A 60,948-nucleotide genomic window follows, 5' to 3' on the forward strand; every position below is an offset into this window, starting at 1 on the left:
CCCGTCGTATCTATGCATAGTGGATTATACTCTGGGTTGTAGTATATATCATTGATATACATACGGCAACGCACGTATTAGAAAACAAATTTGCGACAATTTTGAGATTTAAAATAATACACAGCAAATAATGGTGTCCCTTCGTTGCTTTGAACAGCGTCTCAGTTGAATCTCGGCCGGTCAGCTTGATGTGGAGGTGGTACGGGTCTTAGACGTCTACCACTTTGATGAAACACACAAACAAATAAAAAATATAATCAGGACGAATTTTGGATATTTGTGCAGAGCGCATTGTGGCTCCCAAGACGACTGGGCAATATCTCTTCCTAACGTCATCGTGGTTGTATTACATTCATTACATTGAACATTACCGGCCACAGTATTCATCCATAACACGGCGGCCTGACAATAATCTGGCCATTCGTCACCACTCGCCCCTTTCCGGCTTGTCCCGGAATAACACGAGTTGGTCACGAATGTAATCTGGCCTGGACCAGGCAACCCATGAACGCATGAGCAACGGTCATCACCGTCGGAATACGACACGCAATCACCCAAGTCACAGAGCCTGACCATCCGATCCCTATTTTCGTTGGATCGTGATAAGTAGGAGTAGCTAGGTACCTATGCTTACAAGACACCCATGAAGAATATACCTCCGACACCTCCACGAACTGGGGATAGTTTCTGGAATCAGCTTGGTCACTGATGTCATTGCTTTTATGGTGGGTTTTATATACCTATCTGAGAGTAGTAGCGATGGCTCGGTGTAATTTTAATTACCTCTGCCGTCAAAGACCGAATCAACCTGGAATCAGGCTTTTAACCTTTAGACTGTTCTTCAGAAGCCTTACAATTTGGATCATTCACATTTTTATATCCCCGAACATTGCTTTGAGTAGCAGAAATCCCCCAAGGGGGTCCATCTACATGTTTACATCAAAAGGAGTCAAGACGTACTTTGATAAGTCACAGGATTCCATCCTTGTTATATATATTAAACCCTACTTTTGTGAAGCTCGTTTGCCAAGTGTCCCACGAGTAAGAAAGTGAACATGAAAATGCATTATCGGCCCAAAACAGCATTCCTCTGAATACGAAAACAATCACGACATGAACATTGAACCCGTGGATCAGTACAATCCATGCATGCGATGACAACAGCATGGCTGCATGCGCCGAGTCACAAAGATTCGTAGCTATACACTAATAAACTATCAGACTTCATGACCCATGTGCCCTAAGCCGCCATGTACACGCATACCCCTGTCTAAAGGAGATGGATTCTTCCGTCGTACTCGAAACGATCGGGAGGAGAAATAAACTCTTAACGGACGAAAGTCTGCATTTGATGCTCAATACCCAAGGTTACATTCCTCTGCCCTGATTTTCACCATTTATGTTGTGATGCATGGTGCCTGACATCTAGTGATACAAGCACAGGCCTACCTAAAAAAAGATAAGGTGTGTTCAAAAACAAAGCAATGTGTATGCTTTTTGTCTATTTCATTGTCTATTCGCCGGGTTAAGTACGAGACGACAATGTATTCAGACAATGATGATATGCAATCCAGCTGCTGCTTACTCGTCGTGTTCTGCATACATTTTGTCGACTTGTACTAAACGCACCGAAAAGTGTAAGCATTTTTCTCCCAGTCGATATTTGAGTGTGGAAAATAGTCAAATAAATATTTTCTCGTCTCAATTCGAATGGGTCTCCAGTCGTTACGTGTCTGAGGACGTTGTACTACGCCCCATTCTTGTCCTTTCTATGTTTCCTGTTTACCACAGAATGTCAGTACCAGTGTGAAATCATAATTATCATGGTTATCACATATTGTCTTTCCTTTCTATGTGTCATAAATATCCCCGATTTGTGATAAACCATGGCTCTATTAACAACAACACCTTTGCAACAACTGCGAGTTTCACAACGTCTGTATTGATCTAGTCACAAGGTAGGACCTTGTTGATTGTGTGCAGTCATCGCCCTGCATCGTGCTCATGCTGTCAACCACTGATTCGTCAGCCCCACACCCGATACACAGACCTCCGTGATATGGATGGTGTATTGATAACTACCTTCTTTTGCACTTGTACACAGCAGACGTAATTCAAAACTATCGTTTAACCAAATCAGTAATTGTGCCATGGTGACGCTTGATTGTCTTGGACCTGTTCAACAAAGAGATCGTATTGATATGACTGTCGTAAGTCTTTGTTAAAGTAAGGGATTTACCATAACCTTAGCGCTACTATCGCTTTGAGGAACGGGGCCCTGGTCAAGATTCGAATGTTTAAAGGCCATGCCGAATGCCAGGAGTATTGCTGTGCGACACCAGGCAACAAACACATACTGACGCAGGGATCCTGTATATTTTATGCGCTTTTTACTCCATATCCCCTTTTCAATTAGATGTTTATCAGTCAGTACAAGTTCCAACTATAAAAGCAATTTCTGAATTCTTGATTGCGACATCAATATAATGTTCATTATGTTACTTTTTGTTAACAATATCAAGATTATACATTCAATGCATGAATCTTATTTTCACGACTATACAGTTAGTAATACAAAATAATTATAAGGCAATAATGCTGTTTACGACGATGCTGATTCAGCTGTATGAACAAGTTACCATGACAATGTCACTGTCTACCGCTGTATAATTCGTCCTCTGTATTTTTCTGATATTCGTGAATATTCATAAACACTGAAACAGGCACCATGGTCTGGACCCATTAGGGCATTCACGATAAGGTATACGACATGTTGAACGTTCACTATAAGGTACAGGTCATATTTTAACTACGCTTGAAAGTACACGTCATATTTAAACATACGCTTGAAGGTACATGCAATTTCAACATGTGTTCAAGAAACACGTTCATTGAACATACGTTTATAGGTTCACACCATGTTGAATATATTCTTGAAGGTACACGCCATTTTGAAAATATTCTTGAAGGTACACGACCTGTTGAAAATATAGTTCAAGTAACACGTCTTGTTGAACATACGCTTGAATATACACGCCGTGTTGAACACATGGTGTAAGAAACACGCCATGTTGAATAAATGTTTGAAAGTACACGCCATGTTGAACACGTGGTTTAAGCTACACGTCATGTTGAACACATTCTCTAGGTACACGCCAGGTTGAACATATGGTTTAAGAAACACGACATGTTGGACACGTGGTTTAAGGAACACACCATGTTGGACATATGGTTTAAGGAACACGCCATGTTGGACATATGGTTTAAGGAACACGTCATGTTGGACACGTGGTTTAAGGAACACGCCATGTTGGACACATAGTTTAAGGAACACGGGATGTTGGACACATGGTTTAAGGTACTCGCCATGTTGAACATATGGTTTAAAGAACACGCCATGTAGGGCACATGGTTTAAGCTATCAATCGGAGTTGAGCCAACAAGAAACACTTTCATTAAAACTGTATAGATAAACACATTATGGTGACAGCTCATTATGTCCTAAAACTATTAAGCTTCAAGTACCTGATCAACAAACTGTATTTTCTGCTTGAACTATGAACTATGGAAAGTCTCTCATTGACCTGTACCGTCAGTAAGCCGCATTGATTCCCGTCTGCCTGAGGCGGTTTGTCACCTTAAACAACACGGGTGATTATCCCCACCCCAGGCTCCGGGGGAGAGGTGGATGGGGGAGGGGGTGGTGGAGGGGCTACGTCGGCATCTCCAACATGATGACGGAGGGCGGTTTGACGCCATAAATACGTCAAAAATTAACGTTGCCCAAAGTATCTTGACGGTATCGAAATGTCAGCCATATATTTTACTGCCTCCATGACAAACCGAAATATCTTCTGCCTGGACTGAAAATGGTGACATTCGGAATTTGACCCACCGATAATGGATATGGGAATTGGTGTTTGGCTTTCCCAATCCAATTCTTATCGATTTCTAAGATAATGATAACATGCATGTCGGTTATTGAAACGTTTAGACACCCTGAGTAGGCTGCGCTAAATAATTGTCTTGTAGCTGTATATAGAGTGGGCTTCACTGTAGGCATCCTCGATTACTGTTTTAGTTAAGATGTCTCAATCATAATGTCAGCGGGTCTGCCGGACGTGGGATTCATTTCATGCCTTTAATAGACTCTGGGTACAGACGGTCGCAGAGGAACACCCCCACACGACAGTATGTGAATACGTGTTGTTGATGATGTTGGGAAGACTCTGGCTATGAACCCAAACATTTCTCTTAAAATTACAGAAATAGAATGAGAAGATTTTTTGGCTAGGTAGCTCAAAGAAAGAAAGTGGGCAGAGAAATGATTTCACATTTTATCACACAATTATATAACCAAATGCATCTCTCGATGGGTGTTTAATCTCATTGGGGCGAGGCATCAAAGTCAAATTGTAACCACCACGTTCAGACTCACAATACAATGAAAAACAAACGAAACACACTGACCCCTCTAATGTTTTGCTATTGCATGTCATTCATTAATACCAACAAACATATTCCCAGTGCACTATGTTGTTTATGGCACTTCAAACTTCACGAATTGCACGAGCTTAATCACGTGACCCGAAAAAATCTGCTGATTGGTTGTGATGAATTTTACATGTCTATCTCTCCACTTGAGCTCATGCAACAGACTGATTGATTCTCGGAATACCCGTTTCGAGTGTTGGGACAACAGACTGCGCAGTGAGACCAGTAATCGACTTTCGCCATCTAACTGGCAGACCTGCTGTCTGGGCTTCGGTAACAAAATACACGAGGGCTGCCATCATACCAGCCTCACAGCTTACCGTGCTGCGCTGTTTGGTAGCACCGCTATTAATCGTGTTTCATTGAAAAATAGCATGCATCTTTTGTAAATAAACTAAATTTTGCTGTACGCATAAAAGAATAAAATATTTAGGATTCGATCTGTATTGTTGTACAATGATATTCACTAAAATATGATAGGAGCTAATTGTGAGGTATTTTATCGTTGATTTGTTACTTTGAGGCCCGTTTGATACAATTTCAACACGTTATTTGATGCTAGTTAAGTGTATTAAATACTAAGTGTAAGTATGTAGGTCACACATGCTTGGTGGTGGATAAACATGAAACAAAGAAAATATGGTTCAGGTATCTTATCTGTGGTTTGGACCTTAAGTTTACAATAGTGTTACGGTGACTGTTTTCAGCCAAATAACGTTTTGATAACATTTGTATTAAGGAAGAGAATTTATGGATGTCAACGTCTTTAATATGAGGAATAAAACGTTTCGGAGTATATGCTTACTCCTTCATCATTTACCAGTATTAAGAAAGAGAATTTATGGATGTCAACGTCTTTAATATGAGGAATAAAACGTTTCGGAGTATATGCTTACTCCTTCATCATTTACCAGTATTAAGGAAGAGAATTTATGGATGTCAACGTCTTTAATATGAGGAATACAACGTTTCGGAGTATATGCTTACTCCTTCATCATTTACCAGTATTAAGAAAGAGAATTTATGGATGTCAACGTCTTTATTATGAGTAATACAACGTTTCGGAGTATATGCTTACTCCTTCATCATTTACCTGATGGAGGAGTAAGCATATTATTTCGAAACGTTGTATTCCTCAAAATAAAGACGTTGACATCCATAAATTATCTTCCTTATGTGTATAACTTCTAAATGCCTTTTAACTACATTTGTATTGATTTGGTCAAATCCAAATTTCCAATCCAACCTTTTTGTCCCCGGCAGTTTATGTGCAATTATCATGAAATCTGTAAAATATTTCGGCATGCCACTGTTTGCCAATAAACTATAAAAGGTTCTCGCCCAGAACGTAATGAAGTCATTTCAGATAATGAAACCGATTGTGTCTGCGGTTGTTTAAACAGTGTCAGCAATATTCCAGCTATATCAGGACAGCTTGTAAATAATCGAATCTTAGCCAGACACACTATTGGTTGATAGCATTAGCAAACTCCATACCTTAAAAGCATAAATGACACATCAGCCAGCTTACACATTCTGACCACCCGGTGCTCATTTGAGTTGGTTCTTGGACAAGTATTTGGTGCTAGGCATCTATGCGCACCTGGATTGCCCATAGGGTTTGAATATTTTGCCTGATTCTTGGGATCGTAGAGAAATATTTAGTTGCTATTATATATGCCTGTGAGTTCCTTGCAATTGGGGGCAGTCGGGTAGCCTAGTGGTTAAAGCGTTCGCTCGTCACGCCGAAGACCCGGGTTCGATTCCCGACATGGGTACAATGTGTGAAGCCCATTTCTGGTGTCCCCCGCCGTGATATTGCTGGAATATTGCTAAAAGCGACGTAAAACCTCACTCACTCACTCACTCACTCACTCCTTGCAATTGAGGCATGTAAAGGCCCTTTTGGTACCTTGTGCTGAATTAACAAAAGCGTATAGATCATGGTACGTACGACCATGGTATGTTTTTTTATTCCCCATATGTTTTTTGTTAGTTTATGGTTGAAAATGGTCCAGGCAAAGTAATGGCTGATAGAAAGATCAATATCCTATGCTGTCTGGGTACGATGACACATTATCAACCAGGTATCAGAGCCTTTCCATTCGATCCTTGTTTTAGATGGCTCTTAATAAAAGCGTGAAGTACTGGAGGCCCTATTCTGACCCAAAGAGTGCCAAAATGAGTGAATTGTGCACTGTCGAGATTTTGTATTGGTCTTTTAGTCATTTATGCATTGGTAACGTTGATGTAATGAAATTCATATCAATTTGATGAATTATGTAATACATGTAAATGTTATATTTGGGTCATCATGCAAATGAGACTTTCGAAAAGTAGCAGTTTAAGCATGTATAAAAACATCATTTTGAACCTTTGATCCGAGGTTCGCATGTTCATTCCTGGTGGGTATTTTGTTCGATCCGCATCTGCGATGTCGTGACCTCCGACTTCTGGCCATGGTGGAACGTCCCTATCCCCTTACTTCTGAATATGGTAAACATCGGCACTCGTCACGTAACTCTGAAGTCCTGCTGGGGATAGTATAATAGTGTGGTAATAGTGTGTGAATGGGAATACTGTGTACTGTGACATAGGACTCAAGTACATCTGTTGGTGAGGTTACAGAGAATACATGACTTAAAGGGTCCAGGGTGGACTGATGGATGGACGACTGACTGTGAATGTATGGCGAAAGGGTTCCTATTGGGAGCCACTGGTGGACTGACTTTTGACGAGTTGCGAACTGACCGATGAAAAATAATTTGATGGATACTGGATACTTGCCTTGAAGCATAATGACACATCAGCAAGATCACATATTCTGACCACTAGGTGTTCATTTTAGTCGTCTCTTCGGACAAGTATTCGGTGCTGGGCATCTATGTTCACCCGGATTGACCATAGGGTTTGAATATGTTGCCTGATTCTTGAGATCGTGCGAGAAGTGTTTGGTCGCTATTATATATGCCTGTGAGTTCCTTGCAATTGAGGCATGTAAAGGTCCTAACCTTGTACTAATTTAACAAAAGCGAATAGATCATGGTACGACTATGGTATATTTTTTTCATTTACCAAATGGGCTTTGTTTGTTCATAATCGAGAACTAAATTATGGACATATGACAAACGTTCAAGAATGAATGACAGAAATGTAATAAATCTAGCACATCCACTGCGCTACCATTCCTACGACCAACCTACCCTTGGTGCCACGGCTGTACATGGTCGTGACCCTCAGCAGAGCTATTTCTACTTTGTTCACAGGCCAGATTCTCCCCAGCAATGACACTTCGCCTGTCAGCATCACACCCATGTCACCAAACTGGTACATATCGACGACCTACCTCATGTTTAGCTGACACACCCGATGAACTAAAACACAATTCAAAGTGGCGTCAAACCCAACCCACTCACTCACCCGGAGGAAGTGATACCTTAACAACCACATAATCAGCCTTGTCTTGTTTCATTTGTTTACGGCGAGCCAATCCAGTAGCGGTGCTAATGCGGACACAATAACGCCACTTTCATCGCTTGTGTCCTGTCTCCTACACAAGGATATGCCATAAATATCCCGTCAGTCCAATTGACTCTGGCCTACCAGACATCACTATAGACGTCCGGCTCCTCAAAACTGGATTGTTCATCATATCGTCTTTGAAGTATATGATATGATTTGCTCCCTAACGCCCTTTGTCCGCTATCCCCTGTCAGCTTAATGTAAGCTGTCCCTTACTCTGGAACCCGTGGCAATGACGCCGGTTTGAATTATAAGACGCACTCTCGTCATGGCAAGGGATGCGCTGTGAGACGATCAGGTCAGAATCAGTTGTGATTCAGGTCATCATTAGCTATCATTGCTATCGACATAATCTACAGCGAACGCCTTGCTATCTGTCGTTCTGGGCCGATCGATGCTTCGGTTGTGAGATACATCAAGGTTTAAATTCACTTAATACGTGCAATAAATTATTATTTGACGTGAAATACTTCCCGACGCATAACTGAATTCAGGTACTCCCTCTTTCGTTCGTCTCTTCTCTTTATAGGGGTTAACAGTTTATCTCCTCATTGAGCTGGGTCAAACCGTACGTTGCGGTGAGGTGGAATGGGGTTTAACGTCGCGGCCAAGATTATTGACTGTACTTATATAGCGGCGGCGTGCATGGTGTGTGTGTGTGTGTGTGTGTGTGTGTGTGTGTGTGTGTGTGTGTGTGTGTGAAACCACACTTGGACACAGTACAATGACTCCGAGCGACCAGTCCTTGTTTCAGCCCCTTAATGCCGAGCGCCAGATAGGGTAACAACAAGTACCATCTTTTAACGTCTTTTGGTATGACGCGGTCAGGGATCGAAGCCCGGACCTTCCGCTCTCCGGGGGGGGACGCTCTTGTACTGGACCACGGAGTGAGATTCATACCAATGCATCATACGACATGTTTCAGGGAGGGTGGCGGGTAGCCTTGTGGTTACAGTGTTTGCTCCTCACGCCGAAGGAATGGGTTGAATTCTACATGGGTACAATACGTGCAGCCCATTTCTGATGTCCCTAGCCGTGATTGATAAAAGGGGCGTAAACCATATTCTCTCACCGCATTGTATGGTGTACACAGAGGTCAAATTCGACGTGAAGGTCAAGGTGACGCGCAGTATATCTGTTGGTCGTATCAAACAGTGCCCTACTTATTAAATAGAGCCCCACACACCACACCACACCACACCACACCACATCACACCACCAACACCCTGCGCATAAGTCTATCCATGTAATTGCTGAGTGAGGTTTGGGGGGTTTTTTTGTGAAGAAAAATTCATTGTGCTTGAATGATTTGCGACTCGAACCAGCACCTAGGTTTAGTAAGCGTATGCGTAAACCACTGGGCTACCCAGCTGAAAGTTCGCAATGCAGGTCAAGATGTGTTGTTTTTACCCAACAACGATCTGTAATATTCAAGCAGTATTTGAACAATTGCTGACTCTGTATCTGTATGTACTTGCCATCCTATTCGTCCCCGTAATAATCGAGCTGAACTAACAATTGGAAACAGTCCAACACAGGACGATTCGTACACACGAGGCCGCGAGCTCCGAAGCAATATATTCATGTTTTCGACATATTAGGATCGATTTCCTTGTATCTCAGTGACGCTCCTCAAACCATCACAATACATAGCGCGGCCTCTGTGAGTATGCCCTGAAAGCAAACATTTGTAGCGTGTTTTTGTTAAACCTGCCTCCAGCCAACATATACCAAACAAATACATATTTTGCAGGAATGGGATGTTTAATATTTACTTAGCTACCCTATCCTCCATGGGGATTCTGGGATAGAACTGGTGAGTAGCGTCTTCATAGACGGGTGGTTGGGCTCGATGATTCGCGTTGATCGTTGCTCATATTGGGTGTGTCTGGTCCACATTGCTTATTTGGAGGTCACGTCATATGGCTGGACTATCGGAGAGTGTGGCTAACAAACAAATGATATTACCCTGTACGCCCCTTTGTCCACTCATGCATTGGTATACAGTAAACTACGGTTATAACGAACTCAAAGGGACTATTATTTTAGTTTGTAAAAACCGTAGTTCGTTATACGCATATATATAGCATAACTACAGCAAATAGTCGGGACTAAAAAGTTAGTTTGTTATATCCGTCAGTTCGTTATAAGCGTGTTCGTTATAACCGTAGTTTACTGAACTTAAACCGGTCGATTTTAATGCTCAATGTATTGTGTCGTTCCAATTTTAAAGAGAACTGATTGATCTGGAAAACTTTGTGTCAAATATGGACCGCCTCCGTGGTGTAGTTGATAGAGTGTCTGCCCAGAAAGCGGGTGATCGGTGGCCCCATTCACCGGCCGCGTCATACCGTGTGACGTTTAAAGATGGTACTTGTTACTACCCTGCCTGGCGCTCGGCATTGTGGGGATAAAGGACTGGTCGTCTCAAAGTATACTGGGTCTGAGTTGGGTACCCATGTTAATCTGTGTCATGGTATCAGTTCGGAAGTCACAAGTAGCCAAACACGCGCACGCAGGCATGCACACGCGCACGCACATGCGCTTCGCGCGAATATAAGTGCAATTAACTAGAAGGCGACGTTAAACCACATTCCATATCATTTTGTCTCAAATGTATTTGTATACAAATAACAATAATGCAATAACATGAAACGAAACAGTTTTGAAATTGCGTTATAATACGCTCTTGTGCCGCCTCTATGGAGAAACATGCGTATTCAGATTCTTCACACAGCACCTAATTCTTATCATAAGAGGGATCGAATAGTTACAATGTTTGTGTGACCTGATTGTATTGCATCGTTTGTTGTTTTTGATCTTTGTTTAATGCCGCACTCGGCAATATCTCAACTATATGACGGAGGTCTGTAAATAATCGAGTCTGGATCAGACACTCCAACAGAGATTGACATCATGAGCATCGATCTTCGTAATCGGGATACAATGACATGCATCAACCATGTCAGCGAGCCTCTTACGGCAAGCATGGGTTGCTGAAGACCTATTCTCACCCGGATCTTCACGGGTATGTATTCATCGTACCCGGATGGGGTGGTCCATTAACATAAGTACCGAGAACCTAACTCTTGTCACAAGAAGGACTGAGTGGTTATAAGTTGTGACCCGATCGTTTTTCATCGTATCCGCTTGAGTAGATTGTTAGTGCATTACCATTACTGCTTTGTCTGGCCTAGAGGGGTTACTTAGTCCCCGTAATATGATAACGATAACGGCATAAAACAACATCCAATCTCTTTATCAACACATGTTCCTATCGTCTCAACGTTATCAAATAATACTGGCAGGACATTAATTGTTATTAAATGTATAATATATTTATTTACTTCTTTTTATTTATGTTTACTGTGCCTCACAACGATTCAATGATTTATCACACCCGTCAAATCCCACCAGTACTATGTGCTAACTTTGAGACGATATGAACATGTGTGGAATAATAGAGTGAACATTGTTTTATGCGGCTGTGAACCATCCACGCCATCCGGATTGTGTGAGTGAGATTGGTTTTACGTCGCTTGTAGCAATATTCCAGCAATATCACGGCGGGGAACACCAGAAATGGACTTCACGCATTGTACCCATGTTGGGATTCGAACCCGGGTCTTCGGCGTGACGAGCGAACGCTTTAACCACTAGGCTACCCGACCGCCCCCCACGCCATCCGGGTACGATCACACACAACATACAATCTGCTTATTAACATGAGTAAGCGTTACGGCTTTTTACAATAATGGTGTTTTGTCGTCGCACCAAGAAACAGAAGCTTTCGCTAAATGACAACCCATTGTTGTATGTGGCGTTTCCTTCCCGACATAAGCCTCATTAGTCGTACGGGGAGCTAACTCCGGTAGTAATTAGTCATCCATCACGTGACATGATTGCCTTTTGTCTGTGAGCCTGATCGATCATATCCCTCTGTCAGGTGTATATTCAGACCGATAGGTGCCCATTGTAATCGCTACATGGAGCAGTGAAATTGACAAATGTGAAGGAAGCACCGGACAACTCATTCGAAGCCTGCGTCGAGGAGGTTGTGTTCGGGCGCTCTGTTTTTTACATTTGGTTAAAATCATTAACGAATTAAGTGTCCATAACGTTCACAGCATTCTGCAAAAGAAATTTGGTAACCGTTTCCTTAATCTGTAGTTTGTTCCATGATAATATCTAGCATTTGTGTGCATCATATGTTTTTTGGACATCGTAGTTTATTGTGTGTAATGCTTATTAAAATATTCAGTGTTGATCTGTCCATTGGCGATAGAGACCCGTGAATATTCGGGGTAGAATAGGTCTTCAGCAATCCATGCTTACCGTAAAAGACGACTATGCCAGTCGAAAGAGGCGACTAACGGGGTCGGGTGGTCAGGCTTGCTGACTTGGTTGATGCATTTCATCGTATCTTAATTGCCGTCATATAGGTCGAATATTGGAGTGCGGCGTTAAACAACAAACAAACAAACAAACGTTAGCGATAGAACCAAATACGTGTTACATCAATATGGTGAAATGCGCTCATATTCACAGAAATAAGTATTTATCTACACGAAAGAAGTGTTTACTTACACATGGAATGTGAACAAATACAGAAGTGGATACACCGCATCACGTCACATACTTAGACGTGTATCTGTGCAGTATGCATGTATATAAATGATAAGGAAGGAATTAGAGTTCAGTAATATGAAAGCTGATTTTATCTCAAGTTGAAATCCTTTGAAAGTAACTAACGCTTATATTTTGGATTGCCTAATGATTTATTACTCAGAACAAATAAATTTCCGGTATGCGTATATCATTTATTTGTGTGTCAAAACCTTATCAGCCTCACACATATCAAAGCTGATATTATCTCAAGATGAAATCCTCTGAAAGTAACTAACGTTTACCTCAACAACTACCCATCTATGAAGTAAATATATTTTGGATTGCCTAATGATTTATTACTCAGAACAAATAAATTTCCGGTGTGCGTATATCTTTTATGTGTGTGTCAAAACCTTATCAGCCTCACACCAAACCTTATCACGCCAGGCTATACGATGGCCTCATTCATGGACGGTCATGCCATTCCTATGTAATGTCATGTATTCAAACCTAATCCTCATAACGCCACGCCACGCCACGCCACGCCACGCCACGCCACGCCACGCCAAACAACCACACACCACTTTCTCCTAAATACTTACAAACACAGATATTTGAAACCATATCCCGAACGCAACCGAAATCGAGCAGACGATGTGAAAGTATTTGTCGTCTGCTCGTAAAGGTCAGAAGCGTGTCTCCCTACTTGAGTGGAATGAGATGGTAGCCGCAGTTACTGGAGCAGGGATGGGACCGGCGTTTATGATGTCCAGGATGCCGTCCGATACAGTACAGTTGATACAACACTAGAAAGCCACCAATAGCTCCTTTCACCGCTTAAAACAAACGCAGAATGAATGACTATACAATGATTCCTTGTTACTTTCCGAGTTGCTGATGTGTAATACATGAATACATATATACGTGATTTATGTTTAATACACAAGACGGAAGTTCTCTACAGGATACATACATAGGTCAAACTGACATTTCTCCACCAAGGGCGAAAAGAAAAAACACTTCAGAAACTTCAAAGAATGCCACCGGAATGAAAACAACGACAGTTCCAACGCCTTTTGTGAATGTGCAAGTGGTGACATTTTCCTGGTAGCAAACTATGTAGAACTCATAGGAAACGTTTAACATTTTCCCACAGAAAAGAATGCATTCAAAGGCATATTGACTCACCGTTCGTCAATGAGCCAAGTAGCATAGTAATCATCGCTTAAAACACTAGTAGATTCGTAGCATTCACTGTCAGTTCTTCAGATATATAGGGGTCCGAGGCCTATGCCTTAATGGAAAAAGGTCACTATCCATTTCTGGGCGATATGGCCCCGAGCCTATACAGCGAAACCCTGTTAATCCGGACTGTACTGACTCTAATCAAATCGTCAAGAATAACCATTTTCCAGAATAACAAGTCATGGAAACGTATTAAAAATACGCATCATTACATATGTATCCTTGCATTAATATAAACGTACCCCGGTAATCGTCCGTATGACAGGGTTTCCGGATTAACGAGGTCCGAACTATTTCACCATGTCTCCTATACATGCCCCATCTCTTATTCAGACACGCTGGGTCATTGTGTTATTATTGAGACCAATCTGAATCTCTGCATAGACTCAACTACTCCTGCTATAGTTCTGTGTACATGTCGCCGTATAACTGCTCTTAAACAACAACCAAAAACTCCCATCGGAAACAGCGCAGTTTGTGTACAAGGAAATAATGACAGTATATCTTGAGTACTTTCAACCCCAACAATCAGTTGTATTTCGTATTTACTTCCTGTTTCGCGGAACTTTGAGGCAGTAATTACGTCTGACGATATCTTAAGATTCGCTCGATTACCCAACGTATGAAGATATTATTATGTCAGTCAACAAACCGGTTAAAATTAATACATTTATTTTAAATCTATTTAAACGGCCATGATATTTCCGAAGCTTGGAATTTAAGCGGAGTATAAATCTATCGTATCTCCCTATTTGCTCGAAGAAATAATATTTAGATATCACACATTACGTTCGCTCACATCTCGACTGACTTTTCTTTGGCTCTGGTAGGGATTAGAACACAGGCAATTCTGGTTAAACAATTATTTCCATTAAAACGACACAGATGGGCTGTTGCGGCATAAGGTGCGAGCTATGTCAGCCCAACTGTTTTATAAAATGAAGGGATACATCCCCCTTGAGAATCTTACATAGGTCACCGTGACCCCAGTTCTGCTTGAAGGATAATCCTAGAGATTTCCTCGTTCAAGGACATTCCCATGACATGCCACACCTGGGGCATATCATGATATGTCTTCAAATGTAAGTTAACACTTACGAGAAGTACTCGTTTACAACGTGGGTAATACGAGAATATAAGTATATCGAGTATATGGCTGTCAAGGACGAGCAGTGCTAAGTTAATGGGTTAGCCTTTAGAACGAACAGAAAAGCATTTTAAGACTCTACAAATTTAATAAAACCATAAACATTCGTATATAAGAATTTACAACTCAGACTTAGTAACCAAAGAATCGCTTATCATTATCGTGAATTTTCTAAGACCGTGTTGAATTATTGTTATAGAACATGTACCTAGAACCCACCCAGATATCTCAGCATGATATACTGCTGAAACAAAGTAAAGGAACACATTGCCGTGTAGTTATAGAAGTTTGTAGTGGCAGGACAGTATTTGAAGTCACGACATTTCAAACCGGTCTTTTTCAAATATATTTTGTGGTACAAATGGGTTGTCACTTCAAGCTCATAATTCGTGTTATCCACTCCTATCAGTATTAAATATACGCCCCTATCAAACCCCGGGGCGTACATTGAGTTGAGCACCACGTGTGACGGGCGGCTACAAATGCAGCACCCAGCAACTCGCTCTCAATACCTGGGCTGTTTTCAATCCGCCCATTTGAATCAACTCCTCGTGATTCTCCAAATCAATGTGGATTTATTAATATGAATGGCCACTTGTAATAAACTTACTTATGTCGGCACAACAAAGAACCCAACAAAGCGCTTATTTAAACTGCGAAAAGCTGTATGGAGACATGCCAGGAATGTGGATTAACCAGGAAGGTGTGTCCGCTGGTGTTGCTTAATTGTGTCTTTAGCCTATGTTCATGGTTAGAGATATTCAAGTTATTGTGTTCGCTAGTTGTTGTTTGTCAACATGCATTATTCTCTATACATTCGTGTTTGTATGTAGGATTAACAAGGGTCATGCTATTAGCTGATGCGTGTTCCAAGCGGCGTTGATAGACCATGACGGTGCGGGTATGTCAGTATAACCTGTCAGTGGGGGCGCCCGATATGAATATGTATCAGTATTTCAAATTATGACCAGTGTTCCAAACTGTTGGTTCACGAGGATACACAATCATCACAGTCACCACGTCTGAACATCCGATCCATTTAGTCGCCTCTTTCGATGATCATAGATTACTGGGGGCCTATTCTAACCCTGAATCCCCAAAAGTTTTCAAATTAAATTAAATATTATCTAACCACTTGTACTTGAATGATTGCTGACACTGCTGAGTCAAAATTGGTGATTAAAGTATCATAGGTATGGGTAGGAGAAGTACTATTTACAGTAGTAGTAGTAGTAGTAGTAGTAGTAGTAGTAGTAGTAGTAGTAGTAGTAGTAGTAGTATCTTCAGCAGCGACTGATTGTGGTAGTAGCAGTACCGGTGTATTCAACAATATATGACAATAACGAATTACACATATATTAAAACCATGCACAGTGAAACAGCAAAATAAATATTACAGATTCAATATACAACACACTAGAAAAGAAAATCTAGACACCTATATGTACAATAATAAACATGACACAAGCATGACAAAGCCACACATACACACTTTGTATACTGGCAACTTTTTTACAATATTTGAAAATAAGGTGCCCGCTTGCGCGGTTAAACAGGTTTTCCATATTTGAAGAACCTTTGCCATTACAAAGTACACACAGTGAAGCAAATATGTTTGACAGTGAATCTTTCTGCACAGGGGGTATATTTAGAAGGTTCGCCCCTTTCAGTTCATGGCTGAGCCGACTGTGGCCAGTATTATTTGACATTGTCGTAAATGACATCATTATGATCTGGCCGAGGGGTATGGCCGATTGTTGGTTTAAATTCGAAATATATATTGAGCCTACATGGACCTACTTTCGTGCATACGACCCAGAACATATTTGTTAAATTTTGCTTTAAAGTCACTGTATAATCGGTTTACTGTTTAACTCGTCTGTAATCATCGACTTCGTATCTGTGTTTCTTACTATATTGACCGTGCTTTTGTATTTCCGTGTACTTTGATCCGATGGGTTGGGGTTGGGGTGGGGGTGGGGTGGGGGGCGGGGGGCAGTTGATGGAACACAAGTAGACATTACTGTTAGTCGAAAAGTGGCAAACTAATTGAAACTAACATAAACAAGATGGGTTTATCACTGTAATTATTTCCGTTACAGACTTTCCGGACAATATGGCCACGTGACAATGACGTCATCAATGACTAATGCAATCGGCCATCGTACCTGCACGACACCACGGGGCTCATCGATACAGACGTCGCCCTACTCGGTTCTGTAATAGCTGGCAGGTTGGAGACTGACATGCTTTTCTCACACCAACGTCATGAAAAAAGGATTATTCTCTAACACACACACACACACACACACACACACTAACACACACACACACACACGCAATCATGCAATGCAAACACACACTCCTGGCTGCAACTCTCTCTCTCTCTCTCTCTCTCTCTCTCTCTCTCTCTCTCTCTCTCTCTCTCTCTCTCTCTCTCTCTCTCTCTCTCTCTCTCAGGTAACGGTACCGCTCGGATTAATAGATAATAAATAAGGTTCTCATGTGATGCTCTATATTTCATTCAAGCCCTAGCTAAGTGGACAAGAAGCATATGCATGTTGCTGATCCATTTCATGCATGCGGTGTATGTAAACAGAGCACTCTCAATATCACTGTGTATCCCTTCTATTTCAAGGGATCATTACCTTAATGTTTGTGGACATCTGTATACAATTAAGGGCAATATGTGGAGTTAATTAGACTGTGATCAACGTAAGAATTCTTGCACAGCACTTGCTGACACGCGTGGCCTTGACCTTGAGAAAAACTTATCATTTGAACATGTTATGTTGGGCCACGATAAATCAGATTAATATATTATTTGCATGTTTCGTCAAAGGGGCGCATGGGATTGATTACGTGTCTACGTGTCAGCATGATTTAGTTTGGAAACGGAATGAATTTGTTAGTAATGAGTAACGCCTCATCTGACGGAATATCATTTTTCATGCATACACTTTTTTGAAAACACATTTTTTAGTATTATCAATAATCATATTTTTTTTAAGTAGAGATCCCGAAGGGATGCAGGTGCCCATGATTACGAGTATGACTGACAAAACAAGGATCATACTCAAGTGAATATGAGACTCGAACCAACGATCATTAGATTCTGGCACATCAAAGGGAAGCGACTCTACCAAACACCATTAACTAGTGGACTATCAATTAAGCCTCTTCCGAAGAATACAGCGAAATCTTACGATCGTATAATGATAGTGAATGTCACATGTAATTTCGTTGTGATTGCCCTTTAACCTTTACGGCTACTTGGTGGAACACACAAGTTACTATCTGTAATAGCATCATTATTGTATTAATACCGTTTGGGTTTCCTTCCTACTTTCGAAACACGTTTCGATTTATATGTCCGTGTAATTATTTCTTTAAAAAACGTATTTGTCGTTGAAGGCTCCAGTGTCATACGAACCAGGGGTGGGTACAACTGGGCATCCGGGCACCACCAGGGCCCACTTGCACAAAGCGATCTTAGCGCTACAACTATTGTAAGCCTATATGTTAAAGTATTAGAGTTACGATCATCTTAGCGCTAAGATCGCTTTGTGCAATTGGGTCCAGATCTTCAGCCATTGGTGGTATAACCCTCATTGGGTGTGTAAAAATGTATTGAAATATAATATTCAATCCAAACGGTTTTAATTGAAATGCTACAAAAAAGACATTCGATAATTTACATGCAATCAATACGTTTACTCAAAATATACACTAAACAAAGGAGATACCTTAATAGGGCCTAACGCCTCCCAGCTAGCTCAGTTGTGTCCCTTGGCCGTTTAGAAACGGTTGTTAGTTCGAATCTCATATTCGCCCCGACTTTGAGCCCTGATCTGTGCCATACGGGTGCTCGTGCGTTTCATCAAGGTGGTAAATATCATAGACCTGTAAAGGGGTGGTTAAAGCGTTCGCTCGTCACGCCGAAGACCCGGGTTCGATTCCCGACATGGGTACATTGTGTGAAGCCCATTTCTGGTGTGATATTGCCGTGATATTGCTGGAATATTGCTAAAAGCGGCGTAAAACCATACTCACCCACTAGACCTGTATAACTAAGGGTTTTCTCACACCTCAAGCTGACACGCCGTCTAACAACTGACATAACAACTGTGCATGGTCCGATCATTTCCAAGATGTGATGTAGAGTTACGTCCCTTGTCGGCCACGACCTTCGGCAGTGGTCCCACCACGTTCTCGAACTATAGAGATGCTGACACGCCAAAATAGATCAATTTTATGGTCTCTGCTTATATCTGATATTTTGCCGCGTTTAACCCAACTGCTTCCTTCATATCTAACGTTTAGTTTAGTTTAAGAGTTTCATAACCTTACGAAACTGCCATCATTCTAAGCTAAAGATTTGCGGTTTGTATTTAAAATTCTACATTTCCTCACTCGCCGAGCACATCCTTATTAACAGGAAATAACAGACCTCATTTATATCAAGCTCTTGTGTTGGGAAGTATTCAGTCACAGACGATCAACCGTCGTATGAACGTGTTAAATACTACTACAAGCTTATTGATCTCTGCCAATAAAAGATTAATTATCACCCACATGGTCACGCTAGCACGCTGCTACAAATGCCCGTCACAGATGCTAGGACTTGAATTGGTTCAAGTGATGAATGATATGCAAACTACCAGTTCAGGGGACTATGTCATTGCATTTATAAATGCATTAGGGCACAACAAATTACCTACTTGACTTCATTTTAAATGTATATTGTATGAGTGGTGACTAATCTTCCAATCCATATAAAGGGGAATGATTGTGTGTCGGGGGGGGGGGGGGGGGGGGGGGGTGTTAAATGGTGTTTATTGACAAGTAAATGCTTCCCAATGGCTATGTGAGAGAGTATAATGTCTTAAATATGTGTGATCAAAGTGAGCGAGTCCTAATCTAATCTAATCCAGCTATATCCGGCTACCTCATATTAATCAAACTTGTGGTCAATAGCATGAGCAACGGCCTGGGCCTTCAGGGTATGACGACACCCAATACCATTACACACACTGTGATTTCCCGGGATTCATTGAATCGGCTCTTACGTCAAGGGGGATATGCTGGGATACGGAGGAGAGCGCATTGTCTTATCATCGGTGTTTCATCACTGGATACTTCTGGCTTTCCTCCCATGTCAAGCTGACATGGCGTGATATAGCTGGAACACTGTTCAAAATGGCGTTAAACCCAACTCACTTACTCCTTAATCAGTGTATGAGTTTCAATTATTATCCTTTCGACAAAAAAAGAATTAATTTCGTCCTTCGTGTCCACACTTAGGGAAAACATCTGAAGAACAGATGTTCAATTTGTGCTGGCCTTATGAATGACACTCTGCGTGTTTGGCTTTCATAAGTAGGTCACGTTGACATAATTTAACTTCATGTGTCATCATTTGCCGCAGGAAAGGAGTGCCAGGCATATTTTATGACATACAATTCAATTTATATCAAAACCGCATGGTGATTGTGGTTCCGCTTGTGTCAGAATATCGTATTGATAGCTTTGTGGAACTCAATGGGATGTGACTGGAATAAACGTGGCAAATAGTGTACGTGTTTGTTATAAACTCACGACAGATCCTAGCTAGCCGCTGGGTCCACTCTGCTTATAATCACCATGGTAACCCGTTGTCGAGTGTTCTGATGTTGAAAATAGATTATGGTTTTCTTTTATAACATTCTATATCAACATAGTCATGCAGAGTGGGAGACGCGAGAGTGGCCTGCTGATTTAACATTTCTATCTAGCATCTGGTAGGCAATACTCAGCGATTTGCAGCTAGAATTCTAACAATAGAGCAATTGTAGCAGCCCAAGTGCAGTGGTGTTTCTGCTGCACATCTTCTGGAAGACTAGTCTCTGGCAAATTGACAGTCCCAGCAAATTTGATTCAGGTCCCTGAACCACAATGTCTAAACTAACTTTTAATCCCAGAGATAAAGGGATCGTTTTTGAAAATATATATCTATAAAAAAAAAAGAATTTCAATGCAATTCTCTAAGGTCTGGGAGACATACTATATAATTGATAGTGTCTGTTTATTCCAAATGTATTATGGATATCAAGTTAGCTGTGACTGTTTACGTACATTACAGAGACACGCCGTGTCAGTCTCATCCAGGTATTAAATACGGCATCTAGAACTGGGCAGAGAAAGGGCACCACACATCTGAGCATAGCCCCAAATTTACTTCCTGGTATTAGAAATCGGTTAGAGCGACATACCGCTCATAACGAAGTTATTATATTCCCCAGGCAGAGATCGTCAACTTTTATTGTTTCAGATAGAATTGTTAATAGGTCCAACGGGATCCGATATATCAAAGCTTCAATTTCATATGAAACCTCGTTAGACGGTGGTGTTGTATAATCGTCCACAGTAACGACAGCCTCATTGTGATCCTCTGAGGTAACCGGACTAAGGAGGGAAGCAAATTATTAATTTGAACAATATTTAGCGACTGGCAATTTATTTCACGGGAGTGGGGTGGGGGTCTTGAAAAAAAGTTACTTCTATTTTGTTTTTGTAATTTTATATATTTATTTTTACATATTTTCTGTTTATCTTGTAAATTTGACCTGAAAAATGTTACACGAGAATTGGGGTGGAGGGGTGGAGTGGAGTGCAGGGCTGGTGTAGCTTCAGGACACGTCACATTCTCTCTCTCTTCGAATCACCGACGAAAAAAACGTTATTATTCTCTAACACACACACCACACACGCAAGTAGTCATGCACACACACTCCTGGCTGCAACTCTCTCTCTCTCTCTCTCTCTCTCTCTCTCTCTCTCTCTCTCTCTCTCTCTCTCTCTCTCTTACACACACACCACACCTAATCTTGCTTGACTGCACCCACCCCGACCCGACGGAACAGCACACAGTTCAAACAAGCAGCAATGCTAATGATAGGATCATAAATAAACAAACAACCAACAAAGTCGATCGACCGAGACAAAAATCAATGAAATGACAGACAGCTTATTCCAGCGCATGCGCACTGCTAGACGTGACAATGGGTGCAGGATAGCGTGACGTCACGGCTGTGGAATGTCGGTGATACATGCTTCCACTCCCACGGAGCGCTCAAGCCGGTTTGACTACTCCAGACGGGATTCCTATTACGTACACTGACAATTCTTGCCACCGTGAGCCTCAGTGCATGGGGGCCCGAGGGCTCGGCAGATCGCTGATACGGCTAATCCTATCGCGGTGGCATACTTGCCTTACCTTTTTGTGAGCCGGGCGAGGAGACTGTTCTCGACTCGATGCATGTTGTGTGGGTCTGTATGGTGATCCCTGCAGAGCGGATCTCACGCCTATATACATAAACATATTCATATGTATGTTATTCCCATGAGAAAGTATCATATTAGACTGCGTCCTATTAAGGGAGCTGATGTGATGCCCGTCCGTACTTTCTGTCAGTGTGATTGTGTATGTGTCTGTTTTGTTAACAGTTGGACCACTGCAGTTTCAGAGATACCATATCGATGTTATAGTCAGGGAGATTCGTGCGGTTATGCAATGGCGGTTCATGTAAGTGAGAGCCGGTGGCGTGTGTTATATATTTTCAATCAATGTTTCAAAATAGTTGTGAAAGCATGCGTCACTATTTTTCAATAATTGATCAAATAATTGTGACATCAATATACATGGCGGCGTGAATGTTGTATAATAGTTTCGGGATGTTGTTTCAAATAATCATGAAAGTGTGTGTGGGTGGGGCGGTGGGGGGTGGGGGAAGGGAGGGACGCCACGCTTATGCAATAATGTCTTGAGGAGGGCGTCACTGTTCTGCAATAACTAACGTCATTTTTCTCCAATAATGACACGAAACCAAGGAGGGCGTTACAGTTAAGATGTTACTTTCATTCCTTAACGTCATGAAAGCGAAAGGAAATGCCACAGTTCTTCCTTAACGTCATGAAAGCGAGGGGAGATTTCACAGTTATTCCATAACGTCATGAAAGCGTTGGGAGATGTTACAGCTATACTAGTCTGTCTTACATACCCTGATACATTTATATCAACTACAGCCCATGCAAGTCTATAATGTTTGGCAAGTCTAGATTACTGCAGTATCAGTATCTAAAAATGAAGAGAATCACTGGGCTCCCTTTTTATTAGATTTTTATTTTCTGTATGATATGTTCATTTTAGAGACTATATGTTAGTCTACAGCTATACCATAACATCATGAAAGCGAGAGGAGATGTCACGATATTCCATAACGTCATGAAAGCGAGGGGAGATGACACAGTTATTCAATCACGTCATCAGAGCGAGGGGAGATTTCACAGTTATTCCATAACGTCATGAAAGCGTGGGGAGATGTTACAGTTATTCGATAACGCCATGAAAGCGACGGGAGATGTCACAGTTCTCCATTAACGCCATGAAAGTGAGGGGAGATGTCACAGTTCTCCATTAACGTCATGAAAGTGAGGGGAGATGTCACAGTTCTCCATTAACGTCATGAAAGTGAGGGGAGATTTCACAGTTATTCCATAACGTCATGAAAGCGTGGGGAGATGTTAAAGTTATTCGATAACGCCATGAAAGTGTGGGGAGATGTCACAGTTCTCCATTAACGTCATGAAAGTGAGGGGAGATGTCACAGTTATTCCGTAACGTCATGAAAGCGTGGGGAGATGTAACAGTTATTCCATAACGTCATGAAAGTGTGGGGAGATGTCACAGTTATTCCATAACGTCATGAAAGCGAGGGGAGATGTCACAGTTATCCCATAACGTCATGAAAGCGAGGGGAGATATCACGATATTTCATAACGTCATGAAAGCGAGGGGAAATGTCACAGTTATTCCATAACGTCATGAAAGCGAGGGGAGATGCCACACTTTTGCAATCATATCATGAGCGTAAGGGTGTAACGACACAAGTATACACTAATGTCATGAGAATGAAGGGAGATGCCACCCTTATCCAATAATGTCTATGAATTCAAGGGGGAAACATCACACTTATCCCATTATGTCATGAATTCGAGGGTGGGTGGGTGGGGAGGGGGGTTGTCACAGTTATTCAATAATGTCATGAGAACGTGGGGGAAGATGTCACAGTTATTCCATAATGTCATGAAAGTGAGAGGGAGATTTCACAGTTATTCCATAACGTCATGAAAGCGAGAGGGAGACGTCATATTTACGCAATGATACTTCCGATATTCATTACACCCGGGAGAGACTTAATATGTGTGCACTACTGTTGTGAATTAATAAGAAAAAAAAAACCTTTTCTATTATAAATTTTTTATCATATATTCCAAATGTTCGAATCCCGGTTCGTCCCGAATATGCTTCTAGGTTTGTCGTGGCTTTCACCAAAGTGGTAAACGTTAAACATCTGCATCACTTCGGGCTTTCCTCCCACATCAAACTGACACGCCGCGATCTAACTGGGTTACTTTTTTAAGTGACTTAATTTAAACCCAACTCACTCACTAACTCGACCCGTGAAGATCAGGGGTAGAATAGGTCTTCAGCAACCCATGCTTGTCGTAAAAGGCCACTATGCTTGTCGTAAAAGTCGACTAACGGGATCGGGTGGTCAGGCTCGCTGACTTGATGCATGTCATCGGTCCCAATTGCGTGGATCGATGCTCATGATGCCAACCATTGAATTGTCTGGTCCAGAATCGATTATTCACACATCGCTGTCATATAGCTGGAATAATGCTGAGTGCGGCGTAAAACAACAAAAAAAACACTCACTCACTCACCTCCAAATGTTCAATGTGATTATTGAACACGTCTGCAAATATCAGTTAAGGGACCTACTATCATAAGCCTAATATAGTGTTTGTAAGTATAAAATTATTTTGATATGCGATCTTACAGTATCATTCACGTCTGACGAACAACACAATAACCAAATCAATCGTATTAAGAAATGCTAAAAATACGACAAAAACCAAGGAAACAAACAGCTGTACAGAAACGAACATGAAATCGTAGAAGGAAACATAAACATGGAATTAGCCAGGGAATGCATATATTGCATATCAATCAGTCCCGACGCTCACATCAAATACCGTAAGGCGAATGTCATCTCTGACACCTAGAGTTCATCTATTGAACAAACACGTAGGAATTACTACTAAATGTTAAACATCGTAACTATTTTCCATGTGGTGTGTGTCATTCAGTTACGATAGACAATTTGCCCGTGTCCGCTAGCTTGCTGATCAGCGCGATATTTCAGTTGTAGCTGCCGGGCATGGTTTATAGTGGTATATACAATATGAGCCATGATATATAACCGTCAATCAAACACAGTGAATACTACCAACTCGCTTAGCGGACTGATGGCTTATGCATGCTATTTGTGGACACTAACACCTCGCTTCGCGGACTGATGGCTTATACATGCTATTGTGGACACTAACACCTCGCTTAGCGGACTGATGGCTTATACATACTATTGTGGACACTAACACCTCGCTTAGCGGACTGATGGTTTATACATGTTATTGTGGACACTAACACCTCGCTTAGCGGACCGATGGCTTATACATGCTATTGTGGACACTAACACCTCGCTTCTCGAACTGATGGCTTATACATGCTGTTGTGGACACTAACAAGTCGCTTAGCGGACTGATGGCTTATACATACTGTTGTGAATACTAACAAGTCGCTTAGCGGACTGATGGCTTATACATACTATTGTGAATACTATCACCTAGCTAATTGAACTGATGGCTTACACATGCGGTTGTGAATACTAACAGCTCGCTTAGCAGACTGATTGTTTATACATACTGTTGTGCATATTAACAACTCGCTTAGCGAACCGATGGCTTATGCGTGCAATTGTGAATAATACCAACTCGTTTAGCGGACTAATGGCTTGTACATGTTATAGTAAAAACAGCGATTTTAATATCGCCTAGTAACGCAGTATCCATCTGTTCAATGGTTCCGTATAAATCATCTCAATTTGTACCAGTTGAAGAACTATAAATATATTGATTATATTAAATACCATAGCATTTTATTCTGTCCATAACACATGGGCAGAAAACAATGATAAATGATAGACGCTACCATCAAAACATACATACTGACACACAGTTGTCTGTTGACAGATTGAACATCGTGCAATCTTTATTCAAATTGTAAAGAAACTATTTAATGATCGCAACGTAATATTTATTAACGACTTCATTTAAACAACTAAGCAAAGGTTAAAAACCACAATGGCATCCCGGGAATATATCAAACGACACAATCTGTTATGTAAATAAAATCTAAGTATGTACAATCACAGGAATAATGTTATAGATGCATAGATGAATATATATATACGGAGGTAGAACAATGAATATATAGGTATATATGTAGATAGATAGATGAATATGTACGTACATACAAGATTATGTAGGTAGATAGATGCATATGTGGGTAGATAGATGAATGTGTGGGTAGATAGATGGATATGTAGCTAGATAGATGGATATGTAAGAGTATGGATGGATATGTAGGTAGATAGATGAATATGTAGGTAGATAGTTGAATATGTAGGTAGATAGATGGATATGTAGGTGGATAGATGAACATGTAGGTAGATACATGAATATGTGGGTAGATAGATGAATATGTAGGTAGACAGATGAACATGTAGGTAGATAGATGAATATGTAGGTAGATAGATGAATATGTAGGTAGATAGATGAACGTGTAGGTAGATAGATGAATATGTAGGTAGATAGATGAACATGTAGGTAGATAGATGAATATGTAGGTAGATAGATGAATATGTGGGTAGATAGATGAATATGTGGGTAGATAGATGAATATGTAGGTAGATAGATGAATGTGTAGGTAGATAGATGAATATGTGGGTAGATAGATGAATATGTAGGTGGATAGATGAACATGTAGGTAGATAGATGAATATGTAGGTAGATAGATGAATGAGTAGGTGGATAGATGAATGAGTAGGTGGATAGATGAACATGTAGGTAGATACGTGTATATGTAGGTGGATAGATGAACATGTAGGTAGATACATGTGTATATATGGAGTTAGATAGAACTATCGGAAGCGAGATGGAATTTAGGTAGATGGAAAATAGGTAGGCAGTTGGCTGTGTTGTTTGGCAGTTGGATATGAAGGTAGGTAGATAGATATTATAAAGTATGTATAGGTGGATATGTATGTGCATGGATTGGTGGATAGGTAGGTACGTAGATATATGATTAGGTACATAGATATTTGGATACATAAGAAGGTACATGGACAAGTAGGTATATATATCATATATCATATATATCAATAATAGTTCCTTCTACATATGTGAGAGTGTTGTTTCATATGAAACAACTGCTGTGTTTTCATGTATCATTCGTTAAGAAGAGTATATAAATAAAATGAATAATATCAGAATTTATTGAATCTCACAAAAATGGAATGGCATAATAGTGACACATTCTTTTGTGGACATAGATGGAAGGACGTTGGATTAAACACCTATGGAGCGATTGATGGATAAAGAACCAGTCGATGAATGGGTGGAAGTGCCGATGGATGAACAGATGGAAGTGCCGATGGATGATAAATGGAAGTAACGATGGATGAACGGATGGAAGTGCCGATGGATGATAAATGGAAGTACCGATGGATGAACGGATGGATTTGCAATTGGATGAAAGGATGGGAGTGCCGATGGATGATTAAATGGAATGATCGATGGATGAACGGACGGATGAACGGATCTAAAGAGGGATTGAAAGCTGGTGTAAATGGATGAATATATGCAACCGAACACTTATGAATTAAATTACAAATGGCTGGATGGCTGATGTGTAGATGGAGGAAGGACGGAGGGCCAACAGGTGGTCACACTGTGTTACATACATGGAGGCATGAACAGAAAGTCGAATGTCCATACACAGCGGCAAGAGGATATCAGTTTGGCTTTTTACCAAGTATACGGTATCCTTCCCTTTTGGTTCGCCTTCATTTCTGAGTTCCTGTATCAGTCAATGAAGACCGTGTTTTCAGAATAAAAGAGTCGTGCCATGGATGTTCAGGTTCTTATAGAAACGGTATGCTTGATGGGAGATCGAATTTTAAGGTCTTTGACTATGATTACAGATGTCTTGCTTTCAATACTTTAATTCTGCATTTTGATTCCTTAAACAGAATGTGCATAACAACGGTAATTATGTTTCCTAGTAACTAGGTTGGTATTGACGTCAAGACTAGTGTAAATTACGTCAGGGACATATCGTTGCTTAGCAACCACTTTACTCCTTAGCAACACAGCAAATTATTCAAATCCACTGACTACCGAGTATGGGTGTAATGAGTTTAAAATATCTACCCCCGGTGCGCCATAAAGAAACACACTAGGGCATTCATCAGCATAAATCTTTAACGTCAAAGAATTCTATTAGAAACAGCATGAGCCTTCTGTGAAGTATTATACATGTTATTGTCCGCATTCCCACATAACAAAACATGTATTATTTTATAAATGCAATTCTAATCAAATATGTTGGACTTATCATCAAACTAGCCCAGGAGAATAACAACACTTCCATGTATTGCCCAGTTTTTATGTTTTTATGCAGAAAACGATGGCCTTGTTGACTTGTATACACTGCAGCTCATTTGCAATCGATAACAATTAAATTGTGCAATGCGTATAGAACTAATGGCATGTTAAAATGATGCCATTTTGAAAAGCTGGTTCAATATTTACGCACATTACACAGTCACAAGAAACACAGAACATGCCCTGTATTGCCCACTTCATAGGTGACATGTGTGTTATTATAGATGTTAATGTAAATGCTGTTTTGTGTTTATTCATATATTCATCCGATGATGCGTGTCCTGTTGCGTCATCTGAAATACTTCAATGGTAGTAATAGTGAAATCGACCTTTCGCATCATATTCACATATATGAGAAGTCATGTTACATTTTCGTTCCGTTTTACACAGAAACAAAACAATATGCAAAAAAGAAAGGCGACTTAGGTGATTTTCCATTTTTGGTAACTTTGCACTTGGTAAGACTGGACACATTGAAGACGTCATCATTACAAGGACATAATTCAACATTCTTCACCTATATTTCGATATAGCCAGTTGTCTATTTTGAGGTTTGTCAGCAGTAAAATACCATCGAGCAATGCAACCATTAAAATTGTAAAAGCTTTTCTCACAGCGGCCCATCAATATCCTAATGTGATATCTCAAACATTCCACTTTCTACAGTACATCGTACGTGTTGATATTGACGGCTGTTGTAACTCAATATCACCTGAGCTAGTTGGGTAATGCATGCAATTATTCTTGTGAGTAGCGACTTTCATATCCCACAGAGATCGGTGGAGATTACGTTTGGTGTTTACGTTAATGGTTAACATCATCGAGGTTGAAGGATTCGACAAGGTTATATATACAGTTGCGTAATTTGACCTTGCATATACTATTTATAAGATTTATCTTTATTGTCCAGGTGTGTGCGTGCGTGTTGGTTTCACCAGTGAATTCCATGTTTGAATGCTGACTGAGGGCACGAATGACACACGTTACCAAGGCGTTGAAGGAGACTCAATTCTGTAAAGAGTTGAGTCCCTTTGTCGTGCCAGAATCCTCTGATCGTCGGTTCGAATCCCAAATTTACACTAATTATGTTCCTTTTTTGCCAGCACCATGCCCGTGCTCGTTAGGTTCACGAAAGTAGTAAAAGTCACATCAACCGTTCCTCCGAGCTGACCCGCCGTTAAAGAGTGAGTGAGTGAGTGAGTGAGTTTGGTTTTAGGCCGCTTTTAGCAATATTCCAGCAATATCACGGCGGGGGACACCAGAAATGGGCTTCACACATTGTACCCATGTCGGGATTCGAACCCGGGTCTTCGGCGTGACGAGCGAACGCTTTAACCACTAGGCTACCCGACCGCCCCCGCCGTTAAAGAACCGAAATACCGATCTAAACGGCGTAAAACACAACTCACTCACTGATCCATATCGAAATACTCATAAATAATTTAAATGACATATACACGAAAATCAATAAAATCATACACACCTTTCTCGAAAAGAGAAATAAAAATACAAAACGAATTTTAATTAAGAAACCTCAGAGGTAAAACGATAACGACTGGCGACTGACTCGGATCTTGTTTCTTTCGTTAGAGCGGAGTGGGAATATAACGAGGACGGCAGCATTCAGATATGTCAGCATACTGGCAAATCCATCCAGCATGCTGTGGAGACATACAGCCGGGATACATAGCACTAATAACTCAGCCTCTTTGCTCATTACCGACTCCAAGAAGCACCTGCGGACGGACAGGTCAGCCATGTGGCCCCAATGGTAGCTTTCAACCGACGGAAATCAATATACGTCTTGAACACAGTACATACGGACTGACTACCACGACGAGGTCTTATTCCGCGTCAACATCGGCAGTGTTGATGATGAGTTGGATGCCGTTTCAGAAGCTTCAGAACCTTTCAGTCCCGGTGGTGTGTTGATATTGGGGGGACGTCCAGAGCAGGTTAACAACGCAGTTACGGTTTCTTCAATGCCTTCCTCGTTTCACATGAGCTATTCGACGGGTACAAGGGGGACTGTGGGACGACCCGTTAGATAAATTTGCCATGTGTGCAGTGGGATGTAACGCGTATTCTACATCTCAGATGAGCTACAAATCATAAACTACTTTCAAATAATGTATGTCTGTCTCTTCCTTAACCACTTACCTCCAAATAAACCTACCGATAACATTGGTACCGATAAAAGAAAGCTATACAAAGTGAGTGAGTGAGTAAGTGAGTATGGTTTTACGCCCCTTTGAGCAATATTCCAGCAATATCACGGCGGGGACACCAGAATTGGGCTTCACATATTGTACCCATGTCGGGAATCGAACCCGGGTCTTCGGCGTGTCGCTTTAACGCTTTAACCACTAGGCTACCCGACCGTCACTAAACTTTTAGGTCAGTAATCAGGAACTACTTTTACCACGTAGTTTTATTCTTGATACATGATTTTTATTATTATACGGAAACACACATGAATAAAAAATTTTCGAAAATGAACATTAAATAAGGATTCTATTGAAAATACAAAAAAATGCCTCCGGTTTTCGAAATCGTGACTCCCGAAACGTCTACAACATTGCAGGGACGTGATATCTATTGGTACCGCTTTGGTTTTTGTAGGTTTTATGTTATTATGGGTTTTCGACATCTCAACTGCAAACTGACAATTCAGAACCGAGAGTGTAATGGCACAATGAACGTTGTATGCGGCACCCGCAGTGTTACCGTTACTCCTGGCCATTCCGAAGTTGTCCCGCCCTGCCTTCTAGTATGAAAGTGGCCTGTGAATCCATGATCCCGGATCAGACAGGTTGATAGTAACGACCCAAATCGTCATGTATGAAGACACACAATTAACCCGCATACATTACAACAACTGTTACTTCAGTGTAATCGGTCGTGTGGGGTAGGGTCGTATCCCCATGTAGGAATCCCCATGTAGGAATCCCCATATAGCGTTCCCCGAAGAAGAACCATTCACAAAAAGCGGAGTTAATTAATAGGTGAGGTCAGGTGAAATGGGGTTTAACGTCGCGTCCAAGGTCATTGCACTTCAATTGTTGGCTGCTTGTACTAGTCCGGACTGAGGCCGATTGTTCAGTGTGTGCCCACAGAGACACCATGCCGCAGTTTAACATGGATACCCCACTGACTCTTCCAACCAGTCCTTGTTTTATCTCTTTAATGCCGAGCGCCAGCCAGGGTATGACGCTGCGGGGATCGAACCCCGAACCTTACGTTCTCCGGGCGGACGCTCTACCACTAGACCACGGAGGCGGTCTTAATTAATAGGATGCAAACCATCACGTATTGCTCAAAATCTTCCCACGAGGTACCGGGTTAGAAGTGTTGTTCCCTTAGTCTGCAATCTGAGTAAACAAACAAACTTAAATTCATCTGGTAAAAAGTGAGTCAGTCAATTTGTTTTTAAGATTCTTGTAATGGCCGCTTGTATACTTGTAGACGCAACGACATCGGGAGGGTAACTATGGTGTCACGCGCTGGGAAGGACGCTTGACTCAAAGTCGCCCCCACAACATTTGTTTGTTGTTTAACGCCGCACTCAACAATATTCCAGATGTATGACGGCGCTCCCACAACAAGATTACCCTGTAGACGGAGTACCCGATCTGACAGGGTCTGGTCTGACGAGGTTTAACTATACATAAACCAGCTCCTCAATATGAATGTCAATCACGGCGGTGTGATTAATGTTGAAGACCTGTCAGATATACCACAGGACAGCCCCGCGAAGTTCCGGTAATAGGTCTTCAGCAACCCATGCTTGCCGAAAGAGACGACTGTTCTTGACGTAAGAGGAGGCTAAAGAAATCGGGTGGTCAGGCTCGCTGACTTGGTTGATGCATTTCATCCTATCCCAATTGCGTAAATCGATGCTCATGATGGCCATCATTGGATTTTCTGATCCAGATTCGATTATTTACAGACCGTCGTCATATAGCTGGAATATTGCTGAGTTGGGCGTTAAACAACAAACAAACAAACAAACCATAGATTCTTTGATGCCAGCGAACCAAGAGAAGGTTTAACGCTTTACACACGGCGTCGTTACATACATACGCTAGGTATGCCTTGACCACATTCATCTGGTGGAGTCCAAACAGTGAACTTTGATTACTGTTGTTTCAGCGGGAGAAATCCGACACTGAATAAACACTCTTTAGTTGGCAGTGTATATACTGACATTGCTTATAATTACCTGCTTTCGCACCTGTTAACATATATCATGGACAACCACTGAAAGAACGGTTGTGAATTCAAGTTAGCAGAATATACATGTACTTTCATCAATGAGATCCTGTTTGGTCCAAGTGACAGATGCAGGTCACCACTTCATAGCAATCTCATTAAATTCAGACCTTAGTTCTCGCTATCGCTAAACAAAGATCTGAGGACATCCCATTACGGGTCACGTCAGAACGACCTTTCATCCAACCAATCAGGGCGTCGCTTACAAGATCATGAAAGTGACAGACGGAAAAGGGAACTATTAGGGAGAGAGAGAGAGAGAGAGAGAGAGAGAGAGAGAGAGAGAGAGAGAGAGAGAGAGAGAGAGAGAGAGAGAGAGAGAGAGAATAATGTTTATTATAGTGTCACATGTTATATCCCCTAGTAATAATAATAATATTTATCATAATGATAATGCGAGAGGAAAACCCAATGCAGGTCCATGGTGTTTACAACTTTGATAAAACAAGGATCAAAATATGGTCGAATCTGGGATTCGAACCTACGACCCGAAGATCCTGGAGCGGCTAAGGGATGCAACCCCGTTCATAAAAGTCCTGGTCCACACATGACCCTAATGAGTAAAGCACGTTTTTCACGATACCGAGAGTCGAAAGTGATAAAGCCAGTTGTCATCCCCGCCAGGATGTACAATGAAGCAAACAGTCGAACTGTATTCATGTCACGTACGGAATGCGGAGATTAATCAATTAATAACACCACAGATATGCCCTCATTAGGAGATACTGGAAGATTCTCTCACTGGTCAGAGTGAATCACAGGACCACGTCCATCACTGACCGCTATTTAACACTAATTGACCAGTACAGCCGGCGTATGGTACAGCAGTCGGGACATTCGAAGAATTCCTTATTCCCAGTAGAGTCTGTCATTATGCAGACATCGCTGAATGTTGTTTCATAAAATCAATACAATTTTTTTTTCTGACATATGCTGTTGATCGTACGTCCTTAGTCAACCACGATTTATGTTTGTGTTAACCAACTTAGTGTTGTTATTTTATCGGATGCGTTAATCATTCATTGGGATCAGACATAAGTTCCAGATTGGATGGTGTTCCCGTAGTCCAAACTGTTACAGATTTTAATGCGTGTTATCATCTCTCAGAATGCCCTAACGCAATAAACATAAGATTTTATTAGACATAATGGTATAAGGAATTCGCAAATGGAGATACATTAAACGGCACGCGCGGCATTCCGAACATTCTGAGAAGATATCAAGTATATCGATCGCCTTAAATTACCGATCTGGCTAATTCACGATCTCGATTAGATTTCCAGCTCTCATTTATATCAATTTACAGAGGAGAACGGCCGTTGAATTTTACGTCCGGGGACACTGTTTGTTCTTGGCTTAATTTTATATAACTCCGGTCTTGGATATATTTAATGAATTCGAGGATGACGGTTGCAATCAATTTGATTGGAACCATCTTTGTATAAAGATGCTGAATCAGAGTAATGGTGTTCGTAAACAGTGAAGCCCCTTTTATCCAGACGTAATCATTCCCAGGGAAAATGCCCAGATTAACTACACATGAGGCGGGCTAAAGGCCCCTCATGGCCTACTGGAAATGTCAAATTTTATAGTTCTTGAAAAGTTTGACATTTTGGTACTGAATTCATCCAACATCAATGGTCATATTTACACTTGCAAGCTTTAGGCTCGTACTGCGATTAGGTTCATCAGTGAAAGAAGGCAATTTATCGAACGTCAGGAGAAAATTTAATTGAGCAATCCGTGACCGACGATGACCACTTTGCCATATGTTTGTACTGCAATATCTTCTTCTCCGAAGCAACTCAGTATCCGGAAAACCTCTAAAATCAACATTTTCGACACATTGTAGTATTGCAAAAAGCCCCAAACCTGCAAGTGTTAAGATAAATAAGGTCTAATTCACACTTCTGTGTTCTCAACATGTGGATCCCGTGGGCCATATAGGACCGCTTTATAATAAACTTTCCTTTCTGGATGTCCAGATTAACGAGATTGTATTGTATAGACTCGGACATGTGTACAGACTTTATTGTGATGTACGTACTGGCTCCATCATTGATACGTACTGGCTCCATCATTCATGCGTACTGGCTCCATCATTCATCCGTAATGGCTCCATGAATTCATACGTACTGGCTCCATCATTCATGCGTACTGGCTCCATCATTCATACGTACTGGCCCCATGAATTCATGTGTACTTGTTCCATCATTCATGCGTGCTGGCTCCATCATTCATACGTACTGGCCCAATCATTCATACGTACTGGCCCCATCACTCATATGTACTTGTTCCATCATTCATGCGTACTGGCTCCATCATTCATCCGTAATGGCTCCATGAATTCATGTGTACTTGTTCCATCATTCATGCGTACTGGCTCCATCATTCATACGTACTGGCCCCATCATTCATACGTACTGGCCCCATCATTCATACGTACCGGCCCCATCATTCATGCGTACTGGCTCCATCATTCATGCGTACTGGCTCCATCATTCATACGTACTGGCTCCATCATTCATACGTACTGGCCCCATCATTCATACGTACTGGCCCCATCATTCATACGTACTGGCCCCATCATTCATGCGTACTGGCTCCATCATTCATACGTACTGGCTCCATCATTCATAGTACTAACTCCATTATCCATCCGTACTGCCGTACTTATCAAGCCAATTTCTGGTGTCCCCCGCCGTGATATTGCTGGAATATTGCTAAAAGCGGCATAAAACCATACTCACTCACTCACTCGTTCATACTTACTGGCTTAATAAGTCATACTTTAAAGATCTATCTTGCGTACCGAGATTCATTCCGAAGAAAGTTCGCTGGAGGTGGACATAATATTAACCACATCGACTTAAACAAGATTCGACAACCGTAACCAATTACTGGCATGTCGTTAATGCACATACGAAGCATGGGAGGTTACAATCAATATTCAATACTCCCGTTCAATCATTCTATATGGCTGAGTGACGAACAAGACTAGATAACGGTAATTTTTAATGCAATAAGTTTACATCTGTAAACAAACAAGAGCCCATGGTTATAAGCATGTCGTGTTCAGGGCCAATGGAAGGGAAATCAAGTACAAACATGATACGCGTTATACAAAAATAATCTGAAAAATATCAAGAAATTGTGATAATTCAATATAAAGGTATAAATATATATTTAACGTTGATTTGTGTATTAATGGCGGGTGCGAAGGTCTGTAAGAAAACACTTAAGCTGGCAGCATGTAAAGGCGGATCGTTTTCCTGGACGTGCGGCTTTTCTTCTCGCTTTCAGTATCTTCAGAGGAATGGGCAGTTTTCTTAATCATTCAGAAGTCCAGCTCTGAAAAGATTGAGTGATGGAGTAGTGGTTTACGCTACAATAAGCAATATTACCGACTGTCTGTAAATAACCGACTACAGACAGAGCAGCGGCTGGTAGCACGAACTGCGACCGATGTCGTCGAGGCAGGATGACTACAAAACAGCCACATCACACATTGTATCGTCATACCTCGCCTCTTACGACAGGACACGTGAAGATCAGGGTAAGAATGGGTCTTCAGCAACCTATGCTTGCCGTAAAAGACGACTAAGCTTGTCGAAAGAGGCGACAAACAGGATCGGGTGGTCACACTCGCTGACTTGGTTGATGCATGTAACAGTATCCCAATTGCGTGGATCGATGCAGTTGATGTCAGTCAGTGGATTGTCTGGTCCTTACTCTATTATTTACAGACCGACCGATGTGATTCACATCATGTGTATCGATCCACGCAATTGGGATCGATGACATGTATCAGCGACCCTGACCACCCGATCCCGTTAGCTGCCTATAACGGCAGGAATGGGTTGCTGAAGACCCATTCTACCCCGGATCTCCACGGGTCCCAGACACTAGTGTAAGTATGAGGTGCAGTGAGTATACTTCTTATGAACCGCGCCCTGCACTAATGCTGACCTACCCCCACATTGTCCTTGATAACCTGTATAAGGCGCGAGCTCTCCTTCCACGTCTCCTTGTCTGCCGTGTCTCTGTTGGCCTCAGCCGAATCCACACCCTGGTCAGCAAATCGTACGATCGTAATATGTCACAATTTATTAACATTATGTTTTGCTGGTATTGCATAATTTAACAAATGAAAGTCTCACACGGGAATTTCAGGGGATTTAACTTGATCAGACATACACTGATATAGCTAGATAAATAATGCGGATCGCAATGTCACCCCTCGATCTAGTTTGTGGTAACCGGGCACCTCGTAAAATCGATAAGCTGTAATCCCTTGTATTGAAGTTATTCAACCAATGGTATTACTAATGAAACTGGGAGGTTTGTTTGTTTGTTTTGGAGTTTAACGCCGCACTCAGCAATATTCCAGCTATATGACGGCGGTATGTAAATAATCGTGTCTGGACCAGACAATCCCTTGATTGACATCATGAGCTTCGATCCACCAATTCGGATACGATGACATGCATCAACCAAGACAGCGTGCCTGGCCACCCGATCCAGTTAGTCGCCCCTTACGACAAGCATAGTCGCCTTTTACGGCAAGCATGGGTTGCTGAATACCTATTCTACCCCGGATCTTCACGGGTCGAAACTGGGAGGTGGGGTAACCTAGTGATTGCTGGAATATTGCTTAAAACGACGTAAAATCCAATTTACTCATACACTCACTAACGAACCTGAATTGTAATGAACCGAGCATTTGGTACTGTTGGGTGCTGGGTTAGTATGTTTTCAGTCAGCGCAAGAGTGAAAAGGGAGACAAACAAAACAAAACATTTTGAACTCCAAACACAGTGTTTTCTAGAACATCCCCCGTGTCCAGTGAACGAATTTTGTTGTTGTAGTAACTGCTTATGACATAACTCTAAAGAATGTCCAGCATTTTCGGGAACAGAACCTTTTATTCTGTTTCGAACGTTGCTGACCTTCTCCCTACAATTTACTAACTTAAATATACGCTCGTTCCAATGTAGCATTGCCTCCCTAGTGTCGGGGATAGTTAAAAAAACAAAGATTTAGCCTCTTCCCGTTGTAGTATGTCTTTTCCCTACGCTCAAGGATAGTTAAAAAACTAAGATTTACCTTCTGTCCGATGTGACAGGCCTTCTCCCTGCTGTCAAGGATAGAGTAGTAGAACAGAGAGATGTTGAGGATGAGGCCAAGTCTGTGGGGATGTGTAGGCAGCAGCTCCTTCATGGCGAGCTCCATAGCCTCCTGGTAAGCAGTGGTGGCGGCTGTCACCGACACTGGGGATAGGGTTCACGATTCTTATATAGTCGCTATTTAACTAATATATGACTAGTCCTCCTCAACATCCCAATACATTGTGCTACAATACCAATGGACGAAGTATTATGAGGGCATCCCTAGGTTTACAAGAACTACCCAATTTAAGAAGTGAAGAAAACCGTTTATTAATACTATAAATGTGGTCAGATGTGTTCATAAAACCAACACAAGTGTTTTGCCATTTAATTATGGAATATTGCTGAAACAAAATGTGTAAGAAAGGCTATTATGAGAGGTGTTAGTTTGTTTGTGGGAAGCAATCTGTTTCAATACGAGCAAGTGTGTGACCCTAATTGATATTCTTAAAAGATGCAGGTAAAGACACGGAATTACTCATAGAAAACGCGTTCCTTTCACTTTAGACATATTTTATGCTTGATCAAATCCAAGACTTGCAAATGACGAAGAAATATTTTTGCAGTAAAAACATATTACGTAACTCCCAAAACATTAGTAAAAATTGTTTCTGCAGTTTTAATATTTACCATTTACCAAAAAAACCCGCGTAATACCTTGTCCTCTCCTTTTAGCATCATATGTTGAACAAAATGTTAATATGTGAATATATCATGTACAATTTAAATGTTGTGAAATATATGATCGTCATAACGAGCTGAACCTGTCCTCTTTTCTCCACTCTGTATTTCGGCCATATACCGGGGGTAGTCTCCCTTTAATTTGAGAAGTAGGACTCTGGTGTCAGGAGAGGACGCAGCGTCCAGAAGGTACTTGTCCAGCAGAGTCTAAAAAGAGATGCAGTGAAGAAATAGTTTAGTGTTCATTGATTCAATTTCAAAAACTATTATTGATTTGTTTGTATTTTCTATATCAAAACAGAACGCAATGAAATTAATGACTGAAACAAAGTTTCAATAAATGTATTTAGATAATCAATAAAACCTAATTAAATCAGTGTACCTCTATGGCAGAGCAAAATACAATGATCACTCTCTTTACAACTAAAATAATTATTTCCTTTAATATATAATGAGAGTATCACCAGGAGGTCTTCACAGATGTTTGTAATCTCCTTGTCCAATACGTCCATGTATTCCTTGGCAAGCTCTCTCTTCACCTCAGATACTTCGTCTTTCTTTGCTTCATCCTTCTTGACTTCATCCTTCTTGACTTCATCCTCTTGGTCCGTTGTATCTTTCCCCGTACACTGCACCACTATGTTCTTCATCACCCGCCACGATGCCCTTCTTTCCCCCACGGCGTTCTTAAAGGCCACCGACAACAGGTCAAGCTTACCTTGAGGGATACCAAGAAAGTCCAGCTCACTGGCCAATTTTAGTTTTAAATGCATTTCAAATTATAAATATGGAGGTAAATGATTAGTTTTCCACCCAGGAATATTTGTTTGTGCAAATGGGAATTTGTTTTGGTTAATGTCCTCCTTGCTTGGATATTGCTAAAAGGGGCGGTCAGTTTAACTCACTTACCATAGACCAATTACCATACCGTATTAAAATGAAGAACCAGACACTTCCTGACCTTCAACAGGTGTAGGATGTTATGTGGTGCATCACATGTCTGTTGCAAATCAATCGCTAACATCTTAACAGTTTCAGCACGCGATGTTTCCTCCGTACACATGCACTTAGAATGAGGACTTGATATTTAAATGAAAATAAAAATGTCAATGAAAGCTGAAGGTCGCTTTGGTCTAGCTTGTGGTATTGGCAACACTCCTCCGGGCAGATAGATGGCAATTACACGGTCGAACAAGTCCCAGCATGTTGTTATATCATGTGGTCGGCAATTTTTGCATCAAAGACCCATTTCAATTGTTTCACTTCATTACATTGTACCATCTATTTGCGTGGGAAATGGTACCACGTGGTCTCACGTCACCTCTAAATATATACATTACATGGAACTGCCGATCTGCAGTGTGGCTAAGTGCCCGTTACAGACAGCGCAAAATGAGATGGTTGTTTCCTTACATACAGTGCATCTAAACCTGCCAGGCAAGAAGAAGCATACACCTATGTTTGATGGTGGCTAAAGATGACACAAAGAAGAAATGCTTATTCGATGGTGATGTATTAGCTTCGGTGTTATAGTTGTGTTTCGGACCTCACGTTTGCAGTGTTTCAGCGACTGTTTTGATTGCGTTTTGTTAACGTGTGTAATTGTTTGGTCAAATCCAGTTTTTAAATGTATACTTTCTGTTTCAGGGCAGTTTGATTTGTGTTGACCTTGAGTCAAGCGTGCCACTTTCATTGCAAAGAGTTAGTGAGTTATTTGGGTTTCACAACAGCTAGGCATGTGAATGTGAGAGGGAAGACAAACGTGTCGAGGGTTGTGAACGTTTACCATTAATGTGAAACCAATGGGACCAACGACTACCTATCTAGGGACGCAATATGGCGCTTTGCACCACTGTGCTATGTCTCTCAGTAATGCGAGTCTAAGACGTTTACCACTTTGGTGAAACCCACAAGCACGGGTACAGTGCTAACAAACCTAGAATCTTAAACGGGGCGAACCGGGATTCGAACCCATATCTGGCGCACCCAAGGGCGTAACTCTGCTTAGCTTACCATATAACAAACTAACTTATACTTTGCTGTGATAATGATAAATAATAATATATACGATAATGATAATAATATGTTTATGAAAATGCTCATGAAGATTTAATACCAAATAACGGACGGTTGGACCCATGACATAAGATCACTAAGCTGACACAAACACACGCAGAGGCGCCACTAAAACGTTCTGGGAGGTCCACCCTTGTCCTGTTTAAAACTCTGCTATAAAGACCGCGGCACACAACTGAAATGATACAAACGCGAAAACGTCACCAACTGCCTCGTCTGGCCACAGGAAAGCATTTACCTCAGACACTTGCGCTGACAGTGTAAGAACCTAATTAAAAATTAAAGGTAAGTATTATCGTCTTAGTAATACGACAAATGGAAACTCACCATGTTTTTCAAGGTAATCTGGGTAGCCTTGCACTAAGCGTTTCGCATACTCCATCATCTCATCAAACCTCTCCCCTTGTTCCGCTAACTGAACCCGCATCAGCATCTTCTCTGGACTTTCCGCCATGATGCGTTTGATGTTGTTCAAATAAATTTCTTATAAATAAAATTCGTGAGTTTTAGCCTAATATTTAGAAACGTCAGAAATGTTCTTAGAACCCGTCCTTCAGAGATATACTTCGTGTCTAGATAGACAGGTGGTCAGTGAGGAAACATGAAATGTGAATTGCGTTGTTGAGCCTCAGTGTTGCTAACTGCTCATGACTGAAACCCAATCGTCCATGCATGCAGTTCGTCTTCGTGTTGTTTAAGTCCTTTTTTCCAATCGATAGTTCACTTATTTTTTTATCGGGTATCGACAGCTAATTAATTAATAAAGAGGTCGGATGGGTACATTGTTCTCACGTTTCCACTTCAACTCTTTCGAAACATCCACAAACTGCCTATCGATCTGTTGCTCTCTGTGTGTTTGGAAGAAAGGCAGAACCTTACATTACACTTGTCTCCAGATGACACGGTGCTCCCGGAACTGCTTGAACAGTATTTTGCAGATTCCCTTTTTTCTGTTCTACAATAGTAAGGGCGAGTGGCTGCGTGGTTTAATAAGCGCTCCGCGATTCGCGATGCCTTTGGATTTTCGTCCGACAAGCCTCACAGAACAGACACGGTCTAACAGGCAAACCACTACATCGTTTTACTTAGCATAAATGTTTCTTACTCCAAATGAGTTGAGTTTAACGACGATTTGAAACACATTCCCATTAAATCCCATCGTTTCGGTTTAATGTGTGAGTAAAGCCCTGAGTGACGCAATTCTTAGACCTGTACCTTTTGGTGAAATCCACGAGCACGGTTATCGTACTGACATAGGATCATTATTGAAGTGGATCTGAGATTTGAAATGGGGATCACCATATCCTAGCACAACTAAGAGACGTATCTCTGAATTTGAGCGTTTCAGACCACCGGGACTTCTCGTCAATCGCATGATAATTAATTGATTAGCAGGGAGTTTCAAGAACACCAAATTCAAGAAACTCTATTTTTCACAACGAAGCTCCTACGATAGACACTATGGCGTTATACATGTCTCAACGTAAATCAAACCCCTTCAAAGAGTACCCATGATGTCTTAACGACCTAGTAAGGATAAAATATATGTTTTGTCGAGACTATCTCCTTGACGAATTGGTTAACAGAAGTTGGTAATCCAGACCGGTAAATGTTTTCAGGGTTAAATGGCCCATTTGAACAAAGCATCTTAGGACACGCGGTGCATGTATGTTAGCCAGTCGGGAATTACTCGGAAAGACAACGAACACAGACCGGAACTGGACGCAGTCCCAGCAGAAAAAAACCCTCTGAAATAGTAATAAGATCACTTTGCGCAATTACATCAAGTTCAGGACAGTTTCCGTTAGATATATTCTGTTGACTTAGTATTTACTCACCCGCTCACTCTTCTATTTCACCAACATCACGTCAGTTTCAACAAATCGATGTGGCTGCTTCAAATTGATAGTTCGCGTGGCTAAACAAGATAAACTGACATGTAGTCCTCACCCGACACGTAACACGTGTCTACCTCACCCGACACGTAACACGTGTCTACCTCACCCGACAGGTAACACCTGTCTTTCTCATTCGACACGTCACACGTGTCTACCTCACCCGACACCTGTCTTTCTCATTCGACACGTGACACGTGTCTACCTCACCCGACACGTGACACCTGTCTTTCTCATTCGACACGTGACACGTGTCTACCTCACCCAACACGTGACCCGTGTGTCTATATCACCCGACACGTGAGTCTACCACACCCAATACTTGACACATGTGTCTACCTCACCCGACTGATATCCACTGTTACCTCTCCAATGTTATATAATTTAAAATGATGCATTTGCCTTTTTAACCTGTGGGCGAATATATTTATGTTACTAGTCAGTATATTCGTGAAGCTTTATATATCTGCTTGTGAGCTAAGCGACTCCGCGACAGACCAGTAACGAAAACGCAAAGGAGAGTCTAGGTCACGTGGTTGTACTGACTTAACTTAAGTAGATGGGCAAATACAGAGACTTCTAGTGGAGAGGTTATTTCGAAAACGCAGGGTGTTTTCTCTCCACGTATTTACATGACCCAGTAGTTATACACTTTCGCAAGCAAGTGATGCAAGAGAGAAAGAATGAGAAAAAAGTGAAAGAGAGACAACAAATGAAAGTAGCATCACGTATGTTTTAATAAGTGATGCTGACGTATTACAGTCTCAAGTTTCATTTTTTATTACTTTTAATGCAATAATTACGTCTTGTTACACTACCGCTGGTCTCGTTACTGAGTCAACCGCTCAATACCTTAATCCACTTATTTGCGACGAACCAATGAATATGTATACGTTGGTTGCGATCTATCGTCCGGTTTAGGGGGGATCACAAGGTGCGCTTGGGTAGCCTAGTCGTTAAATCGTTCACGCTTCGCGCCGAAGTCCCAGGTTCGATTCCCCAAACAGTACATTATATGAAGCCCAATTGTGGTGTCCCCCGCCGTAATACTAGTATTCTTGGAATATTTGTAAGAGCGGCGTAAAACCATACTCACCCACTCACTCGTTCTGCGCTAAAAGTCTCTTGGTGCGCAAGTTAAAATAATGCGTTTACTCGTGTCATTCAGGAACAACCAGAGTAGTGGCACCTAGAACACTGACGACATTCAGAATATCAACTCTTTATTCTCCCATAAACAGCAACGACAATGGGACTGATCTCACCACAACCTCACACATATACAGTAAACTACGTTTATAACGAACACGTTTGTTACGAACTGACCGATAAAACGAACTTAATTTTAGTCCCGGCCATTTGTTGCACAATGCTGCATATATGCTTGTAACGAACTATGGTTATTACGAATTAAAATTAGTGGTTCGTTATAAACGTAGTTTACTGTAGTTCATTTGAAGGAAATATCTATGAATTAATATAGTAAAATATAATGAGCGAGATGTAGATTGACGTGTTGAAATGAATGTATAAAAAGAAACCCTTTTTATCCAGACTGAGTGAAATTGTCCGTATAAACAAATTTCCAGATTAACGTTCATTCTTACATTGCAATGTTTTTGTATATAATTACACAGACTAGACGTGCAGTCAGATAACACTGTATCACTATCTCTGTTCAAAGATCCAATACCAACAGCATATAGACGAAGGATATACATGGATTGTGGAATGGAGAGTTGTGATATTTTACATTCTCCTTAAGTAAGGTCAGCATAAGCTTTATTGATTTATACGACTGCTAACAAATAATACTTTAGGTGATCAATTGAAACTTTCAGCTAGCTCATTCAACATAATGCTTCTATTGATTTTAGCAAATGTTGTCAACAAAGGCATTCTAATGATCAATTTTATTACATAAAGGGTATGCTCAGAACGCTTTCAAAAATCAATATGTTCGGTATATAATGTAAGCGTAGTAAAGTGATGGTAAATTTTCTATATTTGATGTAATGGATTCAACATCAATCTGTACTGTCATCCGGGTCCTCCGAAGTCCATAACTGGAACATAGTATATACAACGTTCACTCACTCACTCAAATAGGGTTTGACCACGTAATTGTTTAAACTTCCATAATGACGATCAGTCACGTTTATTTCGTAATTCAGGCCCCATGCCCCACAGTGCACTTGTAAGTGTTACATCTCTGTTGATCTCATTTTAAATAATTAAGCTAATATAAAGCTATCAAGCGTAGTACATTAATATCACAGAAGTTCAATGAATTTGTAAACGTAACATTACCTTTATAACATTTCTGTAATGAGGTAAAAAAACATTCTAAAGGGAATATATTTTTTACATACAAAAAAAAAGATGTGGTATTTATCCTGAAGGTCCCATTCTTCCGATATATATTCTGTATGGGGTATATTTAACAATGACCTTTTACGAATAATGTTGGCTCGAAGATTGTGAAGAGATTCTCGAAATTTACACATTGTTCTAACTAAGCGTTTGTCTCTGATACTGTTATATATAATTCGGGTTGCAGAAGAGATTTTATATTAGCATAATGCACTAAAAAGGTAGACGACTCTTAACTGTGGTCCCATGACTGAAAATATATATCTCCTAAGCGTCTTCTGAATGCAGATAAAAACATATCAAAATCCCATACTGTAACAAAAGATCTGCTTATGATCACATCCGAATATGACTAAAACCTTAGACTTAGTGTGCTGCCACCTCTGTGTCAAAAGACACAATGAGATCGTAAGTGATAGCAAATGGAATATATATTTGTCATCACTGATTTTCATTGATCCATAAATATAATTTTCATCACTATTTTGCCTGTTACGCCTGTTTCGGCAAATTATCGAGATTATTCTCTGGCGTTGATGTGTTGTACTTTATATATATTATTTTGTGACATGTTATGTAAGTTCATACAGCGATTCAATCACTTTAAATATGTTTTTTTAATGAATTGACTCCTATCTCGACCTTTTTTTCCAATTGCAGGGGAAGACTAAGACAGGGGAACAGGTCATCTCAGGTCATGTGTCCAGGTCATGATGTGGTTATTCGGGGTATCTCAGAAGTTAAGTCACTATTCATATAAAAATGTTGTCATTTAGTTTATTGTGCAGTATTTTGGGTCATCGTGTCAGTATATTGTTAAATTTATAAGTGGTCATCTGGTCAATATGTTGTTATATCGTGAGGTATTTCGGGTCATCGGGTCATATGTTGTTATATCGATATATGTTTCGGGTCATCAGGTCAAAATGTTATACTTTTCTGTATACCGGATCATCAGATCAAATGATGCTATATCTTGAGGTATTTCGGGTCATTAAGTTAATGTTATTATAAAATGATGTGTTTAGGTACTTGAGGTCAATATGTTGTGATATCTTGTGGTACTTTTCAGGTCATCGTGTGGTACAGGGCCATGTCGTGTAATAACAGGTCAATTCGGGTGTTCATGTCGATATCTTGTGATACCGTTTGGTACAGTGTGGCGAGATAGAAGGTCGCCTACCGTCAAATTGTCCCTGATGAGTTGAAGTATCTGTGTACTGCTCTTGTAGTTGGTTTCATCCATGTTGTCCAGATCAGCAATGGCCGCGTCGAACGCCTGAAACCATAAAGAGCATGTGGTCAAGAAACGCTACATGTGGGCCAGTATATCAGATGAGGACTCGTGAAGATCAGGCTTAAATCTGAACTTAATTTAAACCCAACTCACTCACTAACTCGACCCGTGAAGATCAGGGGTAGAATAGGTCTTCAGCAACCCATGCTTGTCGTAAAAGGCGACTATGCTTGTCGTAAAAGTCGACTAACGGGATCGGGTGGTCAGACTCGCTGACTTGGTTGATGCATGACATCATACTCCAATTGCGTAGAACGATGTTCATGATCACAATCACTGGATTGTCTGGTTCAGTTGAATGTTATGAAATGCCTCTTGTAACGATGTTTCATGTTTCAGGTGGGCGAAAGGCAAAAGTGAGAAACATTACTATTTTCTGAGCCGCGGGCTCGAGTAATAAGGTAACAAACCAAGGTTCAAAACTGAAGAATCTACGACCGAGCAGGATTACCATGTGACGCAACTCAGCCTCTTAATGAGAAGCCGCAGCGCCCCCCCCCCCCCCCCCCCCCCCCCCCCCATGCTTTCAGTGATAACGTTTCTGTATTCATGGTGCTCGAACTCTCGTTCATGTAACTTTAGTTTGCTTGCACAACAATTAAGTTGAACTGTCGTTCACAACTGCGCAACATATTCCATACCGCGGAGGTACTGACCGATTTGGCTAATTTGCAGGCGTGGTGGCGGTTCTCTGCGATCTCATAGTAGAACACGGACATGTTGAGAGCCAGGCCAAGTTTCTCTGGGTGGGTCGGAGGCATTTCCTTCTCCACTTCAGACATAGCTCCCTTATAAAACTCCTCAGCATTTTTCACTGACGCTGAAATTGTAACATATTATACATTAGCATTTGTGTTTCAAAAAATCAATATTATCAAACAGCATTAAATAGACATGACCATCCTACCTGCTTTTTTGTCGGCTGTTTGAATTTCCGCCATATAGCGACAGTAATCTCCCTTGGTTTTCAGAAGGCTCACCTTCACTTCCATCGTAGTTGCAACTTGGAGTAGATGTTTGTCGATAATTTCCTAGCCAGGATAATGTAGAGAATTTAAATAAAACAGTTCAAGTGAAAAGGATCCATAAAAAGGTCAATGTTCTTACGTTAACACGGGTTTGTGACGGTGAGATATACTGGGCAGCTTAAAAAATTCTTGCAACTCGCCGCGATACATACAGAATGTTCATGACTGCAGCGTAGGACATAACGCCCTCAATAACGCAGTGAATAAGTAACAAAGACATGATACCACTATCTCTGTGCAGAACTTTGTGAGCTCATCTTCAATGTTTGCCAAGTAGCGCCTGGTGATGTCTTTCTTCCTCTCGTTGGTGACCTCGGGCAGACTGTTGATGATCCTCCACGAGCACCGCCGGTGTCCAACACAGTTCTTGTAGGCGATGGACAGGAACTTCAGCTGACCTGGAACATAAACAGTTCTTGTAGGCGATGGACAGGAACTTCAATTGACCTGGAACATAAACAGTTCTTGTGGGCGATCGACAGGAACTTCAATTGACCTGGAACATAAACAGTTCTTGTAGGCGAACGACAGGAACTTCAATTGACCTGGAATATAAACAGTTCTTGTAGGCGATCGACAGGAACTTCAATCGACCTGGAACATAAACATTATTTGTGGGCGATCGACAGGAACTTCAATCGACCTGGAACATAAACAGTATTTGTAGACGATCGACAGGAACTTCAATCGACCTGGAACATAAACAGTTCTTGTTGGCGATCGACAGGAACTGATCTGGAACATAAACAGTTTTTGTAGGCGATCGACAGGAACTTCAATCGACCTAGAACATAAACAGTTCTTATGGGCGATCGACAGGAACTTCAATCGTCCCCGAACATAAACAGTTTTTGTAGACGATCGACAGGAACTTCAATCCACCTGGAACATAAACAGTTTTTGTAGACGATCGACAGGAACTTCAATCGACCTAGAACATAAACAGTTCTTGTGGGCGATGGACAGGAACTTCAATTGACCTGGAACATAAACAGTTCTTGTAGGCGAACGACAGGAACTTTAATTTGGTCGTTTAGAACTTCCCTTAATTAGGAATATTAACGTTCCTGAAGTCTGCTGACGTGTATATTTGCAGGCCACGGACATTTAAGTTCCAGTAGGTAACTGACTCATTGTGGGATAAAAGCTGTAACTTCAACTGGACCCGAGTTGATCTTAAAAGTATTGGAACACATCGTTTAACATTCGTTGTATTGATGTTTCCGTTTAGAATTGTAATGCAGCATAGCTCGTTCCTTCACAACGAAATTCCAGTCTGGACAAATGATTTTTAATTATGCAAGTTGTGACATGATCTACCTCAAATAACCATGAAGAGAATATACACAAACCGTTCTAATTTGTATCAATTATATCGATGTGCTTCATTGGTTAACCATCAATATGCCTCCCTACAATCAGATCAGTGTAACAACATGCGACCCGCGACCTGTTGTATGTTGTATTATCACATTCTGTTTAATGCTTATCTTGGGTTCTGTTCTGACGCAAGTTCAGTGGCAGGTCATACGGTGTGTTCTCTATGCCAGACCCGAGGACAGCGAGGAAAATGCCAACTTACCTTCTTTTATGAAATATTCCGGGTACTCTCGGGCCAAACGTTTGACTACTTCGAGCATGTCCGTGTATCGTTCGGTATTCTCCGCGATCTTCAGTTTCAGAAGCAACCTCTCTTGTTCGTTTAAAGCCATGTTTGGATAGTAATAATGTCTGTCACCTTGCGTGGTAGTATTGTAGGTACGTCACTTAACTCTCACTGCATGTATCCCACACAGCTAAAGCTCTACAAAAGATAGCATTACTTTCTCCTCAGTTAGGGCCATTCTGTCTGCTACTATGGCCCTGATAGTGCTATTATTCCGTTACAGTGTGGTAGTACAATAGCATTATTGATGAAGTGTATATTCATTGATCAGGCGAAGTCATTCACCCGTGCAAGCATCTGGTTCGTGTCGCCAGTAATTATCAATATTAAACACAGTAAAACGTACGCTTTATAGGTTTTGGTCATGATAACCTAATACAGAATTTTAATCTTACAAAGTTTTTTCTTACGTACATATATAAGCAGGTGGGATGTTGCATCATCCAGTTGTGGATCACGTGATGAGATATTGATTCTTGGCGGTAAGCTTTGTAAGAATTTATAAATGTGTCAGAATATGCTGTGATCTGCACAAATTTAGTTTGCACATACATATAAATATAAAACGCCAACCCCGGAAAATATCCAATTTCGATTATTCGCCGAAACAGAGTACATTGGGGTAAAAGGCAAAATAGCGGTGAAAGTGATATGAATGGATCACTGAAAATCAACGATGACACCATGGGTTCGTGTAAAATAAAGACGAATGATGAAAAAATTAATTCAATGAGCGAATATATGTTTCATGCAGTATCCTAGAAAACCATGTGTAAATGAGGTTCGTTTGAATGAAACTGCTCAGACAAGAAAAAGATTTAATTGAAGCGGTTTTGTGGCGACAAAACAGTCATTTGAAGCATGTTGACCATAGCCAAATGGTCAGTTGAAGCATACTGGCCTTGTCCAAAGGTCAGGTTGAATCATACTCAGGATTGTCAAAGGGTCAGCTTGAAGGATATTGATTGTTACAAGAATGTCAACTTAAAGAATATTAATTGTCGGAAAACGGCCCATATTGACAGAAAAAGTGTAATGTATCAAAGAACGTTACGTAGATTCTGTTAAAAAAAATCATTTTTTTAAATCTGCCTTTTAAGCATCCTCTGTCCTCGGGATCTACCGACTCATAAATGCCTGCAGTAATTGTACAAAGAGTTACTACTGCTCAAGCATAGCGTGGAAGGTAGGACGCCAAATCCACAACTTCAATGTTTTAAGTCCTGGACTAAAGAGAAAAACAAGACGTTGACATTATATTCTGTTTATTACACAATACAAACAAAGATAAAATACGTTTGATATAAAAACCCTTTACGCGGCTTACTGCAATGGTTAACGCATATTTCAGATATTCATAAAAGAAATATCTTTCGGAAAAGTAACAATAACACAGAGTCAGACCTCTGCCCACCACCGTCTGACTCCCACATATGTCTGCGATGCCACACAATCTGGAGTGATGCCAGCACGGAATAATTGGGGTGCTGGTGACATGTAGTTTGAATCTTGTTTAATCAAAAGTGTATTTATTCCACACGGCAAACTTTCGTCAGTCCACGTCAGACAGTTTGGTGAGATCTGTTTTCCTTTTACTTCCTGTCCGTCAACAGCGTCCATTGCTGAAAGTATAGACTAACATATAGTCTCTGAAATGAACATATCATACAGAAAATAAAAATCTAATAAAAAGGAGCCCAGTGATTCTCTTCATTTTCCTGATACTGCAGTAATCTAGACTTGCCAAACATTATAGACTTGCATGGGCTGTAGTTGATATAAATGTATCAGGGTCTGTAAGACAGACTACTGAAAGTAGGAAGGACTAGAAATAGCGTATCACAATTTGGTTGCAGGTGATAGCGCGTGGGAAGGGTTGAGTTTAGTGATAGGTATGATGTAACGTTTTAAAGTCAATTGCATGCTGCCAACACCCTCAGGGCTCCAAGCGTTCCAGGTTCCTGTAAAAGCCTAGGAGCAAAAAAAAAACTGTACCCACCTCTCAGTTGATTTTATCATGTTTGATTTCCAGTCGAAAGTATTATTAAGCAAGGGATATATCCAAAGCATGAATTAGAATCCTTCTATACGGTTTTATGTTAATTTGATTTAAAACTTTTGGAATTTAAAATAATATTTCGCATAATACATATGTGCTGGTGGGTATTTTGTCCATCTTAATGTTGAAAATAAATAAGTCCACGTTTTTTCGGCACAAATTTACATTTTAAATAAGGTAGGGCTTATGTGGTTGCAAATTTATTTCTTATCCTAGTCTTCACTGAACCAATTTATTTTTTAACACAATTACCCCGGCAGCGCTAACATTTCACACATTGTTTCAGGAATGAGTGATGGTTGAATAGACTAACTCAAATTTATCAACAGTTCTATTAATTTTCAATGACATAAAAAACAACTCGGTATACTTTCTTTTGCCCCTCAGTTTAGTTTCATGGCCTTTTTTTTCTTTAACGCCGCACTCAGCAATCTTCCCGCTATATGACGGCGGCCTGTAAATAATCGAGTCTGGACCAGACAATCCAGACAAGTTAAACTGAGACAACGTCACACGTCGTCCTGATACAAGACACCCATGTCTTTGAGTCAGAGAACCACATCCGGTCTTTCAACAAGCATATATGTTGCCAAATCTGTCCCGATATCATCACTGGGTGTCTGGCAACGGTGTGCGACATTACAACATCTTAGCAACCCGGTAACTTGCTCATATCTTAGCAAACAGGTAACTTGCTACCAATTTAGTAACTCGTCAACTTTCCCACATCTTAGTAACTCAGTAATTTGCTAACATTTTAGTAACTCGAAACTCACATCTTAGTAACCCGGTAACATGCAGATATTTTTAGTAACCCGGTTACTTGTTCACATCTAAGTAACCCGGTAAAATGCTCACATCTTAGTAACCCGGTAAAATGCTCACATCTTAGTAACCCGGTTACTTGTTCACATCTTAGTAACCCGGTTACTTGTTCACATCTTAGTAACCCGGTAACTTGCGCACGTCTAAGTAAACCGGTTACTTGTTCACATCTAAGTAACCCGGTAACTTGCTCATATCTAAGTAACCCGGTTACTTATTCACATCTTAGTAACCCAGTTACTTGTTCACGTCTAAGTAACCCGGTTACTTGTTCACATCTTAGTAACCAGGTAACTTGCTCACATCTAAGTAACCCGGTTACTTGTTCACATCTTAGTAACCCGGTTACTTGCTCACGTCTAAGTAACCCTGTTACTTTCTCACATCTTAGTAACCCAGTAACTTGCTCACATCTAAGTAACCCGGTTACTGGCTCACGTCTATATTACCCGGTTACTTGCTCACATCTTAGTAACCCGGTTACTTGCTCACGTCTAAGTAACCCGGTTTCTTGTTCACATCTTAGTAACCCGGTTACTTGTTCGCATCTTAGGAACCCGGTAACTTGAAAACATTTTCAGTAACCCGGTTTCTTGTTCACATCTTAGTAACCCAATAACTTGTTCACATTTTAGTAACCCTTTAACTTTCTCATATTTTAGAAACCTGGTAACTTCCTCACATGTTAGCCATCCCATCCCTGAACCCTAAGCGTATTTACGAAGAGTGTCATGGCGAGGAGCCCTTTATCTCCGGGTTAACAAAATAAATTGCACTAATGCCAGGACGATATACTCTGTTACATCGGCACTAACACAATTCCCGAAATCCGCCCACGGGGACTACCGACCGTGCAGGGAGAATCTTACTCGATCTGTACACGTCTACTTGATGTATGCTTGATGCTATCAGTCCGTAGCCTGGAGTGCCCGGCTTCTCTTTAATATCTGTATGCAGCCCTGTGGTGCAAATTACCACGATTTCTTTGTATGGTTAAGTCATATACCTAAGTTACATGGATATCTCCATTGTTCTGTCAAGTAGTAGTAGTAGTAGTAGTAGTAGTAGTAGTAGTAGTAGTAGTAGTAGTACAGCCTCAGACGTATCCAGGCCAACAAAGCTGATCTTGTCCTTTTTGATAAATCCAATGAAATCATTTATATGGTTAAATTTTCTGTCCCTTTTGACTCTAATGTGATTGAGAAAATGCAGGAAAACGTGGCAAATAAGCAGACCTCGCTTTCGAAATGTCACGCTTGCATCCCAAGTACCATGTTGTCCGACTCCCCATTGTTCTCGGTGCCTTAGGTTATTTTTCTCGGTGCCTTAGGTTTAGTACCTCCCAATCTGTTGACTGACAATGGGAGAGTAGCCGGGCTTGCTACTGGGAATAAAGCCCTTCTGACAATCTAATTAATGCAGAAGGCTGCAGTGTTTTGGAGTCTTCGCATTCTCCGAAAAGTTCTGGGTGGGTTTGACCAGGCAGCTCTTCCTTGGAGACGTCCCATTCGCTGTCTGTGCTGCATGTAGAGGTGACAAGGCCCTGAGCTGATGATGAGCCTAACAAGCCAGGAGGACCCAAACCCTCTTTGCTTCATTTCATATTTTAATCTGTCACCTGAAATATTATGAAATTGTTTCATACTTGCACAAGTGCTAATGTACCATTGCAACGTGCTGGATAGGCCTTGTTTGTTGTTTAACGCTGCACTTTTTCCAGCCATGTCTGTGAACAATCAATCCTGAACTAGACAATGCAGTAATTGATATTGTGAACAGCGGTCCACGCCATCGGAGTACGAAGACAGGTAATCAACAAAAGTCAATGCGCCTGACTTTCTAATATAGGACAGTATAAGGTCCAAACAAACACATGGACCTCCTGAGTGAACCACATATTTGGGAAATCCTCATTCCCGGGCCTCCAAGCTAATGAGGCAGCGAAGTTGACGAAGCCTTCGCTTGTCATGCCCGCACGAGGTTCGATAGCACATGCGAGCTTGTGCGTTTGCTGTAATGTTGTGAAAAGAAGGTGTAAAAGCATACTCAAACACTCACGTCGGCCCCAGAGTACAGAAAACGACTTTAGTACGACGTTTGTGCAACCCCATACTCATAACATAGATTTAGTCGCAGCACAGAGATCACTTCGTGAAGACGGCCCCTGTAGTGTATACAGCTTACTTAGAGGCTGTCACTCATCCTCCCTGGTACCGCTTAACAGCTGATAACACTTACAACAAGATTGTCCCTCAGTATCTGCATGGTGCTGGTGCTGTTCACGTAGTCGTCCCCGTCTACTTTATGCACAGTATCCATGGCGTCCTCAAACGCCTGCAACATGGTGACATAATATGCTGTAGTCTGATACAATCGCCCAAAACATATTAAGATATTTTAATGGGACCACGGGTTACCCAACTAGAAACTGGCGGTCTTGGTGTTATGTTTCAACGTGGCATATCACCCTAAGGTACATCTTCTTGAGGCAAGACGGATAAATGACTATACAAGTCCAGTTTCCACCGTTGCCGAACTTGGCTGGAATTATGGAGTTTGGCTGGACTAACGAGCCTGTGTATAGTCCAATCAAAATCGCGCAACGAAATCGAAATCCGGTTCGTTAACTGCCATGCAGATTTGGGTCGATTGCAGGATTTGCAAAGCATGTGCACCGCCAACAGATATTTTCCAATTTTTTTCATTTTTTTAATCAAGGTGCTCACGAGATTTGATGCATTTCGCGATGTAAGACCCGTTTTATCACAATATAGAGGGGGCACAGGTGGCCCAGAGGTCTAAGGCGCCGCGATTCGCTTTGCAGAGTTGCGTCCCTTGGGCACGCCAGACACCTATGATTGTGGGTTCGAATCCCGGTTCGCCCCGATTATGATTCTAGGTTTGTCAGCACCATACCCGTGCTCGTGGGTTTCACCGAAGTGGTAAACGTCTGAGACCTGCATCAGTTCGGGCTTTCCTCCCACATTAAGCTGACACTCCGCGATGTAACTGGAATAGTGTTAAAAGCGGCGTTAAACCCAACTCACTCACACACAATATAGATATTGATTATCGATCAGATCGTCCTGACAGGGCGCCGCCATATTGTTTAGAATAAATGCAAGTGATACGAGAGGTGGAATTTGAATGGTCCATAGGAGAGGATTAGAAGGAACATTACTCGTAACAGCCACTGGTGGCGCTACGATCGAGCCCAGGAATTCCAGCCCAGTTCGGCAAGGGTGGAAACTGGACTTTTAAAGTCAGTTAACTCTCTTGCCTCGTGAAGATGCCTAAGGTATTACTAGGGTACGAACAAGTTCACACCAGCAAAGGATGCTATTAGAGCCCACGTGTCATCCAAGAATCACGCTTACAATGTGTTTCAAACAGACATAAACATCGGGTTGTATCCGGCGTGGCTTCTGCTCCACCATTCGCGACTTCAGTTTCGAGTAAGAGAATATATTAAAATATATTTACTGTAACAATAAGTGGGGTATCTGAGGTGTCTATCTGTACGGGGGAGTAACGTCCCTTTGCCGTTTCATCGCATCGAATCCCAGATTCGCACAGGTTATGCTATTGTTGTGTTAAATTGTTTACCAGCTTGGCCATCTTGCACGCCTCCTCCTGCTCTTTCATCTCGAACTTGAGTACGGAGTAGTTGAGAGCCAGTTCCAGCCTCACTGGGTCACACGGCCGCAGCACCCCCCTCACCTTCTTCATGGCCTCCGAGTACGCCGCGTCCGCGCTCACCACGGAACCTGCAGCAAAACATTCACAAGATCTAAGAAACTTCCTATCAGCGCAAAGACTGATCTATTTAGAATTGAGGCCCATCTCAGTATTCAAGGCCTCTTACAACACAATTGATTCACTTATGAGTTTCATGTTTCATACAAGTATCATCTGAAATGGAACTGATTACTTCAGTTGTGACCACTTTTGATACTTCTTGTGGAATCAGTGTAAAAGATTGGAATATAATCATACCTAAGAATGAATACAAGTATCCGTTTCCGTTCAACTCGTTCATTTCGAAATGATTTCCGATTATAGGTTGGTAATTTAACCGTCGCCATTTATTATCGGATCTTGGATATGAGAATTTTTTCAGTTTCTCTTGAAACATTCTAAAATGTGTAATCCCGCAATGTGCATATGTACCCTTGTCTACACTTGTGCGTATGTACCGTAGGTTTTGTTTGTTTCTTGTTTAAAGCCGCACTCATCAATATTCCAGCTACATGACGGAGGTCTGTAAATAATCCATCATGGGCATCGATCAACGCATTGAGATACGATGGCATGCATCAACCAAGTCAGCGAACCTGGCCACCCGATCCCGTTAGTCGTCTCTTACGACAAGCAGTCGGCTTTTACGGCAAGCATAGGTTGCTGAAGATATATTTTCTTCTCGTGATTTTACGGGGAAGGTATGGTTATGACTGTGATGGCGGGTTTGCAAAATTACAACCTGTCAGATCGTGAAGTAGACTGTAATTGTGTTTGGAGTAGTCATGATATCTGATTCAATATGAGGACTGGAAATCGGTGGAACGATACAACCATTAATAGCGATACTGAGTGCAGCTGATGACTCCAAACAATAGTTTCTTTGACAGATGCAACATTCCATCGCAATATTGTAAATAATCGAGTCTGGACCAGACAATCCAGTGATCAATATTGTTGCAACGATCCACGCCGTCAGGGTACGGCGACACGCAATCAACCAAGTCACCGAGTCTGACCACCAACTGTTCGCCTCCTGCGACCAGCCCAATGTTGAAAAAAAAAGGCCTAATTCGCAGGTCGAATTGTTTAAGTCATATAATTACTACAAATATGACATTATACAATTATATACCGCAGGTATCCAGGTATCCAGTTGCCCAAGGTGACACCACACGTTCTGAAACCTGTGTTTCGGGTGTATGTATGTATTCGTGTAACTACCATCTGTCGAGTTGGTTCTATTGATTGCTCAGGGTGTATGAACTGCACACTAGGGTAGTGATAACACTGTTAAGACCCGTAAACATGGTTGGTCCCAAGGCTGAATAACAAGTGACGTAACTAGTGAGATACGATCTCAGCACCTGGCGTTTGCTAGCCTGGCGCTTTTGACCGCTTGACCGCCTGCCCACATCACATTTGAACCTACTAATATGGTGGCAAAGTATTAATAAATAAACAAACAAATAAATAAATCAACGGAGCCTGACACTACTAGGAGACGTAAGTCTGTATATCCATAACGCAAATATACAGAGAACATCTATTGGGTTTACTAGGAGGGTGATATCAGTTTAAGGTCTAAAATTATTAATGACTAAAATCAAATACTTGTAGTTATAAACAGCCCAGCTTTACCTGTTTCTAAAGAATGACCTTGAATTAGTTTGACAAACCTTGCTTATCTTCTTCCGTCTGCACTTCCGCTTTGTACCGGAAGTAGTCTCCCTTTAGCTTCAGCAGGAGAATTTCATTGGCGCGGTCTTTCGTCTTGGGAAGAAGATGCGTGTTTATGAGTTCCTGGACCAAATAAACAATACTGAAGAGGTACTGAGGACAATGTCCACCCATGACTGCCATGTTGGTTGTGCATACATGGTATTGAAGGGCTCCGAGTTCATGTCGAGATCTGTATCCGTGAGGTTTTTAATATGCTGCTTTATGATATTGTCGACTAACATTGCATTCCATGATGATTGAATCTCGTTTGATTTAACACTGAAGTTGGCGGAGATCAACTCATGAAAGAGTGGGAAAGGAGATCACTGGTATTTTGTATTTCAGTCTACAGCCTACAACACCTCGGTTGAAGGTTATACTGCTCAGTCACTCATGCAGGGATGGATGGATAGATGTGGTGTGGGGTTTAGAGTCGCACTCAGCAATATTCCACCTACATGACGGCGGTCTGTAAATAATCGAGTCTGGACCAGACAAACCAGTGATTGACATCATGAGCATCGATCCACCAATTGGGATACGATGACGTGCATCAACCAAGTCAGCGAGTCTGACCACCCGTTCCCGTTAGTCGGCTCAGATGGATGGATGCATGCATGCATGTCTACATATTCCAACAGGTCCAGACTTTGGTATGTACACTTCACATCGTTTGAGGCAGAATCGAGCATGCTCTACGAAGATTTCAAAGAGTGTCATACAAACTTGTCTTGTAAAGTTTTCAAAAAAGCTAAATGGTAGACATGTGGAGGACATTTCCAAATGTGACGCATCAGTGACAATAATGATGTCCGATGCAATTCCCTATTTTGACTTGTTTAGTATGTTCCAGTATTTTTCTTTTCAGGTGATGTTTAGGTACAAAACATGAAAATATTTAGAAAGATGACGCCAAATTTGCGATACTCATGCTTTGCAAATCCTGCAATCAACCGAAATCTGCACGGCAGTTTACGAACCGGGTGTCGATTTTGTTACGTTATTTTCGTTGGACTCGTTAGTCCAACCAAAACTCCATAATTCCAGCCTAGTTCGGCAAGGGTGGAAACTGGATTTTTTTAGTCAGTTAACTCCCTTGCCTCGGGAAGATGAGTATTCAAGGCTCCGCACCTCAGACTCTTACTAACCATTTCAACGATTAGATTCCCGGTCCTCGTGAACAAAACTATTGTGAATTTCTTGGCAAGACTCCCTTGTTTTGACGTTTCCAATCCTAGTAGAAGTTCTGATTTTCATATGCATAAAGAAACTTTAGCAAGAAGGGGGGCACAGTTGATACGCATGGGAATGCCTACTTCTTGCCTAAATGTGTTATCCCATAAATAATGCCCAGCATTTCACATATTGATTTCTCAGTAAACTTCAGATGATATTTGCTTTCATTTTTTACCAATTACCCCGAGCCTTTTAAGACAGAGATGTAACTATATTTATAGTCACCATGTTCAGTGACACATGACCCATGGATTAAGGAAAAATGTTTTGACATATTTGAAAAGAATTAAATGTTTGAAATCATCTGAATGTTGTAGAATATATTTACCATTCCAAACTCATTGCGTGTTACAAAGATGCGTGTCATATATTAAGATACTATTAATGATGCACAAGCTATAACACGAGACCTCCACCAGTTGAACCTGTCACCGTGACACCAACCACAGGCATTTTCCTCCCTGTTTTCTTATACTTTATGAACACGTGTGGTCCATTGTTTCTTTGTTTTTAGTTTGAATGCCAAGACAAACGAAAATCAATAGTTTCCTCTCGATAGTGATAACTAAAAGACTGTATTTTTAACCCATCAAACTTGTTTGATAGGCATTACTTAGAAGTTGACGGATGACAAGATAGACACAGTTTTTATGGATAACAACTTCTTTAATACTCTAAAATGTTATGTGTTTTCTGTCCATCGTGTTGTGATAGCATCATCCCTTTGTTGTCACACCTACCTATGTTATCCCACTCATGTATGCCCTTGTTGTTACTGTTAATCCTCTACTGTTATTCCTCCACTTGCTATATATATTCTGCACTATGTCCCTCATTCAGTCTTCCTTGACAACGGTATAAGGATCTATACCGAAACGTCGCTTTTTACAGACTTAAAGAAGTTGTTATCCATAACAACTGTGTCTATCTTGTAACCCATCAAAGTGTTGTAAAAATGTTAATCTAAACATAATATGTTTCTCTATGCCTCAGATGTACCCCTGCTTGACATCCTAGTTGTTTATTGATAATAATCCAAGAAAAGATATAATACGAATGCGGATCAATGGGATGTTAGAGCAAACAAGTACAAGCAATATTGCTGTAGGGCAATAAATAGGCTGAATAACAAAATGTTGATATTACGTAAGCATGTGTACTTTCTATAGTTTAGAGTCACACGAGTCCAAATTCATCACAATTGGACCATACAGACTGAAATAGATCGATTGACTTTTACGCAAGTGTCTCATTCCTCTGCTGTAAAATTGTGTAAATGTCACTTCATACCAGAATACATGGGAATGTTATTTGCTTTAATAATAAATGGTTCTTAAAAAGGCTTACCAACATCTGTGTGCATATGTCCAACAGTTCTGTTGCTATAGTTTTCAGGTAGGCATGCATGACAGCCGCTTCCTCTTCACCACTCCCCTCCCAGGCGTTCACGCTCCTCCACGATGCCCGACGTTCCCCCACAGCGTTCTTGTATGCCACAGAGATGTGATGAAGCAGTGAGGGGTCGAAGAAGTTTCCAGAATGGTTCTCAACAAGATCATTTAAGAACTTGACCATGTCGTCATACCTCTCTGCTTGGTCGGCCAGTCGGACCTTGAGAAGCAACTGCATTCCTTCCTTGGACATTTTGTTGAATGGGATTCATCAAGTTAGAAGTCCCACCATGTATTTGGTATTGATTATAGATGATGTCGAGCAAGCATGGCTCGTCTCAGAGCTTCTGTGTAGTTGAAACTATGGTGATACGTTTGTTTTCTCTAGCATTGACGTTTCATATTTTTCAAAGGACTGAATGGGTATGGTATAGAACATGTGCGTATCTTGGGAGTGCGCGAGGTTTGAAGACCAGCTCAATTTTCAGGCTGATGTATCAAGATCTTCAGTAGGTACCTTGGATTGGTCTTCAGCGAGGTGACTGCTTGTAGTAAGGGTGGTCAGACTCGCTGAATTGTTTGATGCATGGCAATTGCTTAAATCGATGGTCATGTCAATCACTGGATTATCTGGTCCAGCCTCGTTTATTTACTGACCGCTTATTATAGCTACAATATTGCTGAGTGCGGCGTTTAACAACAAAACCCTTACCCTTACGTCGTGAATAATTATTCCATAACCATATTCTAAGGTTGTCTGTTCCAAATACTTATACCATTAATATTGCATTGTGAGGATTCCGGGTTTGAATAGGTCCCTGCGAGACCATGCTTCTGGAAAGAACCGAATATGGATGGTGATTGGGTGGGAAAGTTGCTTATTGTTTCAACAGA

The 60,948-nt window shown here is 41.2% G+C and overlaps 3 protein-coding genes across 3 annotated transcripts in view; all 3 read right to left on the reverse strand.

Moving 5' to 3' along the window:
• The window catches only part of LOC139454179 (polycystin-1-like protein 3), an 18,229-nt gene extending 10,402 nt beyond the window's left edge, over positions 1 to 7,827 (reverse strand). Inside the window, exon 1 of the mRNA XM_071235740.1 lies at positions 7,698 to 7,827. Coding sequence (XP_071091841.1) covers positions 7,698 to 7,827 — 130 coding nt within the window. The remainder of the gene's footprint in view (positions 1 to 7,697) is intronic.
• Positions 7,828 to 35,957: 28,130 nt separating this feature from the next.
• On the reverse strand, positions 35,958 to 41,676 carry LOC139459786 (14-3-3 protein beta/alpha-like). Its single transcript, XM_071241456.1, has 6 exons — positions 41,152 to 41,676; positions 39,213 to 39,466; positions 38,832 to 38,955; positions 38,006 to 38,169; positions 36,873 to 36,968; positions 35,958 to 36,250 (listed from the first exon to the last, which is right to left on the reverse strand). The coding sequence occupies exons 1-6, from the start codon at positions 41,276 to 41,278 to the stop codon at positions 36,233 to 36,235; spliced, it is 783 nt and encodes a 260-aa protein (XP_071097557.1). The 5' UTR covers positions 41,279 to 41,676; the 3' UTR covers positions 35,958 to 36,232.
• Positions 41,677 to 43,966: 2,290 nt separating this feature from the next.
• On the reverse strand, positions 43,967 to 60,314 carry LOC139454186 (uncharacterized). Its single transcript, XM_071235753.1, has 11 exons — positions 60,011 to 60,314; positions 57,385 to 57,508; positions 55,574 to 55,734; positions 54,206 to 54,301; positions 53,839 to 53,978; positions 49,000 to 49,175; positions 47,643 to 47,815; positions 47,297 to 47,420; positions 47,046 to 47,209; positions 46,276 to 46,371; positions 43,967 to 44,785 (listed from the first exon to the last, which is right to left on the reverse strand). The coding sequence occupies exons 1-11, from the start codon at positions 60,305 to 60,307 to the stop codon at positions 44,747 to 44,749; spliced, it is 1,590 nt and encodes a 529-aa protein (XP_071091854.1). The 5' UTR covers positions 60,308 to 60,314; the 3' UTR covers positions 43,967 to 44,746.
• Positions 60,315 to 60,948: the final 634 nt, after the last annotated feature.

The sequence above is a fragment of the Haliotis cracherodii genome, unplaced genomic scaffold, assembly GCF_022045235.1.
Source record: "Haliotis cracherodii isolate W230 unplaced genomic scaffold, xgHalCrac1.p SCAF_1, whole genome shotgun sequence".
NCBI classification, from domain to species: Eukaryota; Metazoa; Mollusca; class Gastropoda; order Lepetellida; family Haliotidae; genus Haliotis; species Haliotis cracherodii.

Excerpts from the sequence above, each read along its gene's own strand:
- LOC139454186 (XM_071235753.1), bottom strand. The coding sequence starts at position 60,307 with ATGTCCAAGGAAGGAATGCAGTTGCTTCTCAAGGTCCGACTGGCCGAC. Across the intron at positions 54,302-55,573 it reads CGTGCAAGATGGCCAAGCTG|GCGTTTGAGGACGCCATGGA; the intron begins GTAAACAATTTA and ends ACCATGTTGCAG. Across the intron at positions 47,210-47,296 it reads AACAGCCGACAAAAAAGCAG|CGTCAGTGAAAAATGCTGAG; the intron begins GTAGGATGGTCA and ends TTACAATTTCAG.
- LOC139459786 (XM_071241456.1), bottom strand. The coding sequence starts at position 41,278 with ATGGCGGAAAGTCCAGAGAAGATGCTGATGCGGGTTCAGTTAGCGGAA. Across the intron at positions 39,467-41,151 it reads AGATTACCTTGAAAAACATG|GTAAGCTTGACCTGTTGTCG; the intron begins GTGAGTTTCCAT and ends GTATCCCTCAAG. Across the intron at positions 38,170-38,831 it reads GAGTGGAGAAAAGAGGACAG|TGTCGGTGACAGCCGCCACC; the intron begins GTTCAGCTCGTT and ends CCCTATCCCCAG.